This window comes from Jaculus jaculus, chromosome 1 (assembly GCF_020740685.1).
Source record: "Jaculus jaculus isolate mJacJac1 chromosome 1, mJacJac1.mat.Y.cur, whole genome shotgun sequence".
Taxonomy (NCBI): domain Eukaryota; kingdom Metazoa; phylum Chordata; class Mammalia; order Rodentia; family Dipodidae; genus Jaculus; species Jaculus jaculus.
The window spans coordinates 223023602-223088140 of record NC_059102.1 but is presented as its reverse complement, the minus strand read 5'-3'; the positions used below and the strand labels follow the sequence as shown (position 1 = coordinate 223088140).

General features: G+C 48.5%; 4 protein-coding genes across 6 annotated transcripts; 1 reads left to right on the top strand and 3 right to left on the bottom strand.

The window, feature by feature from the left end:
- Window positions 1-6319: 6319 nt before the first annotated feature.
- On the bottom strand, window positions 6320-27618 carry Mef2b (myocyte enhancer factor 2B). The gene is made up of 8 exons (XM_045141140.1): window positions 27501-27618; window positions 9051-9133; window positions 8564-8767; window positions 7805-7942; window positions 7384-7525; window positions 7157-7254; window positions 6988-7058; window positions 6320-6827 (listed from the first exon to the last, which is right to left on the bottom strand). Exons 1-8 carry the CDS (start codon window positions 27523-27525, stop codon window positions 6665-6667), a joined length of 924 nt encoding a protein of 307 aa, XP_044997075.1. The 5' UTR covers window positions 27526-27618; the 3' UTR covers window positions 6320-6664.
- A 7682-nt stretch (window positions 27619-35300) lies between these two features.
- On the bottom strand, window positions 35301-41451 carry Borcs8 (BLOC-1 related complex subunit 8). Its single transcript, XM_004665999.2, has 4 exons — window positions 40922-41451; window positions 38000-38112; window positions 37634-37698; window positions 35301-35910 (listed from the first exon to the last, which is right to left on the bottom strand). The coding sequence occupies exons 1-4, from the start codon at window positions 40956-40958 to the stop codon at window positions 35796-35798; spliced, it is 330 nt and encodes a 109-aa protein (XP_004666056.1). The 5' UTR covers window positions 40959-41451; the 3' UTR covers window positions 35301-35795.
- Rfxank (regulatory factor X associated ankyrin containing protein) lies at window positions 41060-50112 on the top strand. 2 transcript variants are annotated; one of them, XM_045152226.1, is made up of 9 exons: window positions 41060-41164; window positions 42418-42610; window positions 46606-46686; window positions 47719-47784; window positions 48015-48115; window positions 48254-48379; window positions 48778-48844; window positions 49109-49189; window positions 49886-50112. In XM_045152226.1, exons 2-9 carry the CDS (start codon window positions 42424-42426, stop codon window positions 49960-49962), a joined length of 786 nt encoding a protein of 261 aa, XP_045008161.1. In that variant the 5' UTR covers window positions 41060-41164; window positions 42418-42423; the 3' UTR covers window positions 49963-50112. The 2 variants fall into 2 exon arrangements, with proteins under 2 accessions (XP_045008161.1, XP_045008157.1); XM_045152222.1 differs by lacking the exon at window positions 41060-41164 and adding an exon at window positions 41601-41790.
- LOC101613187 (nuclear receptor 2C2 associated protein) lies at window positions 42851-53524 on the bottom strand. Of its 2 annotated transcripts, none has more exons than XM_045152234.1 (5): window positions 53259-53524; window positions 53031-53121; window positions 52675-52780; window positions 52536-52603; window positions 42851-43150 (listed from the first exon to the last, which is right to left on the bottom strand). In XM_045152234.1, the coding sequence occupies exons 1-5, from the start codon at window positions 53294-53296 to the stop codon at window positions 43088-43090; spliced, it is 366 nt and encodes a 121-aa protein (XP_045008169.1). In that variant the 5' UTR covers window positions 53297-53524; the 3' UTR covers window positions 42851-43087. The 2 variants fall into 2 exon arrangements, with proteins under 2 accessions (XP_045008169.1, XP_004666055.1); XM_004665998.2 differs by lacking the exon at window positions 42851-43150 and adding an exon at window positions 49586-50289 and having other exon boundaries at window positions 53259-53520.
- Between the last annotated feature and the right edge of the window lie 11015 nt (window positions 53525-64539).

Genomic DNA, 64539 nt, shown 5'->3' with positions numbered 1-64539 from the left:
AATCTCTAATTTTTTCCTGGGCTTATCAGTAAGCCAAACACAATCTCAGATGACCCACGGTCATTGTCTTCTTTAGTTCTACAATACACTTCCAAGAGGTTTTCATTCTGCACCTCCCACAGTGGCAGTGATTTTTCAGCCTGGCTTTCCCCCTTCCCAGGGTTTACTCCAGTCATCTCCTGCTCCCGGCCAGAGAGGCACGTTCACCGGACCTGCAAGGCCTGGGAAGTGGAGGCTGTGGTCTAGAGACCCAGATGGGGGGAGAGTGGGGAAGGCTCACATTGCTGGGATGCCCGCCTTCTCGGCCCCACCCAGCACAGCTGCAGCCATGCACCAGCCCCCTCTATCACTCCCCCCCCCCAACTGGCATCTATATCCCAAAGTCCAGATTTTTTTTTTAATTTTACCCCTCCAGCTGGACTGAGTAGCCAGGGAAAACTTCCATCTCTAGCTAATAGCCTCTATGGTAGCCTCTGTATAGCCCTGGTATGTCCAAAACATCTTTGGGTCTCCATGTAAACGACAATCCATGTTTTTTTTTTGTTTGTTTGTTTGTTTTTGGTTTTTCGAGGTAGGGTCTCACTCTGGTCCAGGCTGACCTGGAATTAACTCTGTAGTCTCAGGGTGGCCTTGAACTCATGGCGATCCTCCTACCTCTGCCTCCCGAGTGCTGGGATTAAAGGCGTGCGCCACCACGCCCGGCAACAATCCATGTTTTTAAGGTTCTTCCAGCCTATCAGGGTCATCATGTCCTGCCCCATTTCACATCTCAGCTCTTGGAACCGTGTGCATTTTATGACCACTCCACACATTTTTCATGCTTCCGAAATCAATACCAGATGTGCAGGACATAGCCATATTTTTACTTAATTCAGGGACAAAATAAATTGTAACCCTGAAAAGCAGATTCCTTCTCCACTCAACTCTTTCCCAAAAGAGTTTGCATTTCTATCATAGTCTTTTCTCAGGCATCCTCTCCATTGTTTTAATGTAAAGCAGTTTCTTTCTTAAGATTGTTAATGTGTTGACAACAGCAGTTTTAGTAATCTAAAACCAGTCTCAGTGCCTGTAATTTTAAATTGTTTGAGGTTTTTTAACTTAAAATCTTTTTTTTTTTTTTTTTTGAGGTTGGGTCTCACTCTAGCGAAGGCTGACTGGGATTCACTATGGAGTCTCAGCGTGGCCTTGAACTCATGGCAATCCTCCTATCTCTACCTCCTGAGTGCTAGGATTAAAGGCATGCACCACCACGCCTATCTTTTTAATTTAAAGTCTTAAATCTGGGCTGGAGAGATGGCTTAGTGGTTAAGCGCTTGCCTGTGAAACCTAAGGACCCCGGTTTGATGCTCGATTCCCCAGGACCCACGTTAGCCAGATGCACAAGGGGGCGCACACGTCTGGAGTTCGTTTGCAGTGGCTGGAAGCCCTGGCGCGCCCATTCTCTCTCTATCCGTCTCTCTCTCTCCCTCTCTCTCTCTGTCACTCTCAAATAAATAAATAAAAATGAACAAAAGATATTAAAAAAATAAAATAAAATCTTAAATCTCTCAGTCCAATATCTTTTTATCCAAGTACATCAGTCCATAACAAATTTAATCTTGATCAAATTCTCTGGGCCTGGGCAGCAGAACACAGCCAGCCCTTATGTCAGTTGTCCAGTTCCAATAGTCTTCTGCAGTCTTTCCTTCCCCTTAGAAAACTCATAAGCCAAGTCTCAAAGTTTAATATTGTCTATACTTAGCATTCTCAAACTCTCATCAGAATAGTCCATAATACTTGGCTTACCACTCCAGAGGCATCTTTAGTTGCAGGCACTAAGTCCATGCCTGTTGCTCCAAAACAAAAGTTAAAAAAAAAAAAAAATCTATGTGGTCAACTTCATCTCACCTCACTTCTGGTACCAATTTTTGTAGTAGACAGCTTCAGGTTCACTGAGATAAACTTCTAGACCAGGCACAGTTATGGCGGGAGAGATTTATTGAAGCTTACAAATCCAGGGAAATTTTATAATGGCAAAGAAGTTGGCCTGTTTTCACAGGTCCAAGCAGAGAGAGAAAGAAACCACCACACAGCACATTTCAGGAACTCCAAGTGGAACTAAGCACTTTGCACATTATTAGATTTAGAATTTCAAACCCACCACCACACCTCCTCCAACCAGGTGGCTACAGATCTAAACTACAAACTCATAAAATACTAACTATATTGGGGGCCATCTATTCAACTCCCATACCAAGGTCAGCCTGAAATGCTACAGCAGCTGCTACAATGGTGGTTGGAGCGGGCCAAACTCCTGAGCTGGCACCTGGTAGCCTTGTCCATGGGGCACTAGTTTTACAGGCATGTACAGTACAGGGTTGAGGGCTTGTGGAGTATTGTTTTAGGGCTTCAGTGAGCAGCTGAGGTTGGGCAATGTGAGGTAAGGTCAGAATCTCTGAAAAGAGGCTCTGAGAGGCCATTGTGTGGCATGGCAAAGATGAAGTCCAAGTTGTTATAAAGACCCCAGGACACTGGAGATGCCAGGACCATGGCATATGTGCCAAGAGAAGCTATTCATTTAGGAGAGCTGGGACTAAAGGTGTGTGCCACCATTCCTTGCTATAAGCTGTACAAAGTAGAGCAGGTTCAGGAGAGAGGCTATGTACCCCACAGCTAGCAGAGCTAGACGGCAGATCTGCCCAAGCCTTTTGGAGCCCAGATAATTCATCATGAGTCCAGAAACTAATATAGAGCTTCAGGGTTTGATGTTTGTCCTGCTAGTTTTTAGTCTTGGTTTGGTCCAATCTTTCCTTGCTATGCCCCATTCCTCCCTTTTGGGAAGGCTGTTTGCACTGTCCAACTGTGCCCAGGAGGATGCATAATGAACAGGCAACACACAAAGTATGATTTAAAGGAGGTCCAGGGTTGTTTGCTGAAGTGTAGCCCTACACTGACTACTCACGGCTTTTACATGACATAAAGGAAGTAAAAGCTATGGGGAGTGTAGATGCAAGACAAACAGGCAAGGAGTTATCACAGCTTAGATCACAAGTTGTTGACTTTTGTGTATCAGGAAATCTTTGGAGAAGCTGATGAATTCTTTGTGTCCTAGAAGCTCCACCCAAGGTGCCCAGTTTTCATGTCCTCAGGATTAGCCTATGCAAAGATTAACCTGTTGCAAATTAGCCTGATATCCACAGAAGGGGAAAGTTTACTCTGGGCCATTATGTATTGGAAGTATGTGACTCATGTTTTGATTTTACAGGGCTCACAGTAAGAGACTGCCTTCAATGTCAGATGGTACTGTGGACTTTTAAACAGTTAAACAGTATGGGCACTAGTAAAGAATATGAGGACTTTTTTTTTTTGTTTTTCGAGGTAGGGTCTCACTCTAGCTCATGCTGACATAGAATTTACTATGTACTCTCAGGGTGGCCTTTGAACTCACAGTGGTCCTCCTGCCTCTGCCTCTGCTTCCTGAATGCTGGGATTAAAGGCGTGCACCACCATACCAGGCTTATGAGGACTTGTTGAGTTCAGACTGAATGCATTTTTCATCATGAGATGACCATGAATGAGTCTATGGGACTAGAGATGGAATGTTATGGTTTGAATGTAAAATGCCCCTTAGAGGCTCATATGATTAAACACTGGGTCCCCAGCCTGTGGCACTGGGAAGGTTGTGGAACCTTTAAGAGATGGAGTTGCTGGAGAAAGTGGTAACTGGGGGTGGGCCCTCATAGTTTTGTTGCTGTTCTCTGTTTTTTTTTTTTTTCCAAATATTTAATTTTAATTTATTTATTTGAGAGAGAGTGGGCGCATCAGGGCCTCCAGCCACTGCAAACTCCAGATGCATGCACCACTTTCTGCATCTGGCTTATGTGTGTCCTGGAGCATTGAATCTGGGTCCTTTGGCTTTGCTAAACCATTTCTCCAGCCCCATTGTTCTATTTTTTTTTTTAAGCAAGGTCTCATTCTAGCCCAGGCTGACCTGGAATTCACTCTGTAGCCCAGGCTCGCCTTGAACTCATGACAATTGGCCTATCTCAGCCTCCTGAGTGCTGGGATTAAAGGCGCACCTAGCAAAAAATTATACATTTGCATGTGCATGCATGTGTATGGGTGGGCCAGGACCTCCTGCCATGCAAATGAATGCCAGACACTTGCTTGCACCATTTTTTGCATTCATCTTATTTTTGGAAACTTGGGAATTGAACTTGGGCTGCCAGGCTTTGCAAGCAAGTGCCTTTAACTATTTAGCAATCTTCCCAGCCCCAATGAGGTTTTATAACCTGGCCCCAATTCTTCTTGGTACTCTGTTTCCTGCCTGAAATGTGATGAGCAGGCCTGGGAATGTGAAGCAAGGTCAGAATCTCTGAAAAGAGGCCCTGTGCATGGCAAATTTCTCTGCATTGAAAGCAGTAAACAACTATTGCCAGCTTTAACAAAAGTAATTGCAGCCTTTAACCCCAGCCAACTTGGGAAGCAGAGGTAGGAGGATCACTGTGAGTTTGAGAGCACCCTGAGACTATATAGTGAATTCCAGGTCAGCCTGGGTTTGAGTGAGACCCTATCTTGAAAAACTAAAAATAAAAAGCAACTAGGAGACTTTTGAGATTGGGCTTGTTGACATTCCCCTATAGAAGGAAAGGCATGAGAAGGGTCATCAGAGCCCCACCTGAGATTTCAGGCATCACCTGTGCCAGCTGTATGCAGTGATACACCAGGTCTCAGAGGGAGATGGAGTATATAGAGGGTTAAAGATCAAGGGATAGGGATCCTCACTGAAGTGCTGCTGTGGGATCTCTGCGCTCTGTTAACCCTGACACTGAGGGAACAGCATTCCAAAGGTAATCATGGCATAGCTGCAAGCAGCCATGGGCAGGTCATCATCTGTGCTGGGATGAGACTTCTTGGTGATGCAGCTACTTTGGGGGCTCCATGTTCCTGTAAGCAACCCCTCACCCTGCTCTATATGTAATCCCAATAAACTCATTGCTTAATCAAACTGGTATTGGTATAATCATACTTTGGTCTGCCATCTGAGCCCTATTTGGAATGCAGATGTGTTCTTGTATCCCCAGGGGAAAAGTTTCCCATGACATCTCCCTGTACCCCTGGAAATGTAAGTCTTCCTTAATTTGTCTCTGGCAGGGTAGTTTGTCCAGCAATGCATAATGTGATGAATAACTACTACAGGAAAGAGAGAATAGACAAGGGAAAGGTGACATAAAGGGAAGGAAAGAAAGGGTAGGCCAGGGGAGGGAAGAATGGATGGAGAGCCATGGTGGTGTATGCCTTTAATCCCAGCACTTGGGAGGCTGAGGTGGGAGGAACACTGTGAGTTCAAGGCCACCCTGAGACTACATAGTGAACTCCCGGTCAGCCTGGGCTAGCGAAAGACCCTACCTCAAAAAAAGGAGGGGGGGGGCTGGAGAGATGGCTTAGCGATTAAGCGCTTGCCTGTGAAGCCTAACGACCCCAGTTCGAGGCTCGGTTCCCCAGGTCCCACGTTAGCCAGATGCACAAGGGGGCGCACACGTCTGGAGTTCGTTTGCAGAGGCTGGAAGCCCTGGCGCGCCCATTCTCTCTCTCTCCCTCTATCTGTCTTTCTCTCTGTGTCTGTCGCTCTCAAATAAATAAATTAAAAAAAATTTAAAAAAAAGGAGGGGGGATGGATGGAGAATGGATGAAACATGGTAATGGGAAGGAAGAGGAGGGGAAGGAAACAATGACAGGAAAAAGGAGAAGAGAGGAAAGAAAGGATCAGGTAGTAAACAGAAGGGAAGGGAGTAAAGAGGAAGGGAAGGGCCAGGCGTGGTGGTGCACACCTTTAATCTCAGCACTCAGGAGGCAGAAGTAAGAGAATCAGAGTGAGTTTGAAGTCACCCTGAGACTACAGAGTTCTAGGTCAGCCTCAGCTAGAGTAAGACCTTACCTGGGGGAGGGGGATGAAAAGTGGAAGGGAAGGATAGAAAGAAATGAGGCAACTGGGCTGAAGAGATGGCTCAGCAGTTAAGGCACTTGCCTGTAAAGCCCAACGGCCTGGGTTTAATTCACCAGTACCCACATAAAGCCAGATGCACACATTAGCACATGCATTAGGAATTCATTTGCAGCCCCTGGAGGTCCTGGTGCACCCATATTCTCTCTCTTTGCTTGAAAATATTAAAGAAAGAAAGAAAGAGAGGGAGGGAGGAAGGAACCATGGGTATACACCCAAAGGACTATATCCTCCCACAGAGATACTTGTACATCCATGTTCATTGCTACTCTGTTCACAATAGCTAGGAGGCTGAATTAGCTGAGACATTCATCAAATAATGAAGGATGAAGAAAATATGGTACAGCTACACAATGGAATTTTATTCATCCATAAAGAAAAATGAAATTTGCAGGGCAATATATGAAACTGGAAAATATATCAAGTGAGGTATCCAAGATTCAGACAAACAGGCAAGTTCTCACTCATACCTGGCTTCTAGTTTTCACGTAGGGCACTTATGTGAGGGTGAGTGTGGGGGATAGTGGGCACCCCTTGTTATCTGAATTCCCTGCACTGAGTGACAGTAGTTCTCTCCCACAGCCGAGGGTTTCACCAGTGTCATGGGGACGACCACAAGGTTACCAAGACCAATTGGTCTGGTGCTCAAGGTTGAGAAGGGCCAGTCCTGGGTCTGAACCCCTAAGGCCGGGGCCAGCGGGGGGTGGGCAGCAGCAGTGGGCGTGGGAAGCCCTCGGGGAGGTCGCTGGGTATGCCAGGACAAGGAGACAGGCGCTCAGACTTGATGCTGACGGTGGTAGTCTGAGGGGAAGCTACATGGGTGAGGGCACCATCCTGGACCAGTCTGTTGGGGGAGGGTAGTGGAGTGTGAGAGACAGACTGAGAGACAGAGAACCCTGAGCAGGCAAAGAAGTCAGGGTGGCAGAGGTAGGGGACAACAGCGTAGGGAGGAGACAGGGAGTCATGTCCCTCCCCAACCCAGGGCTCATGGGGACCGCACTCACCCAGGCCAGGATAGCGGTGGGGCGAGGCTACCCAGCGTAGGTCCTGGGGTGGCAGCACGGTGGATGCTTTTCTGAGGTGAATGGAGCGGTGGGGACACTGAAGCTCCTTCTCTGCCTTCCTCCTCCTCCTCCCTCCCACCCTCCTCGTGCTATCCTCTGTGGTCCTCACCAGGGTGCTTGGTCTCTCTCCGGGGAGGTCCGGGTCCGTGGATGGCGGGGTTCTGCCTGCAGCGAGGTGGCTTGGGGAGAAGATGTGGTGTCCAAGGCCTGAGAGGGAAAGACCCCGGTAGAGGGCAGGCGGATGTATCACCCCTGAAGCTCCGAAGTACTGCAGAGACAAAGCTCGGATCTCTAGGACCCCTCCTTGCCTCAGGGGGCCCTGCGAGCCACACTCACCCGGGATCCCAGATCCAGGGAACGCCGGTCGGAAGGGAGACAGGCGGCTGTGAGAGATTGGGGCCTCCCGGAGCACGCTGGGGTCACAGCGTGGGGGACCATGCGGGGTCCAGTACACTGGGTCCATTGTGGGGACTGCGGGCTGCGGGTGGAGGGGCTGATCGGAAGGAGGATTAGGCGCAGAGGTGTCCCCGCAGCCAAAGACCCTCTCTCGGCGTAGAGTGGATGCTGATGGGGAGGCCTAGGTGAGGGGCCCAGACATCAAGACAGGGCAGCTATCTATCTGCCTGTGGGACATCTTTTCTTCATCCCCATCCAACCAGCCCCAGCCTTCTCCGCCCACTCTAGGGTCCCTCTCTGAGCCTGAGCCTCAAATTCTGGACCCTGGGGCACTCCCCAGGAGAAGCAGGGCGTCTCTTACATAGACCCGGGGCAGGGGCGAGGCCAGGTCGCCTCTGTCACCTGCCAGTCTCCGCAGCAGCTTCTCCCCCGACCCTTCAATCCCCTGTCCCGGATCGAGCTCGGGCCCCTCAAGCCCCACGCCCCTCCGCTTCAGTGCCTGTGGGGAAGAGAGAGGACAGTCTGAGCCTTCGGTCCCTGACCTGGCCAAGAAACCCTCTTCTAGGGTACTCGGAGGTTCTGTTCCTGACACACCCTCCCCGGGGACTCCAATCCCCTTTGAATTCCCGCCTAACGAAGCTACACCGTATTCAAAGGGACCAGACACCAGGACCCAACCTCAGCCCTTCCCGCTGCACCCCGGTGTGCGGTGGCGCCCCAGCCCACGGGGACACAGATCAGGAGCACAGGTGCTGCCCCGGCGTGTGCGCTCCGCCTCCCCGCCCCTTGCGAGCTTCAGGTCCTCTCCAGCCTGGGCTGGGTCCAGTCCTGGGCGGCTGGGTGGAGTTCCTCGAATTCTTTTTCACCCGGAGTCAGCGGCAGGGACGCAGCCGGCTTCCAGGGACCCTCTGTCCGTGCTTCAAGTGCAGTTCCAGGGTGTATTACCTGCCGCACCGTGGGAACCTGAGGCCACACCCGCCCGCAGACACGCCCTCTCCCACTGGCTGAGGCGGTGCCTCCGGCGGGGCGTAACTCTGGACAGCCGCCCCGCAGACACGCCCCTCATGCCATTGGCTGCGGGTGGTGGCGTGGGGGCGTGGTCTCCCGCCCCGGCAGGTACCTGCAGCAGGTCCGCGTTGGTTCGGCTCTCGTGCGGCTCCCCGCACTCGGTGTAGCGCAGCAGCACGCGGTCCATGTCGCTGCTGGCGTACTGGAAGAGACGGTCGGCGCTGTTGAAGATGATGAGCGCGACCTCGCAGTCGCACAGCACGCTCAGCTCGTACGCCTTCTTCATCAGCCCGAACTTGCGCTTGGTGAACGTCACCTGCAGGGCGTGCCACGGGACCCCACGGCTGGTGTCAGCCTAGGGTGGCCACGGGGGAGACACGCTGGGGGTTCGCGCCCCGGACTGCTCCGACCTTCCTCCCATCTCCACCGGAAACTTTACTCCGGGATCATCCCCTAGGGGGATCATACTTGCGCCCACACCAGGGGGCGGAGAGGCGGACATAGGGATCCCCCAGCGACCGGTGCTGTCCCCCGCCAGGGGCCCAGCCTTCTCCACAGTCCCTAGCCCAGGCCTCCCCAGTTGCGTCTCTCCAACTCGCCTGTCTATTCCTTTGGTCCAGAATGCGCGAGATCTGGATTTTTTTCCTCCCCATTTTCTCGGGCTGGGCAAAGCGATTCTGTTCTGGGGGAGAAAGGGCAGGGGGACACCGTGGGTGGATGGACGGTGGCAAGGGGCACTGTGGCCTCTCTGCTGTGTGCTGCCGGCCCTGTGGAGGGCGAAATCCTGGTGAGACCGAGAGCACCGCAACATTCCCTCGCCCTTGCTCTTTACCAATCCCTGGCTGCCATCCGTGCTCACTAAATGCAATAAGTCAGCCTTTATTATTATTACTTTTTCTTGTTCCCCACCCCAGGCAGAGTCTCATCTCATCTAGCCCAGGCTGTGGCAGCCTCAGCCTCCAGAGTGCTGGGACTAAAGGCGTGTACCAACTACCTCTGGGCTTAAAAAAAAAAAAATTTTTTTTTTTTGAGACAGTCTCATGTAGCCCAGACTGACCTCAAACTCACGATGCAGCTGAAGATAACCTTGAACTCCTTATTCTCCTACCTCCGCTGGTTTATGAACTGCACTTCATGAATGTCAGGCAGGCATTCTACTGAGAGTTATCTCCAACCTCAGCATTTTAAAATATTCAGCTATGATCTTTATGTGTTGCCTTGACTGGCCTCAAACTTGAGGGCTTGAGCAAACCTCCTCCTGTCTCAGCTTCCTTATAGTATTCAGGGCTACTGGTATGTGACAGGAAGGCACCCTGCTAGAAAATGTGTTTAATAATTGCATAGAGAGGTCTGGGGAGACAACTCAGTAAAATATTTGCTTTTGCAAGCATGAGAAACTGAATTTAATTCCCCAAACCCCAAGTAAAATGCCCCTGACACTCACTGCCCAGCCAGTCTAGGCTAATGTTGAGCTCCAGGCCAATAAGAAGGGGGCAAGAGTGGAAGACGGGCACCCAAGGGTGTGGACACACACACAGAAGTCTTCATGTTGGTAGACAGCACTTAGTACAGTGTTATGAGAGTGGTTTCTTTCCCCTCATCTTCCCCCCTCCCATGTATAGGTAGGAGAGAATTTTACATAAAATAAAATTTGCCAACATCTTTTTTTCTTCTCTTTCTTTAAAAAAATTAATACTAGCCGGGCATGGTGGCACATGCCTTTAATTCCAGCATTTGGGAGGCAGAGGTAGGAGGATCACTGTGAGTTCGAGGCTACCCTGAGTCTACATAGTGAATTCCAAGTCAGCTTGAGCTAGAGTGAGACCCTACCTCAGAACCCCCCGCAAATACTCTATTTATTTATAAGATGGGGGGGGGGGGAAGAGGGAGGGAGGGAGGCAGAAAGGTGTGCACCACCACCCTACTCCATTCTGCTTTTCTGTTTTGTTTTTTTTGAGGTAGGGTCTCACCCTAGCCCAGGCTGACCTGGAATTCACTCTGTATTCTCAGGGTGGCCTTGAATTTATGGCAATCCTCCTACCTCTGCCTCCCAAGTTCTGGGATTAAAGGTGTGCGCCACCACGCCTGGCCCATTCTGCTTTTATATGGCTAACTAGACAATTGGATCCAGGCCAGCAGGCTTTACAAGCAAGCACCTTTAACTGCTGAGTCAACTCCCCAGCTCATCATCTTATTTTTGTCTTGTATGTGAATGTGACCCACTGAGTTTAATTGGAGTTGCCTACATAGACACGGGTAGGTGATTGTCAGAGCACAAGGGTCCTACCAGTACGCCCACTGGAGAATGTCTCCCACTCCTCCAGCCACCAGCAACTGCTTATAATTCTTCAGGAAGGGATGGAGGCAAGACAGGATCTTGCTACATTAGTCTAGCCTGGCCTGAAACAGGCAATCCTCCTGCCTCGGTTTCCCAAGTGCTTTCCTTTGGCATCAGTTTGCTATTCTATAAATGAGGCTGGTGACAGACACATGGGCAGAATGAGCATGCCTAGTGAAACTCTAGGCTGGAAATTTGCTCCTAAGAAATACAGAGCTGCAGCAGTTAAAGGTGCTTTCTTGCAAAACCTAACAGCCTGGGTTTGATTATCCGGGATCCACATAAACCAGATGTACAAAGTGGACGCATATGCCTGGACTTCCTTTTCAGTGGCAAGAGGCCCTGGTGCACCCATGCTCACTCTTCCTCTCTGATTATGTATATATGTAAAATTCTGAGCTGGAAGCTGAAAGCCACCGCCTGTTATCCCAGCACTCCAGAGGCTGAGGCTGGAGGATGGTTATGAGTTCCAGGCTAGCCTGGACTATACAGCAAGAACCCTATCTCAAACAAACAAAACCAAACAAGATAATGTTTCTGAGCTGGGTGGGAGTCATGCACCTGCAATCCTAGCCTTGGGAAGCTAACATAAGATTGATTGAGTCTGAGAGCTTTAGGTCAGTTTAGCATACACCCAGCCTTGGGGGAGGGGAGGTGGACAAAAAAAAAGCCTGGCACAGTGGGGTACTCACTTATCCTAGCACCAGACAGGTGGAGACAGGAGAATCCGGAGTTCAAGACCAGCTGGGCTACATAAGACCCTGTCACCTGGATACCCACCCCACCTCCATTTTAAAAAATTATTAGCCAGGCATGGTGGTGCATGCCTTTAATCCCAGCTCTCAGGAAGCAGAGGTAGGAGGATTGCCTTGAGTTCAAGATCACCCTGAGACTACATAGTGAATTCCAGGTCAGCCTGGGCTAGAGAGAGACCCTACTTCAAAAAAAAAAAAAAAACAAACAAAAAAATTATTCATTTGCAAGGGGACATGACAGGGGAGAATGGATGCACCAGGGCCTCTTACTGCTGCACACAAACCCCAGACATATCCCTGTGCATCTGGCTTTATGTGGGTACCGGGGAATTGAGCCCAGGCCACCAGGCTTTACAAGCAAGCACCTTTAACTGATAAGCCATTGCCCCAGTTCCCTATCCCCACTTAAAATAATATTTTATTTATTTAAGAGAGAGAAGGAGAGAAAGAGAGAGGGAGAGGGAGAAAGAGAAAGAGAGGGAGAGAGAGACAATGGGCATGCCAGGGCCTCCAGTCACTGCAAACAAACTCCAAATACATGCACCAACTTGTGCCTCTGGCTTACATGGGTCCTGGGGAATTGAACCTGGGTCCTTTGGATTTGCAGGCAAGCACTTAACCACTAAGCCATCTCTCCATCCCCCCAATTTTTTTGAGGTAGGGCCTCATTCTAATCAAGGCTGACCTGAAAATCACTATGTAGTTTCAGGTTGGCCTCAAACTCATAGTGATCCTTCTACTTTTGCCTTCCAATTTCTAGGATTAAAGGTGTGTACCAGGCTGGAGAGATGGCTTAGCAGTTAAGCGCTTGCCTGTGATGACTAAGGACCCCGGTTCAAGGCTCGGTTCCCCAGGTCCCACGTTAGCCAGATGTACAAGGGGACGTACACGTCTGGAGTTCGTTTGCAGAGGCTGGAAGCCCTGGCGCACCCATTCTGTGTCTCTCCCTCTATCTGTCTTTCTCTCTGTGTCTGTTGCTCTCAAATAAATAAATAAAAATTAAAAAAAAAAAGGTGTGTACCATCATGCCAGGTCTACCCCCAATTTTTTTATGAAAGAGAAAGAGAGAGAATTGGTGCACCAGGGCCTCCAGCCACTGCAATTGAACTCCAGATGTGTGTGCCATCTTGTATACATTTGTGACCTTGCACGCTTGTGTCACCTTGTATGTCTGGCTTATGTGGGATCTGGAGAGTTGAACATGGGTCCTTAGGCTTTGCAGGCAAGCACCTTAACCACTAAGCAATCTCTCCAGCCACACCTCCAATTTTTTAAAAAATAAATTGCTATCCTTTGAGAATGGCCATAGCTGCTTCTTAGTACCCAATCTAAAGTGATCTGGCTGCGCCACCATCCTTCCAGGATGGTGGTACTCAGCACTGTGAGACACCTGAGCTGCCATGGCTGAACAGGCCCAGCACCCTCACTCCTAGAGCTGTGTCTATGAACCAAGGCTCATATGTACAGTCCAGGCAGGCTGGTGGCTGTCCCCAGCTCCAGCTTCACTTTCTAAATTTAACTTTCAAACTAATTTTAATCCCCAGACAGAATCAGACGCGTTCCCACGGTTGGGATGTGTTGCCCAAATCCTAGAAGGTCCCTGGAGGATGAAGAGGGGCACTGGATGATAGGTTCTTGTGCCAAGATGACTACGGAAATGCCCCCCACACCAAGGTCCCATGAGAGCAAGGCCCACGCTGGAGTTTGGGCCTGAGTCATTGGGCCTGGAAGTTCTGACTGTGGGTACCTCTGCACAGTCAGTTTAGATAGGGAGACTGGCTAGGTTGGGGCTCACAGGACGGGGTGAGGGGAAGACAGCTGGGAAGCCAGGGGAGACCTAAGGGCAGAGACAGGAAGTAAGTTCCATGTAGAAGGAAGAGCAGGTGCAGGGTGGGATGGAGCCTGGGAGTGGGGGAGGAGAGAGCACCTTCTGGGCTGTGAGGAGGCCTGGGATTGAGGGTGAGAGGGTTTTGTTCAGAATTAGGTTTACTCATCACTTTACTTATTAATATCTTGGAGGATTTGTTCGTTTTGAAATGAGGTCTCACATAGCCCAGGCTAGCCTCCAACTCATTATGTAGTTGAAGATGACCATGAACTCCTGATCTTCCTACCTCCAATTCTCAGTGCTAAGATGATAACCCTGTGCCACCTTGCTGGTTTATGCAGTGCTGGGATGGAATTTAGGGCTTTGGGCATTCTAGGCAAGCAGTCTTCCAACTGAGCCACATCCTCACATTCTCAGCCCCAATATGTTTTTTGTTTGTTTTTTGACTTAATTTTGAGGTAGGGTCTCACTCAACCCAGGCTGACCTGGAATTCACTATGTAGTTTCAGGGTGGCCTCGAACTCATGGTGATCCTCCTACCTCCGCCTGCAGAGTGCTGGGATTAAGTGTGCCACCATGCTCAGCTAATATTTTGGTTTTGAGACAGAGCCTCACACTGTATCCCACAGTAGCCTGAAGCTCATGATCCTCCTGCCTCAGCATCCCCAGTGCTGCAATGACAGGTGTATATTACCACGCCCAGCTTGAATTTATCATTTTACTTGTTTTTGCTTTTTTTTTTTTTTAAAGATTTTACTTATTTATTGGAGATAGAGGGAGGGAGAGACAGAGAACAAGTGAGTGAATGGGTGTCAGGAACTCTAGCCACTGTAAACCTTATGTGGGACCTGGAGAATTGAACCTGGGTCCTTAGGCTTCACAGGTAAGTGCCTTAATCACTAAGCCATCTCTCCAGCCCTGCTTTTGATTCATTATTTTTTTATTATTATTGTTGGGTCTCATGTAGATCAAGCTGTCTTTGTTCCTCTTGCCTCCACCTCCTGAGTGCTGGGATGACAGGTGTCTAACACCACAAATGCCTCATTGAATTTTCATCTTCAAACTGTCATAGGGGTGGAAGGGTTGGGGTCAGGGTGGAGATGGCAAGAGGCTGGGCTGTGACCATTTGGGACTATCTTCAGTGTAAGCCTTCATTTTATAATTTAAGTTATACTCCTAACCCCCAAGGACTCTAACTCCCAATCCCACCACCCATGGGCCAAAGCACCCCCCCACACCATGGTCTCTTTCATCGTGGCCTGCTGTGCTCATACCATCTCCACAGCTCCTCACTGTCCTGAAAAAGTCCCTGCCTTTGCTTGACATTCAAACCCACCATCTAAGTCAGCTCCTGCCCACTTCACTCTCCTTGCCATACATATCCCTATGGAGAAGGTCCCTTTGCCCCCTCTTGACCTAGCTAGTTCACATTTCAAAACCCAGTTCAAGAAATCTATCTCTCAGGTTGCAGGGATGGCTTAGCGGTTAAGGCGTTTGCTTACAAAGGCAAAGGACCCAGGTTTGATTCCCCAGGACCCATGTTCCCCAGATGCACAAGGGGGCACACGTGTCTGGAGTTCATTTGTAATGGCTAGAGCCCCTGGTGCACCCATTCTCTCTTTCTCTGTCAAATAAATAAATAAAAATAAAATATTTTTTTTCAAAAAGAAATCTATTTCTCCAGGAAGTCTTCCCCACCATTCCTCTGGGCAGTCCCTATCCTGCTCTTCCAGTTCTGACCCCTTGAGGTGGGGCCATGCATACCCAGTTTTGTCTCCCTGAGATTTGAAGCCCCTCTGGGTTAAGTCCTACAGGGATAAATGTGGCTGACATCCCCATCTGCCTCCCTCAACAACTTCCTCTTAGACTTCCCCAATGGGTACCCTGCCCAGAAATATATTTGAATGCAAATCCTGCAGTCACTCAGCACGGGCCTGTGGACATGTCTCTCCCAGGTGTGTCAGGCCCCAGAAGGAGTGTGGAGGCGGCTTTGAGGCTGGGTAGATCTATTTGTACCCACATGCAAATCACACCCCAGCCACAGACAGACCCTAGTCACCCCTTCTCCAGATGTCAGAGTGATGGGAACTGTTGGAGGATGGGGTGACCCACTCTTCATGTGCCCCTTCATGTGCCTGGCAGGAGGTAGGAAGCCTAGGTCCCAGGAGGCCTAGCCAGAATGCAGTGCACTTAGCACAGTGTGGAGACACACACACACACACACACACACACACACACACACACACACAGTGTCATCTCAGCCATCAGGAGGTAGAGACAGGAAGATCACAAGTTCAAGGCCAGCCTGGGCTACATGAGACATCTCAAAAATAAAATAATAAAAATGCTTCCACTTGTGCATGGCTGTCATGGGGACATTGTCAGTCACATGTGTCCCTGTAGGGCACCTACAGGGGCTTCTAATCTCAGAGAGACAGGCCACAGTGGGGTGACAGGGAGAGGGTAAGTAAGATCTGGGGTTAGGACAGGGGTAGGAAAGTCTGCAGCTGGGGAGGTCATCTTTGGTGACCCAAGGACAGTGTGTGCTGAAGGCACACACTTGGGATGGAGCCAGGTCCTAGGCCTAAGCATGGAGGAGTGTGGAGCTAGGAATATGGAATATCCAAATGAATTAATGGCAAGTTGGCATGGTGGTACATACGTGTCATCCTAGAGCCCTGGATATGGAGGCAAGAGGATTCAACTTCCAGGGCAGCCTGGTTACAGAGTAAGAACCTGTCTAAAAAAATAAAGCTCTGGCTGGACGTACTGGAGTACACTTTTAATTCCAGCACTCTGGAGGCAGAGGTAGGAAGATCACTGTGACTTTGAAGACAGCCTGTGACTACAGAGTGAGTTCCAGGTCAGCCTGCACTACAGTGAGACCCTAATTCAAAAAAAGGCAGGGGGGTTTGGAGAGGTGGCTCAGCAGTTAAGGTGCTTGCCTGCAACGCCTAAGGACTCAGGTTCAATTTTCCAGTACCCATGTAAAGCCAGATGCACAAAGTGGCCCATGCATATGGAGTTTGTTTGCAGTAGCTAGAGGCCCTGGTGTGCCCATTCTCTCTCTCTCTCTGTCCCTGTTCTGTCTTGAGGATGACCATGAACTCCTGATCCTCCTGCCTCCAACTCCCCAGTGCTGGGATAACAGGCCTGTGTTGCCATGCCTGGTTTTATGCAGTGCTGAGATGGACTCCAGGGCTTTGTGTTCTAGGCACACACTCTGCCAACTGAGCTACATCCTCAGCCCCAAATAAATCAAATAAATAAATAAAAGTTGTGGGTTTTTTTTGCAAATAAGTTAATAATTTAAAAAACAGCTCTGGGAGCTGAGGAGATGTCTCAGTGGTTAAAGGTGCTTGCTTGCAAAGCCTGTCAGCCAGTGTTTGATTCCCCAGTACCCATGTAAAGCCAGGTACACAGTGGCGCATGCATATGAAATTTGTTTGCAGCACCCATTCCTTTCTCTCCCTCTCTCTCTTTCTCCTTGCAAATAAATAAGTCTCTGTCTCAAGAAGCCAAGAAAACAAAACAACATTGTATAGCGTTGTCTGTGGTCACTAAGTGGATCAACAAATGCCCCTAAGCTTCCCCAAGCCCCAAAGACCCAAGGTGATGGAGATGGGGGTGACCAGAAGAAATCCCACCCTAGCAATGACACTTCACCTAGACCCCTCCGCCTCGTGGAGGCTTCAGTTTCCTCAGATAAATGCAGGTGGAAGTCCGCCAGGAGGCTTCCAATCTTTCCTTCCTTCTCAGAAGCCAACTTTGGGCCAGGCAGGCTGAGTCAGCGCGCCACCACGCAGACCACAAGCAGTACCCACTCCTCCTGCTCGGTGGTCCGGGGCTGCACAGGGCCAGAGCGCCAAGGCGGACGCGAACGGGAAAAGCAGAAGTGAGAGGCAGGTGGGGCGTCTGGGCCCGTGGGACACCCGGACTCCGCCTCATGCAACCCGGGCCGCGGTTTCATCACCTGCTCCCCAAGCACCTCATTACGGGCGACAGGAAGAGCCCCCTGGAAAGCAGGAGCCCCCTCCCCGCCTTTCTCCAGGGGATGCGGTCAACTCCGAACGAGCCATGATGCCCACCTCCCCAAGCCTGGGGACCCCCAAGCCTGGCCACACCCATTCCAGGTATGATGGGACCTGGACGAGCCGGGGGCCTGGCCTGGTCCAGTCTGCCTCGGGGATCCCTGACACCCCCCCCCCCCCCGCCCGCCGTTCCTTTCATTAGGCTTTAGAGTCACCACTCCTAGGCCTTGGGGTGAAAGCGAAGACCAATATAAGGGCCTCAAGAGGTCCTGGGTGGCAGGGGCGGTCAAGGGCAAAGTTATTCCTGGGGTGGACAGAATGGGGGGTGAGAGATTCCCCCAACACTCAGAGACCCCTAAACATTTGCAGAACCCTTCAGATGTCTAAAACACAATGTATCCCTCAGGGACATGGGGTATCTGCCTACAAAGTCTAAAAAATACAGTTTAGCTGGATGTAGCAAACCACATTTGTAATTGTAGCACTCAGAAATCTGAGGCAGAGATTGCCACAAATTGGAAGCCAGTCAGTGTGTGATTGCATAGTGAGTTCCAGGAAAGTCTGGGCTGTGAGACCCTTTTACAAAAAACAAAACAAAATAAAACAAAACAAAACAGGAGCTGGAGACATGGCTCAGCAGTTAAGGCGCTTGTCTGCAAAGACTAAAGACCTGGTTTGATTTTCCAGTACCCACATAAAAACAGATGCACAGTGGTGCATGCATCTGGAGTTCATTTGCTGGAGGTCCTGGTGTACCCATTCTCCCTCTCTTTCTTTCCTATCTCTCTCTGCTTGTAATAAATTAAAAAAATATATTTTTTTTAGGGCTGGATATGGCTTAGCAATTAAGGCACTTGCCTGCAAAGCCATTCCCCAGGATCCACGTAAGCCAGATGCACAAGGTGGTGCATGCATCTGGAGTTTGTGGTGGCTGGAGGCCCTGGAGCACCCATTCTCTCTCTCTCTCTTTTTCTCTCAAATAAATAATAATTACATGTAAAAATATTTTTTCAAAAATTTTTTGTATTTTTATTTATTTGTGTGTGTGTGTGTGAGAGAGAGAGACAGATAGAGAGAATGTCATGCCAGGGCCTCCAGCCACCACAAACTCCAGATGTATACACCACCTTGTGCATATGGTTTACATGGGTATTAGAGGATTGAACCTGGGTCCTTTGGCTTTGCAGGCAAGTGCTTTAATGGCCAAGCCATCTCTCTAGCCCTAAAAATGCTTTTAAAAATCCATTGTGAGTTGTATTTTTTTAAAGAAAAAATGGTCTAGAGAGATGGCTCAGCGGTTAGAGGTGCTTTTGTATTTTCCAAGTAGGGTCTCACTCTACCTTAGGCCAACTTGGAATTCACCATGTAGTCTAACGGTGGCCTTGAGCTCATGGTGATCCTTTTACCTCTGCCTGCTAAGTGCTGGGATTGAAGGCGTGCACCACCACGCCCAGCAGAGGTGCTTTAAAAAATATTTTTGGGCTGAAAGAATGGCTTAGCGGTTAAGGAGCTTGCCTGCAAAGCCAAAAGGACCCAGGTTCAATTCCCCAGGACCCATGTAAGCCAGATCACAGGGTGAAGCATGTGTCTGGAGTTCATTTGCAGTGACTGGAGGCCCCGGTGCGCCCATTCTTTCTCTCTCTGCCTCTTTTCCTCTCTCAAATAATAATAAAATAAGTAAAATTTAAAAATATTTTAAACTATTTATTTGCAAGGAGAGAGAGAGACATATGGAGAGAGAGAGAGAGAATGGGTGCAGCAGGGTCTCCAGCCACTGCAAATGAACTTCAGATACATACACCACTTTGTGCATTTGGCTTCATGTGGGTACTAGGGAATTGAACTCGAGTCATTAGGTTTTGCAGGCAAGCTCCTTACCTGCTGAGCCACCTTTCCAGCCCCAGTTAAAGGAGCTTTCTTGCAAAGCCTGGCAGCCAGAGTTTGATTCCCCAGTATCCACCTAAAGCCAGATGCATAAAGTAGTGCATGTGGCTGGAGTGTGTTTGCAGTGGCAGGAGGTCCTGGCATGCCCATTCATTTTCTCTCTCTCTCTCTCAAATAAATAAACTAATTGAAAAAAAAAAAAGCTGGGGATACTGGCACATGCCTTTAATCCCATCACTTGGGAACTGAGGTTGGAGTATCACTGTGAGTTCAAGGACAGCCTGAGACTACAGAGGGAATTTTTGGTTAGCCTAGGCTAGAGTAAAATTCTACCTCAAAAAAAAAAAAAAAGAAAAAGAAAAGAAAAGAAAAGAAAAGAAAAGAAAAGAAAAAGAGGGGGTTGTGGAGATTGTCTAGTGGCTAAAGCACTCGTTTGCAAAGCCTGCTGGCCTGGGTTTGATTTCCCAGTATCCACATAAAGCCAGATGTACAAAGTGCCTGTGTCTGGGACTCGTTTGCAGCAACAGGAGGCCCTGGCACATGTACCATCTCTTTCTCTATCTTTCTCTCTTTCTTTCCCAAATAAATTAAAAATATTAAAACAAACAAACAAAAAACCCAACCACAGCTCAAAGCATGTAAGAGCCAGATATGGTGGCACACGCCTTTAATCCCAGCACTATGGAAGCAGAGGTAGGAGAATTGTCATGAGTTCAAGGCCACCCTGAGACTTCATAGTGAATTCCAGGTCAGACTGGGCCAAAGTGAAACCCTACCTCAAAAAACCAAAACAGAAAAAGAAAAAAGAACACAAGACTCTTCCCAAACCCACACACAGCTCTCAACACTAATCGCTAAACAGCTCTCTCTGCATGGAGACCCCCCCACACACGTATACACAGAACTTCCAACACATGAGGGTCTCCCAATGCATGTACACATCCAACACCCAGACCCCCACAAACAGCAGATTCCCCAGATATATAGGGAGCCTCCCAAATACACACAGATCTCCTCAATGCATTCAGACCTTTCTGAAAACATGCAGACGACTCGCAGACAAGTGCAAAACTCCAACATTATGCTGGTCTGCATGACACCCTTAGACATGACACCCTACAAGACACCACACAGGTGCCCCCCCATTCCCTACAGCCCTGACCCCTTCTAGCTTCCTTTCACAGGGTTGCTGAAGTTCTCAGTGGGTGGAATATGTCTCAACCCCAGGAGGCTCCTCAGGGTACCTGGTTCCTTAGGGGCTCCTAGGAGAAACTGAGGCCAAGTTGGGAGCCCTCAAACCTTTCCCTGGCCTGTTGCTGCAGGAGGGACAGAGACTTGTGTTAAATGAGACTCACACTATGTCCCAGGAGCCAAAGCAGGGATTCTGGCCGGCCAGTCTAGGGTTTGAATCCGTATTTTCCCTTCTAAGCTGGAAAGTTGTTTGTTTATTATCTATTTTCTATGGTCTGGGGGAATCCACGGGCTCATGCATGCTAGGCACAGGGGAGAGGGGATGTTGGTTCTGTCATTGAGCTCCATTCCCATCCATCAATTTCCTTTTAAGTACCTTATGGCCTGTGAAACCAACTTTAGGTTACATAAGGTCTTTGGGCCACCCATTTGAGATCCTTACTCAGCAAAACCAACAGCCTGAGCCTGTGCCACCTGCCCAGTCTGCTGACCCCTCACTTCCCCAGGAGCAGTGAAAGACCCACTCTGAGCCTGGTCCTGCTGTTCCACACTAGGACCCTGTGCCATGTCCCCTAAGGTTCCTGCTGGCTGTGGGGATGGCCCAAGATTTCCCTCTCTTTGTTCCACAGAAAGAGATTCCCTTGGGGAATTACTCCCCAGAGGCCCAGCCTGCCTGCTTGGGAAATTAGCACATCTGTCAGTGCTGGGCGGAAGGAACTCTGCCCACAGCCTGGCAGCCCCAAGATGCAGCCAGCTGGGACTCTGGGATGTGGCTTTGGGTATTCCCAAGTTCTCAGCTCTCTGTGTACAGAAAGGTCAGGGATGCAGTAGTAGAGGTGGACAGAACCTGTTTTCTCCTGCTGGCCAGTCAATGGCAGATACAGAACTGTGTCTGAGAGAGGCCTGTGGGGAAAGAATAGAAAAGGAAGCCCAGCACAAATGTGCACATCTGTCATCCCAGCATTCAGGATGCTGAGGGACGATGGCAAAGTATTTGAGGCTACATGACTACATGAAGACTGAGACCTGTGATCGTTGTGAATTTGAGGCCAACCTGGGACTAAAGAATGACTGCCAGGTCAGCCTGGGCTAGAGTGAGACCTTACCTTGAAAAAACAAACAAAGAAAAAACTGAACAAGCAAAAAAATTTAAAAGATGGGACTAGGGCCAGGTGTGATGGCACACACCTTTAATCTCAGCACCTAAGAGGCAGAGGTAGGAGGATTGCTGTGAGTTCGAGTTGAGACTACATAGTTAATTCCAGGTCAGCCTAAGCTACAGTGAGACCCTACCTCAAAAAACAAACAAAAAAGGGGGGGGGGGGACTAGGGGCCAGGCATGGTGATGCACATCTTTAATCTCAGCACTTGGGAGGCCGAGGTAGGAGAATTGTGGTGAGTTCGAGGCCACCCTGAGACTACATAGTGAATTCCAGATCAGCCTGGGCTAAAGCAAGACCCTATCTCAAAAAAACAAAAGTAAATAAATAAAAATGGGACTAGGGCTAGACATGGTGGCCCATACCTTCAATCCCAGCACTTGAGAGGCAGAAGTAGGAGGATTACCATGAGTTTGAGGGCACCCTGAGACAATATAGTGAATTCCAGATCAGGCTGAGCTACAGTAAAAACCAAAAACAAACTAAAACAAAAACGGGTCTGTAGCTCAATTGGTAGAGTGCCTGCATAGTATGCATGAAACCCTGGGTTTGCTCCCCAGCACCACATAAACCAGGTATGGTGGTACAAGCCTGTCATCCCAGTACTTTGGAGGTGGAGGCAGGAGGGGCAGGAGCTCAAGGCCCTGAAATGACAGCAGTGTGGTAAGGACAGGGTGAACAAGGGGAAGCTACAAAGAAGGGCACTGAGCCAGCATTAGGGACCTCTAGGATCAGGTGAGGGGTGTTCTGCAGAACACTAGGGAGCCACAGAAGGCGTGTGAACAGGAGAGAACCATGATCTGATTCAGGTATCATTCACTCCATGACTGTTGGAGCAAAAGGTTCTGGGTGCAGAAGGCTTGGGACAGCATCTACTAGGACGAGCTTGGGGCATGGACTAGCAGGGCTGCAGGCTGGGAAAGAAGAGGGAGCAAGCCTCACTTCACAGTAGTGGGGACTTGATAGCCCAATCCACCATTATTGCTCCCTTCTCAGCCCTCACTTTGAGTTTGGATGATCCAAACCCTCAGTATGGATGGAAATCGACTATCTGGGACTCACTGGCCTCTCTGCTTGGGCATGTTCATGTGGTGCTTGTTGTGACTGAGCACCTACTGTTTGCTCAAGCTCCTCTCTGATTATACACACAACCAACTGAACCACCTAGAGATATCCCAGGGACTCTGAGACAAGAGGCCCTTCTTCACATGGAGGAAGGTAGGCTTTTTTCTAGGGTCCAATGACAAGATCCTTGATGCCCCTGGTCAAGCCTGGGCTTGTACTCCACTACCAGAATGCTGTACCTCAAACTCACTACCTGTGTCTGAGAAGTGGGCCTCAGTGTGTCCAGCACAGGCTCACCATTTAGGTCCCAGCCAGGGGAATCTCAGAACAGGCACAGAAGTCCCTGAGAAAATCTGACAAGGTGGTATACACCTGTCATTCTAGCACTCAGGAGAGTGAGGCAGGAGGGTCAAAGTCATTCTTCATTACATATTGAGTTTGAGACCAGCCTGGGTTACATAACACCCCATCTCAAAATAAAAACAAAATAATTTTTTTTTAAAGGAGAGAGTCAAGCCGGGCGTGGTGGCGCACGCCTTTAATCCCAGCACTCGGGAGGCAGAGGTAGGAGGATCGCCGAGAGTTCGAGGCCATCCTGAGACTACATAGTGAATTCCAAGTCAGCCTGAGCCAGAGTGAGACCCTACCTCGAAAAACCAAAAAATAAAAATAAAAAATAAAAAAATAATAAAAAGGAGAGAGTCCAAGTTTAGGCTCAACTTGCTGTGGTCATAAAGGCAGCCATGGAGCTCAGAGAGGGGCAGCATCTCACTGAAGGTCACCACAGCAAATGGATGGGGAGGGCTGGGTCCCCTGCCATAGCTTTTGTTCTCTCAAGGGCCTGCAGGTAGCCTTGAATTCCACTTTTTCTCAGAGCCTGGCTTTAGGTCCCCTCCTCCAAAAACCAGCTTTCTCAGCAAAGCTTGGTAATGCACACCATCATCCCAGCACTAGGGAAGTAAAGGCAGGAAGGTCTGGAGTCCAAGGTCATCCTTGCTTACATAGTGAATTTGAGGACAGCATTGGAGGACATGAGACCTTGCCAAAAGCCCAAAAGTCAAAACTATCTTGGAGTTCTAGAAGGAGCCCCCAACCTGGCCCTTAGTGCCTTCAAATTCTGTGTCTAGGACCCATGTTTTGAGCTTGATTTTACTTCACCTACAATGAGACCCTACTTGAAAAAGACCAAAAAAGAAAAGAAAAAAAAAAAAAAAAGAAAGAAAGAAAGAAAAGAAGAAACAGCCAGGAGTGGTGGTACATGCCTTTAATCCCAGCACTCCAAGGTAGGCCATGAATTTGAGGACACCCTGAGACTACATAGTGAATTCCAGGTCCATCTGGGTGAGACCTACCTCAAAAAAACAAAAAACAAAAAACAAAAAAAGAAGAAACAAGTGTATCTTTTCAGAAAGTCCCTTCAGTCTTTGCAACTGATTCTCAAACACTGGTGGTCCTCTGAAATGTAAATAAATTTCTGGGGGGTGGTGGTGAATGAACCCAAGGTCTCAAGCATGCTTGGTACATGTTCTCCCCAAGCCTAGCCTCATTTAGAGCTTCTATGAACCCAGGTTCATTCACTCCTCCCAGATCCCGAGGGGCCATGGGCCTGGACCTTCCCCAGTTAGAAGTCTGAGGCAGACTAGACACCAGGCCTCAGTTATTTCTGATTTCCATCTGTAGCTAGGGTCATGGGTGGCCTGGAACCTGGGTCACAACCTCTGCTGCCCAGGACCCTGAGAGAAGCTGGGAAGAGGGACAATGAAAGAATGCCATCTCCATACTTTCAGATAGAGCCAATGAGGCATGGGGAGGCATGGTTCCTTAGGTCACTGGGGTGCCCTCATCCTGGGCTCTGAGCCTGTGTTCTCACTGTCTCACACACACAGGCTAGCAGGAAGGCAGAGGGGTGTTCACCAGGGCCTGGCTAATACCAAATGGGTGGACACCCCAAAAGGAGGGCATGACAGCTCAGAAATACAGCATCATCACATGTCACATCAGTACCAACTCACAACCAACCTTTAACACAGCCATGCCTGAGGGGGGGCATGCCTATGATCCTAGCACTCAGGAGACTGAGGCAGGAGGATCATTATAACTTTGAGGCGAGCCTGGGCTATATAGAGAGACCGTGTCATGAACTCCCTCTCCCCAGAAAGAAAGAAAATCACAAAAACAGCCATAAATGGTTACATACATTTGTGATCCTAGCACTTAGGAGATTGAGACAGGAAGATATCCTTGAGCTACATAGCAAGTTCCAAGCCACAGATTCTGTCCCCTTAAAAAGACAGCAAGCCATAAATACAGCTGTGAGTGGATACACACATATGTGATGCCAACACTCAGGAAGCTGAGGCAGGAAAAATGCTATGAATTTAAGGTTAGCTTGGCTACACAGAGACCCAGTCTTAAAACTCCATCACTTGAAAAAGAAAGGAACACCACAAACATAACTGTAAGTACATACACACACTTGTAATTGATTGAGATCCAAGCACCAAAAAGTTTGAGGCAGGAGAATTGCCAGGAGTTGGAGGTCAGCCTAAACTACAAAGAGACCCCTATCTCAAACTTCTGCCCTCTCAAAGAAAACAAAAAACCTCAAATTCAGGCAGGAGTGGGTGCACACGCTTGTATGTAAGCATCCCACTTCCCCAACGCTAAGAGGATTACCTTAAATTCAAGGCCAGCATGAGCTATATCATGGGTTCGAGAACCGGCTTAAGGTACAGAGAGAAACTGTACTTTAACAAACAACTCTCAAACACCCCTTGTATGCACAATCCCACACTTCTCATAACACACTTCAGCCACATTTTTGGGGGAACATCACCTCTCAGACTCCCATCTTTCAGAGTCACATACCTCAGACTCCCACCCCTGAGACACTCATACCACCCTTCGAGGCCCAGCCGCAGCGCTAGACCTCCAGCCACAACCTGGCACAGGAGACGCTCGGGCATCGCGGAGTCCCGCCCGCCCCGCCCCGCCGCACCTGCTGGGCACTGAAGTCTCTGACCCACCGCAGCGGCCGCTCTGAGGCCCCCGCGTGCGCTGCCGCAAGTTCCATCCCGGGTGACCCCGCCCCTGCGAGCTGATTGGCCAGGGAGGATCTTATTTGCATGGGGCTGCGCTGGGCGTGGCCTTGTCTCTGAGTTATGGACTAGGAGTGGGCACCTGGCGTTTTCAGAAGGGAGAAGCCAGGTGTGGTGGCACAAGTATGTCATGCCAACACTAGGGAGGTTGAGGAACGATAGCGGCGAGTTCGAGGCCAGCTTGAACTACATAATGAGCTCCAGGCCAGCTTGGGCACCGTCTCAAGAAATCCCCCTCGCCCCAAAACAGAATGGGGGACGGACTGCACGCGATTGGCCAGGATTCTCCACAGCTCATTGGGCTCCTGATCTTCCTCCAGATCTTGTCGTTATTGTAACTCTGACTTCAACTTGGACTCCGTTCATATCTCACATCGCCTTTTTTTGTTTGTTTGTTTTTCGATGTAGGGTCTCACTCTAGTCCACGCTGACCTGGAATTCACTATGCAATCTCAGCTGACTCCCACTCAGGTCTATCTTCTGCGTGCCCACTCTCTGTCTCTCAAATAAATAAATAAATAATAAAATAAAAATTAAAAATTAAAAACAAACAAAAGAATGTAGAGGTGTGTTTGTAATCCCAGCACTGAGGTGGTAGAGAAAGGCAGATCCCGGAGCTCACTGGCCAGCCAGTCAGGTCTACTTGGTACTTGGTGAGCTTCAAAACAGTGAGAGACCCTCCTGTCTCAAAGAAAAAAAAAAAAAAAAAAAAAAATCGAAGCAGGGTGTGGTGGCGCATGCTTTTAATCCCAGCACTGGGGAGGCAGAGGTAGGAGGATTGCTGTGAGTTCGAGGCCACCCTGAGATTCTGTAGTGAATTCCAGGCCAGCCTGGGCTAGAGTAAAACCCTACCTTGAAAAACAAACAACAAAAAAATATCAGGCTGATGAGATTGCTTAGTGGTTAAGGCTCTTGCCTGAAAAGCCAAAGGACCCGGGTTCGATTCCCCAAGACCCATGTAAGCCAGATGCACAAGGTGGCGCATGCTTTTGGAGTTCATTTGCAGTGGCTAAAGGCCCTGGTGCATGCAATCTCTCTCTCTTCCTCTCAAGTAAATAGATTAAAATTTTTTAAAAGACTTTATATTTATTTTTTAAAATTTATTTATTTATTATTTTTAGTTTTTCGAGGTAGGGTCTTACTCTAGCCCAGGCTGACCTGAAATTCACTATGTAGTTTCAGGGTGGCCTTGAACTCACAGCAATCCTCCTACCTCTGCCTCCTGAGTGCTGGGATTAAAGGTGTGCACCACCACGCCTGGCTTTTAAAAATATTTTAAAATTTTATTTGAGAGAGAGGGAGAGGTAAAGGGAGGGAGGGAGGGAGTGAATGGGCACACTAGGGCCTTCAGCCTCTGCAAACTAACTCCAGAAGCATGCGCCACCTTGTGTATCTGGCTTACATGGGTCCTGGGAAATCGAACCTGGGTCCTTTGGTTTTGCAGGCAAGTGCCCTAACCACTAAGCAATCTCTCCAGCCCTAATTTTTTTTTAAATTTTACTTATTCATTTGCAAACAGAGAGACAGATAGTAGACACGCCAGGGGCACCAGCTGCTGCAAACAAACTCCAAATGCATCCATCACTTTGTGCATCTGGCTTTAAATTGGTACTGGGGATTTGAACCAGGGTAGTTAGGCTTTGCAGGCAAGTGCCTTCACTGCTGAGCCATCTCTCCAGCCCTACATGTCCCCTCTTACCTCTGGCTTCAGGAGGAAATGTCATCTGTGGAGGTCCTTCTAGGACTGGATCCCAGAGACCAGCCTTTCAATCTGTCCCTTCTTCAGGTCCCAGCAGGAGAGGAGCACTGGAGAAGGACTGGATGGAGAATCAAAGTGAAAAGGGTAACAGGATTAGAACGTAAGGATGAAGCTAGCTGTGGAATGGGCAATTTTGAAGAAGTCCCTCAGTGTATGGGAGAGAGCCTGTGGGACAGTGCTAGGCAAGAGGAAGGCATGGAAGGCCCAACAAGGGCCATACTAGAAGGAGGGAAGGGCTTCCCAGAAGTTAGGCCATGAGCACTAGACTTTCCAGTTCTAGTAGGGATTTGTGAGAGCTCAGAAGAGTGTCTTGTGGGAGGCAGTAGCTGGGGCTGGGGACCCAGGCAAACACACAGAGGGTGTGAATTTGGGGAAGACTCTCAAGGAAGAGAGTGGCAGGTGCTCATGCCTGTCAGGCATCCGTCTCCTCTTGGAGCAAGGAGAGGAGGCTGGAGCAGGTGGGAGATGCCAGTGGGGTGGGGCACTGAGATAAGAGTGGGGCAGACTGGAAGGCTTCTGCCTCTCTCCATGCTTCGGTTTATCTGTCTGGGACGTGGGAACTCTGAGGTAGCTGTAGCCCAGGCTGACCTGGAATTCACTATGTAGTTTCATGGTGGCTGTGAACTCATGGTGATCCTCCTACCTCTGCCTCCCAAATCCTGGGATTAAAGGCATGCACTACCATGCCTGGCAACTTTCTCATTTTTATTTTATTATTTATTTTATTTTTATTTATGACAGTGTCTCTGTAACCCAGACTAACTTCAAACTTGTGGCAATCCTGCTGCCTCACCCTCTTGAGTGATAAATGATGGGTGTGAGCCACCATGCCTAGCTACAATTTTCTCTTTAGACATAGAACTGAAGTTCATGATGTGTGTCATATGTGGGTGACCAGTCTTGACCCAGAGCTCAAAATCATACCCTCAGGTGTCCCCAACACACATTATGGTACTGGCCAGGCTGGGGCTTCTGTCTGGGCTGCAATGTGCAGAGCAAAGCTCAGGTAGCTGGAGGTGGCTGGGGAGCCCTGGCCCAGGGGACCGCTCTGTTTACCCAGCCGCCTGTCTGCCTCTGATGCAACTTGCAGGCTCTGGTTACGTAAGGCAGGGTAATGGCAGCTGCAGCAGCCCAGGACGGGTGCAAGGGGACCCAGCTTGGCCCTGCCCACTGCAATAATTCCACCCTCAAGACCCCTCCCACAGAGGCCATGCCTCCCTCCTTGCCAGGCTTCAAACCTGTACTCACCCCATCACTACCTGTCCACCAACGGGTCACTCAAGAATATCCACACACAGGCTGGAGGGGTGGCTTAGCAGTTAAGGCGTTTGCTTTCAAAACCAAAGGACCCTGGTTCGATTCCCCAAGATCCACATTAGCCAGATGCACAAGGTGGTGCATGTGCCTGGAGTTCATTTGCAGTGCTGGAGGCCCAGGCGTGCCCATTCTCTCTCTCTCTCAAAGAAAGAAAACTTAAAAAAAAATAAAAGAATATCCAGGCAAACAAATAAATAGGAAAGGCCAGGCATGGTGGTGCATGCCTTTAATGCCAGCACTCAGGAGGAAGAGGTAGGAGAATCTCTGTGAGTTCAAGGCCAGCCTGGGACTACATAGTGAATTCCAGGCGAGTCTGAACTAAAGTGAGACCCTACCTTGAACAAAACAAAATAAAACAGAACAAAAGGGTTGGAGAGATGGCTCAGCAATTAAGGCGCCTGCCTACAAAGCTTAATGACTCAGGTTTGATTCCCTAGTATCTATATAAAGCCAGATGCACAAAGTGGTGCATGTATCTGGAGTTTATCTCCAGTAGCTACAGCTCCTAACATGTCCATTCTTTCCCTCCCTTCTTCCCTTCTCTCTCTCTCTCTGCTTGTAAATGTATAATAAAAATATTTAAGCTGGATGTTGCAGAGCATGCCTTCAGTCACAGCACTAGGGAGGCAGAGGTGGGAAGATCACTGTGAGTTGGAGGCCAGCACGAGAGTACAGAGTCAATTCCAGATTAGCCTGGGCTAGAGTGAGACACTACTTTGAAAAAAATAACAAAAAAAATTCTTTTTAAGTCCCAGACTTGGGCTGGAGAGGTGGCTTAGCAGTTAAGGCACATGCCTGTGAAGCCTAAGTACCCAAGTTCAATTCCCCAGTACCCATGTAAGCCAGATGCACAGGGTGGCCCATGCATCTAGAGTTCATTTGCAGTGGCTACAGACCCTTGCATACCCATTCTCTCTCACCTCTCTCTCTCTCTCAAATAAATAAATAATTTTTTAAAAAAATATTTATTTATTTGAGAGAGAAAGAGAGAGAGAATGGGCACACCAGGGCCTTCAGCCACTGCAAACGAACTCCAGATGCATGCACCCTCTTGTGCATCACGCGCCCCCTGTGCATCTGGCTAACGTGAGTCCTAGGGAATCGAACCGAGGTCATTAGGCTTCACAGGCAAACACCTTAAAAGCTAAGTCATTTCCCCAGCTCATAAATTTTGTTTTTAAAGTCACAGACTTGCCGAGCATAGTGGTGCACACCTTTGATCCCAGCACTCTGGACGCAGAGGTAGGAGAATTACTGTGAGTTCAAAGCTGAGACTACATAGTGAATTCTAGATCAGCCTGGGCTACAGTAAAACCCTACCTCAAAAAAACAAAATTAATTAATTAAGTAAAAATCCCCAGCACCTGGGAGGCCTAGAGGTAGGAGGATCACTGTGAGTGTGAAGTCAACCTGACACTACATAGTAAATTTTAGATCAACCGGGTTTACAGTGAGAACCTACCTTAAAAAACAAAAAAAAAAAGGCTGGAGAAATGGCTTAGCGGTTAAGCGCTTGCCTATGAAGCCTAAGGACCCCAGTTTGAGGCTTGATTCCCCAGGACCCACGTTAGCGGGATGCACAAGGGGGCGCACGCGTCTGGAGTTCGTTTTCAGCGGCTGGAGGCCCTGGCACGACCATTCTATCTCTATCTATCTGCCTCTTTCTCTCTCTGTCTGTCACTCTCAAATAAATAAAATAAAAACAACAAAAATTTTTTTTAAAAAAGAGGGCTGGAAGGATGGCTTAGCCTTTAAGGCACTCTCCTGCAAAGCTAAAGAACCCAGGTTCAGCCAGATGTGGTGGCGCACGCCTTTAATCCCAGCACTCGGGAAGCTGAGGTAGGAGGATCACTATGAGTTTGAGGCCACCCTGAGAATACAGAGTGAATTCCAGGTCAACCTGGGCTAGAGTGAGACCCTACCTTGAAAAACAAAACAAACAAACAAAAAAGAACCCAGGTTCAATTCCTCATGACCCACATAAGCCAGATGCACAAGGTAGCACATGCATCTGGAGTTCATTTGCAGTGGCTAGAGGCCCTGGTGTGTCCATTCTCTCTCTTTTTTAAATAAATAATAATAACAATACTAAAAAGAGGGAGGAAAACCACTGTGAGTTCAAGGCTACCCTGAGACTATATAGTGAATTCAAGGTTAGCCTGGGCTACAGTGAGACCCTACCTCAAAAAACAAAAAACATTTATAATTTTTATTTTTCATTTATTTTAGATAGAAAGACAGAGAAAGAGAGGAGGGGGGAGGAAGAGAATGGGCATACCAGAGCTTCTAGCCACTACAAATGAACTCCAGAAACATGCACCACCTTATGCATCTGGCTTACATGAGTCCTGGGGAATCGAAGCTGGGTCCTTTGGCTATGCAGGCAAACACCTTAACCACTAAGCAATCTCACCAGCCCATTTTTTCTTTCTTTGAGACAGGAGAGTCTCTCACTGGTTTAAAGCTCACCAAGTCCCCAAGTAGACCTGACTGGCTGGCCAGTGAGCTCCAAGGATCTGCCTTTCTCTACCATCTCAGTGCTGGGAGTACAAACACGCCCCTACATTCTTTGTTCTATATTTTTAATCTTAATTTATTATTTACTTATTTATTTGAGAGACTGAGGGAGAGACAAATAAGAGACTGGGCATGCCAGGGCCTTTAGCTACTGCAAACGAACTCCAGAGGCATGAGCCACCTTGTGCATCTGGCTTATGTGGGTCCTGGGGAATCAAACCTGGGTCTTTTTGCTTTGCAGTCAAGTGCCTTAACCACTAAGGCATCTCTTTAGACCTTGTTTTGTGTGTGTGTGTGTGTGTATGTATATATGTGTGTGTGTTTATATATATATATATATACACACACATACATATACATATATATATACATATATATATATATACATATATATATTTTTTCTTTTTAATGAGAGAGAGAGAGAATTAGTGTGTCAGGGTCTCTGGCCACTGCAATCAAACTCCAGGTATTTGGGACACCTTATACGCATGCTTCACCTTGTTCAGCTGGTTGGTTTACCTAGGTTCAACTTTGGGTCGTAGGCTTTGCAGACAACCGCCTTAACTGCTAAGTCATTTCTCTAGCCCTTGTTTTGCATTTTTGTGTTTTTCTTTTCTTTTCTTTTTTTTTTTGGTTTCTCGAATTCACTATGTAGTCTCAGGGTGGCCTTGAACTCATGGTGATCCTCCTACCTCTGCCTCCCAAGTGCTGGGATTAAAGGCCTGCGCCACCACGCCTGGCTCTGTTCCCCATTCCCCAGGTGAGCCACCACACCAGGCTAAAAAAAAAACCCAAAAAACTTTTAAGGGTTGGAGAGATGGATTAGCAGTTAAGGAACTTACCTGTGAAGCCTAAGGAACCAGGTTTGATTCTCCAATACCCACATAAGCCAGATGCACAAGGTGGCACATGCATCTGGAGTTTGTTTACAGTGTCTTAAGGCCTTCACATGTCCATTCTCTCTTGCACAAATAAAGAAAGTGTTTTATTTTATTAGTTATTTGAGAGCAAGAAAGAGGCAGAGAGAAAGAGAGAGAGAAAGAATGGGTGCACCAGTGCCTTCAGCTGCTGCAAATTAACTCCAGATGCATGCACCACCTTGTGCACATGTGTGACATTGTGAGCTTAAAACATTGTGCACCTGGCCTACATGGGGCCTGGAGATTCAAACATGAGTTCTTAGGCTTCACAGGCAAGCACCATAACTGCTAAGTCATCTCTCAGGCCCTTTTTGTGTTTTTGAGATAGGGTCACACTTTAGCCTGGCTGACCTGGAATTCACTATGTAGTCTTAGGGTGGCCTCAAACTCAAGGCAATCCTCCTGCTTCAGCCTCCTGAATGCTGTGATTCAAGGCGTGTGCCACTATGCCCAGCATTATTTTTAAAAAATTATTAAAAAGGTGGGGAACCAGGTATGGTGGCACACACCTTTAATCCCAGCACTTGAGAGGCTGAGGTAGGAGGATTGCTGTAAGTTCAAGGCCAGCCTGAGAGTACATAGTGAATTCCAGGTCAGCCTGAGCTAGAGTGAAACCCTACCCTGAAAAACCAGGGGAAAAAAAGAATAGATCTTGTTTTTGCTGGGTGTGGTGATGCATGCCTATAATCTCAGCACTCCAGAGGCAAAAGTAGGAGGATTGCTATGAGTTTGAGGCCAGCCTGAAACTACATAGTGAATTCCAGATCAGTCTGGGCTAGAACAAGACCTTACCTTGGCAAACCAAAAATAAATAAATAAATAAAAATAAAATGTGGACTGGGGGGCTGGAGAGTTGGCATAGTGGTTAAGATGCTTACCTGCAAAGCCTAAGGACCAGGTTTGATTTCCCAGTACCCACATAAACCAGATGCACATGGTGGCGCATACATCTGCAGTTCATTTGCAGTGGCTAGAGGCCCTGGCAAGAACAGGGCATGAGGGGGCTGGAGATATTGCTTAGTGAGTAAGGTGCTTGCCTGCAAGGCCAAAGGGTTCAATTTCCCAATACCCACGTAAAGCCAGATGCACAAGATGGTGCATGTGTTTGGAGTTTCTTTGCGGTGGCAAAAGGCCCTACTGTTCCCATTCTATCTCTCTCTCAAATAAATAAATAAATCATGTATGTAAGTATTAAAAGATCAGGAGGCAGGCATGGTGGTGCATGCCTTTAATCCCAGCACTTGGGAGGCAGAGGTAGGAGGATCGCTGTGGGTTTAGGGTCACCCTGAGACTACATAGTGAATTCCAGGTCAGCCTGAGGTACAGTGAGACCCTACCTCAAAAATCAGGTTCCAGGCCAATCGGAACTACATGAGACCTTGTCTCAAAAACAAAGACAGACATGCTGGCCCTGCCTCCCATACTCAGCTGCTAAGAATTGTATATCTTCAGAGCTTGAGTGCTGTGAGCTAATAGGGCTGGTCTGGGGTGTCCTAGGCTTTCCCAAGGTTCCTCATCACCTACAGCCCCTCGGTGTCACTTCAGCTGATAAACCACCTTCCAATGGTGTCAGAGCAGGGCCCTGTTTAATTTGCATCTCATTTGCATGTCCTAGTCATCCACCACAAGAGGGCAAAAGGGCAATGCTTTGCCATGGAGTACTTTACAGTCATGGTGGATCTGCTTGGGCATATGTCCACCTTCCCTGTTTTTGTTTTAATATTATTATTTATTTGTGAGCAAAGAAAGCACAGGTACACTAGGGCCTCTTGCCAGTGTAAATGAACTCCAGATGCATGAGCCACTTTGTGCAACTGGTTTTATGTGGGTATTGAACCCTGGACATCAGGATTTACAAGCAAGCACGTTTAACTGGTGAACCATCTCCCTTGCCCCTACTCCCTGTTTTTTTTTCTTCTTCTGATTTTTCGAGGTAGGGTCTCACTCTAGACTCTGCTGCCTCATGGCACTGAGGCTGTGCCATCTCTATTCTTCCTTAGGCTTCTGCCAGGCCTCCATGTGCATATGGGCTAGTCAAAGCTGTTTTGTCCTCTGAACCCTAGTTCACAAGTGAGCAATGTTGGTATTAGGAAAAGTGGTGAGCGGAGAAGGCAGGCACAGCAGCAGGTGTGTGGTGGGGGAGGGGGAAGCTGCAGGGCTCTGCCCGAAAGGATTGTGGGTAAGGCAATGAGCTGGCATGGGGCTAGAATGTAAGTATGGCCGCCCCTTGGGGTGGGGTCTTTGGGGTCAGGATAGGGTCTGGGTAAGAGGCAAGAAACTGATAGAATGAGGGACAGAGATGAAGAGACAATATGCTTGGCTGGTGGAGGGCTAGAGATGGATATGGTAGATTACCACCTTGCCCAGGACTCCCTAGGAAAAGTCCTAGGATCCCAGTGAAAAAACCAGCAGGAGGGTGTGCTAGACAGCAGGTTGCTGCATCAAGAGGGCAAGTTCATAGCAGAGAAGTACCCAAGCCTGGGAACTGACCTGGCTGGGGAGGCTGGACAGCTTTCAGTGTCATTCAGGGTCAAGGCAAGGAGGATGAGAGTGGCTGAAAGGAAATACATGTATTGTTTGTTGGACTGATATCAGGTACAGAGGATGGCTCAGCTGAGCTGTGTCCAGGCCTGAATGCTACTCTGCTCTCCCACACTTGCTATGAGAACAGGACTCCACAGCCCAGAGGATGGTACACATCACAGGCCCAGTGCTAGCAAGGAGTGTGTTTCCACAACAGGCAGAAGCAGTGGGTCAGACAACGCCTTGGAAGTCAGGAGTTGACAGGAACCTACAGGTGTTGGTTTTTGGAACCAAGGTTTGGCTGTCACCTAGAGGAAGCTGGAACTTGTATTCCCCAGGCCCAGCCTCCTGAAGGCTGGGGTGGTAGGTATGAGCCACCAAGCTCAGCAAGCTTGCTTTGTGCCTTTTAGTGGGAAGGTTTGCCAGTCTGGGGAGCCTAGAGTGCATCAGACTGAAGACAGGATGTGTCAGAGGCATGTTTATTAAGTTATGACAAAAACAGAGGAAATACAAGTTAGCTCTCCATACCCCTCCTGTGCCAAAACAGCAAGCATTTTTTTCATCTTTGACTCTCCCTCAGTTTGAGAGGAGTATGGCCCGGGTGGAGAGGCCCTGCTTTCACCTGCCTCGCTCACTTGCTACGACACAGACAGGCTCCTCTAACATGTTCAGAGTACAGGCTCCTGGGTCTTGGCATTGCCTTGGTCCCCACGGCATTGTGGAGAATCCATTGCTTCCCTTGCAATGAAGTTTACATGCTCCTGCCTGCTGTGGATTGACTCGGCTGCCATCTCCCTAGAAGCCAGCTGCTTTGCCCCAGCTGTGTTCCTGGTGCCCAGCTCAGGTATACCACTGGGCTCAGAGTCTGGTGACAAGTGACAAGCAGAAATCTCCAGACACTGAGCAACTGGGCTGGCAATGTTGATGACAGAGTAGGGCACAGGTGGGTGCACAGAGGCTACCTGTGGCCCTGTGAGCTGGCATTCATGTGGTCCCGGATGCTGATGGCCTGTTTGAGTAGGCCTTCCACGCTGCGGAAGTACACACTACTGTCAACCAGGTTCTTCACAGCACTGAAACAGGAGAGTGGAGGGGAGGGAATGGGTCAGCTGCTTGGAGGATGACATGTTCCCTCATCTCAGCCCTTGAGAAGCCAGGCCAGAGGTCTCAGGGCCCCATGCAGCTAAGCACTCAAAAGGGACCTGGAGGATCCCTGAATCTCCCTGAGGGATGGCCATGGGTTCACACTGTGCATTTCTGGATTACAAACACATAATAGTAACAAGTGGCAGGGTCTCACTAACTCAGGCTGACCTGGAACTCATGCCGACTCTCGTACATGGGTCTCTTCAGTACTGGATGACAGGCATGATGACCATGCCCAGCTCCACCAACAGTTTTGAAGGTACAAGCAAAGAAAGCTTCAAAGGTAGCTTACTGGGCTGGAGAGATGCCTCAGTGGTTAAGCATACTTCTGGCCCAAGCTTAAGTGTCTGAGGGGGCCTGACACTGTTAAAGTTTGAATCTCCAGAACCCACATAAACAGTTGGGCATGCCCATGCGTATCTGTAACCCTAGTCCTGTGGGGGTGTGGAGATCTGAAAATCATTGGGGCTTGGGAATGGCAAGCTCTGGATCAGTAAGACTCTATTGTAGCAAGGAAAATAAGTGGGTGAGCAATGGCTGCCACAGGCGAGTGCATGGGATGCTGTATCAATATGTATATGTGTGTGTGTGCACGTGCACACACCACCACAACCACACACATACTACACAAAGTGAAAAAAGCCCCCTGACCAGATGTTGTGCATGGCTGTTATCCCAGCCTGTGGGGAGCAGAAGCAGGAGGATCAGGAATGTAAGACCAGCTTAGGCTACACTCGAAGATCCTGTGTTCAAAAAACAAACAGGGACTGAGAAAATGGCTCAATGGATCAATCACTGGTCAAGCACAAGAATCTAAATTCAGATCCCAGCACCCATGTAAAAGTGGGGCATGGTGGCCTGTGCCTGGAATCCCAGTACTGGAGAGGTAGAGACAGGAGAATCTCTAGAACTCAGTGGCTAGTCATTCCAGTCTAGCTGGTGAGTTCCAGGCAAGGAAAAGACCCTGCTCAAAGGTGGTGGGGCTGGAAAGATGGCTCAGCAGTTAAAGGCTAGGGAGATGGTCACTGGGTCAGAACACTTGGGGCTCAAGCATAAGGATCTGAGTTCCATCTCCACTAACCCCATGGCTGCACATGTCAGTAGCCCCAGTGCTGAGAAGGGCGGAAACAGGAGGATTGCTGGGATTTGCTAGTCAGCCATTCTAAGTGAAAAACAAGTTCCTAGTGTAGTGAGAAACTATCTCAAGGAAGTGAGGTGAAGAGTAATGGAGAACAGCCAGCATCCTCCTCTGGCCTCGGTAGGCCAGCACATAGGCCCATGGAGAATAAGCAAAATAAACAAAATCCAGAGCAACAGTAAATAGGCAGAGGACCCTCCTTCCCTGGGCTGCAGGGCTGTTCTTGCTAACAGCTCTTCATGTTGGGAAGATGCTACCTGCTCAGTCACCCTCTCTCACCAGAAGAACAGAGACCATAACTAGAGTACCAGCACTCTGTCAGCTCTATCCATGGGTGGTCTAGTGTGAGCCACACACAAACAGAATGCCAGTGGTCATCAAAGTCCAGAGGCAGTAGGAACAAGGTCCTCATTGCTACAGCAAAGAACCCAACTGAGATGCCTGTGGCTGGGAACACTGAAGGATGGTGCTCAAATCCTTACCTCTCCCATGACTGATGGGGGGAGCCTCACCTGCAGGCATACTCCACGGTGTAGATGGCTCCCTGGCTCTGCTCCTCCCAGCGCTGCATGTCAGCCTGCAGGGTTAGGGTGCTGTTAGCAGGAAAGGCTTGTTCCTGAGGGACTTCCTTTCAACTGTCTTGTGCTCTTCTTTGGGGTGTGCATACTTGGCCCACACTTGCTCAAGGAGCTGCATCTCAGCCCTACAGTATATAGGTTGGGGGATCCCAAGTCCACCCCATGGATATAGAAACTTCTTCCACCAGCAATCTCCTCCCCATGGATATTGGGGCACTTGCCTTGCCTCCTGCTCCCCCACCCCAACAGGGAGGCCCCAGCTTAGGAGATGCAGACCCAGAAGTCCTTGGCAGGGCTCACCTTGTGCTGGGCCAGCTCAGGCAGTGAGCGGCGCACATGTTCCTGCAAGCGGTATAGGGCCACCGATGGCTCATTGGCCAGGACATAGACGCTCTCAGTGAACTTGTCCGTGACTGAGTCCAGGGTCAACAGTCCCCATGGAGTAGGTGGGGATAAGGGGACAAGTGTTAAGACTCCTAACTATGTAGCTTGTGACCCCAGCCAGACCAAATCAGCCCCCAATAGCTCTCAAGTGCAGCCCCAGGGGCAGGCTGGAGTAATAGCAGGGCCTCACTCAAGGGAATGTCAGAGCATACTGTGAGCTTATGGCTCTTTCCCTCTCAAAGGTACATCTAAGGGACACTGTTACTACCATTCAAGATCACCTCAATTTCCCTTTATCCAAATACCATACCCTGGGAATATGAAACCTCAGCTCCATACTATATAGACCAGGCTGACCTTGAACTTTCAACAATCTTCCTGCTTCTGCCTCCTGAGTACTGGGATTATAGGCATAATATGCCCAGGTCTAACGACATAGATGACATTTGTCTCACCTTGCTTAATAGCCATGGCTTCAACCAGGCAGAGAATAAAAAACTACTAAGATGGTCTTTTACTTATTCACTTTGCAGTATAGGGGTCAAACCCAGGGCCTGGTCTGTACTGAAGCAAGTGCTTTATCACTGAGCTAGCTATATAGTTCTAGCCTTTGGTTTCTTGTGACAGGGTCTCCCTAGGTAGCCCAGACTGGCATTGAACTTGCAAACCTGCTGACTAAGCCTCTCAAGTAGCTGATTGGAGGCCTGTGCCTACAGGTCTGGCCATCAATTTACTTGTTTACAGGAAAACAATGAAAGGAATGGGGGAGTAGCTCTGATGATATATGCACCAAGCCTTGGGCTACAATTCTAGCACTTGAGAGGTAGAGGCAGAGGGATCACAGTCCTGCTTCTTTAAAACTTTCATGATTACCAAGTTTAATTCAACTGTTATACCAAATTCTGCCTCATAAAAGTAACAAAATGAGCGAGGCATGGTGGTACATGTCTTTAATTCCAGCACTCAGAAGTAGGAGGATTACCATAAGTTCAAGGCCAGCCAGGCACTATATAGTGAATTCCAGGTCAGGGTCAGCCTGGGCAAGACCCTACCTCAAAAAAAAAAAAAAAAAAAAAAAAAGGAAAGAAAAAAAAAAAAAAAGGACTTGCTGGAGAGATGAGATTGAGATGGCTCAATGATTAAAGGCGCTTGTTTGCAAAGCCTGATGGCCCAGGTCCAATTCCCCAGTACCCACATAAAGCCAGATGTGCAAAGTGGCACATGTGTCTGGAGTTCCATTTGCAGTAGCTGGAGGCCATGGTGTGTCCACACTCTCTCTTAAATAAACAACAACAAAAAAACGAGCTCAGACCCTTAATTCCAGCACTCTGTAGGTATCGCTGTGAGTGAGTGAGTTCAAGGCCATCCTGAGACCACATAGTGAATTCCAGGTCAGCCTGACCTAGAGTGAGACCCTACCTCAAAAAAAATAAAAATAAATAAATAAATAAATAAATAAATAAATAAAGAGACCAAATGGAAAGAGGAAGTGATTTGATGTAGGGTGGATTTGAGAGGGGGGAATTAAGAGTGGAAGGTGGGAATCATCATGGTTTTATTGTCTATACTTATGGAAGCTATCAATAAAAAGTGGGGGGAAAAAAAGGACTGGAGAGATGGCTTAACAATTAAGGCACTTGCCTGCAAAGCCTAAGGCCCATATTTGACTCCCCAGATCCCACATAAACCAGATGCACATGGTGACACATGTGAAAGGTCACACATACACACAAGGTGTTGCACACATCTGGAGTTCAATTACAGTGGCTGGAGGCCCTGACCTGCCAATTGTCTCCCTCTCATAAAAAAAAAAAAAAAAGGCCAGTTTGTTGGGCTTGCCTCAAAAAAAAAAAGTTAAAAAATAACATAGTGAATTATTCCAAGGTCAACCTGGACTAGAGTGAAACCTTACCTCGAAAATAAACAAATACAGGGGCTGGAGAGATGGCTTAGTGATTGTGGTGCTTGCCTGCAAAGCCTAAGGACCCAGGTTCAATTCCCCAGTACCCATGTAAAACCAGATCCACAAAGTGGCACATGCAGTGACTACAGGCTCTGGTGTTCCCATTCTTTCTCTCTCTCTGCTTGCAAATAAATAAATAAAAATATTTAAAGGCTGGGTGTGGTGGTGCATGCCTTTAATCCCAGCAATCCGGAGGCTGAGGCAGGAGGATTGCTGTGAGTTTGAGGTCACCCTGAGACTACATATTGAATTCCAGGTGAGCCTGGGCTAGAACAAGACCCTACCTTGAAAACTCAAAAATAATAAAATAACATAAAGTAACATAAAACGTTTGAGGCCAAGTATGGCAGAACAGGCCTGATCCCAGCACTAAGTAGATTGATATAGGAGGATCAGGAGTTCCATGGGCATTCTGGACTACATCCACCCATACATACATAAAAAGTCTGTGGCCAGCCTGAGTTACAGAATGAGACCTTCTAAAAAAAATTGCGGTACATTGTAACTATAGGATTTATAAGTATTTGATAAGCCGGTCGTGGTGGTACAAGCCTGTTATCTCAGCACTTAAAAGGTGGAGGCAGGAGGATTAGGAGTTCAAGGTCAGCCTGGGTTACTTGAGACCCTGTTTCAAAAGACGATGAGTAAATATTTGATAAATCAAGGTAATGATACACAAATGTGTACATAAAGCACATCCAGGGATCACAGCGCCCTGGCCCTTCTCACACCCTTCAAACACCAGGTTTTCCCATCCGCCCCTCCCCAGGAAATCCCCGAGGTCCGTGTCACAGACGGAGCTTCCGCGCTGTTCTCCCCGAGGGGCGATTCTGCGCCCTCCCGTCCCCTCCACCCCGTCCAAGGTGCCACACCACCTTTCTTCCCCTTCAGCTGCATCTCTGGCTCCTCCATGGCGACCGTAGCCCGCGGAATGCAAGAACCGGAACCAGAAGTCCAAAGGCTGGGCTCTCTGCCTAAGTCTTCCCGGCGGAATCTGAACGCTGGATGTTCAGTTCCGGTACCAGCTGCGTGGCGGCCTCATTCCTCCTCCCTGACCGCAGAGGGCTGTGAAAGGGAATCCCCGGGCGCGTGCGGAGTGGACAAAGAACTCAACCTAGGTAGGGGAGAGCCAGGAATTCCCCTTTTTCTGGAAGAGATGATTCTATCTCAAATACATGCTCTCCTCTAGCCATCCTGCTGGTACTAAATCCGGGTCATGCTCAAAATCTGTTACGGAGGAGGCGCCAATAGTATCCAACCCTTTAAATTCCAGATGTCCCGCCTATTTGCATGTCCTACCCTCCCTTAAGAGGAGGTGATTGGTTCCCTGTTGAGGAAAAAAGTCTATGGGCGGAGCCGGGATGAAGTCGCCAGGCTCCATGGACCACCGTCCAGGGCTGAGGAAAGGGCGCGCGCAGGCGCAGCTGCACTAGTTGGGTCCTAGCGGAAGCCGCGCCCCTCTCGACTTGGCTTTAGAGGGCTGGAGGCAGTTCCCGCCCCTTCACACTTTGGGAAGGCGGGGTGCGCAGGCGCAGTACAGGAGTTCTGGGGGGGGGGTAGCGGTAGCATATCAAGTTGCTCTCTGTCCAAGCTGAGGAAGCTCGAGGGCTGAGGGTCCCGTCCCCAACCCGCTCCCCACTAAATTCACTGGAAGAGAAAAGTTTGTTAATTGGGTTCCCAACTTTTGGAAGACCCAGGCTTGCAGCATAGGGGGACAGAGAAGGCTCGTGGGTCGGTTTGGAAGGTAAGGGTGGAACTGGAACCAATTGCATCTTTGTTGACACCAAACTTATATCGGGAGACCCCGACCCAGATGACTACAGGAGATACTAAGTTCTGCTGGTATCAGGCTATGTGCGCTGTCATGGTTTCTTTCAGGCCTCAGTTCCTTCTTACCGAGGAAACTAGCTCAGCGAGGTTGTTACATATGCACTCTCTCTCATAGCCTCTAAGTGGGGGGATTCGGATGCAGACAGCTGATAGTAGAACCTGGGCTTTACAGCACTGAAAGTTACACTTGCCTTGGACTCTTTACAAATTTCCCAGCACTGGCAATTATTCAGAACCTCAGTTTACCCACCCTCACAGAGCGAGACTGGTTATGCAGATAGCACCTACTTAATTGACTTTTTGTTCTTTTGGAGATGGTCTTATGTAGCCTAAGCTGGCCTCCAGGAACTCGCTATGTAGCTGAGGATGATTTTGCACTCCCCATCTTCCTTCCTCCCTCTCCCTGGTGCTGGGATTACAGAATTATGCTACCATACCCATTGTTTCTGGTCCTGGGGATGAACCCAGGGTTTTATGCATGCTAGGCAAGCATTACCAACTTAACAAGAGCTTCCAGTCACTACTGTCATCTCTCCTTCAGCCCTTCATGGAGTGCAACCAGTCTGCCAAAGACAGTATCCTGAACCAGCAGTCACCCACCCCTGAGCCTGGGGACCCCGAGGACTCCAGAGATGAATCAGTGGATGGCTCAGACACAGTGGTCCTTAGCTTGTTCCCTTGCACCCCTGAGGCTGGGAATCCCGATGCTGATGCTAGCACATGCTCAGTACAGGGTAAGCTGCCACCGTGCCCTTTGTCTCTCTGGGATTTGGTGACATAGGACTGTCAAGCCCCAAATGAAACACCTCTGTCCTCATAGCTCATGATAAGGACAGGTCTTCCTTTTCCACCATCTGGAGGTTGTTGGGGTTTTTGTTTTTAAACATACACACACACAGATATGCATATGTAATATACATATATTATGAATATTAATGTAACCAAACACACACAACATAAAATGTACCATTTGGAACAGAATTGCAGCACAATTTGATGGCAGTTGGCACATTTACTCTTCTAGAATATTTCCATCTTTTCAGTAGAAGACTCCTCTCCTGCATGCCCTCCTCCAGTCCTAGGCAGTCACCACCTTGCTTCTGGTTGCTGTAAATTTGCCTGTTCTGAATTGTTCAGATTGTCTCACAGTCACCCAGCATGTAGTCTTCTGTGTCTACTTTCTTCTACTTGGTATTATGGATCCAGTTGGTCTAGGTTGTACTGTGGATGGTCCAGGTTGTAGTGTGGATGGTCCAGGTTGTAGTGTGGATGGGTTAGTTCTTCATTAAAAAAAAAAATTTAGAGCCAGGCGTGGTGGTGCACGCATTTAATCCCAGCACTCGAGAGGCAGAGGTACGAGGATTGCCATGAGTTCGAGGCCACCCTGAGACTACATAGTGAATTCCAGGTCAGCCTGAGACTACATAGTGAATTCCAGGCCTGAGCTAGAGTGAAATCCTACCTGGGGGGGGGGGATTATATATATTTTATCAAGGAGAGGAGGGAGAATAAGAGTAGGTGCACCAGGGCCTCTTTCTCCTACAAATAAACTCCATATACATGCACCAACTTTGTGCATCTGGCTTTATTTGGGTACTGGGGAATCAAACGCAGGCTGTTAGGCCTTCAAATAAATGTCTTTAACTGCTAAGCCATTTCTCCAGCCCATAGTTCTACATTTTTTTTTTTCTTTTTCTCTCGCTTTCGTTTTCTATTTTTCTTTTTTCTTTGAACTAGGGTCTTGCTCTAGCTCAGGCTGACCTGGAATTCACTGTAGGATCAGGGTGGCCTCAAATCCCAAGTGCTGGGATTAAAGGCATATACCACCATGCCCAGCCACTTTTTAAAAATTTTATTTATTTATTTGAGAGAAAGAGACAGATAGGTAGGGAGAGAGAGACGGGGGGAGAGAGGGAGGGAGGGAGGATGTGCCTGGGCCTTTGGCCACTGCAGATGAACTCAAGATGGTATGCACCACCTTGTGCATCTAGCTTACATAGATACTGGGAAATCGAACCTCAATTCTTTGGTTTTACAGGCAAGCACCTTAACCGCTAAGCCATCTCTCCAGCCCAGTTCATTATTTATGGCTGAACAATACTCCAAGAGTGGAAAGACCATTCATCCTTCAATGGATGTTCAGGTGGTTTGCTTGTTGCTACCCAGGATAATAATGTTGCTATGAACATGTGTGTCCAAGTTTTTGCTTTAACATGAACACCTGGCTCTTTGGAGTTGATTGCTATGTGTGGTGTTTTCAGTTCAAATGATAATCCTGTTTAATGTCTGGACAGGTGAAGGATTTTTGTGTAAAAATAAAACATTGTCTTATTCTTTTTCTCTATATATTTCTTTGCTTTTTAAATGTTAATATTTGAGAGAGGGAGAGAATGGGAGTGCCAGGGTCTCTGGCCACTGCAAACAAACTCCAGACACATGCATCACCTTGTGCATCTGACTTACATAGGTTTTGGGGAATCGAACCTGGGTCTGTAAGCTTTACACAAGCAAGTGCCTTAACTGCTAAGCCATTTCTCCAGGCCTTTTTTTTTTTTTTTTGAAGTAGGTTCTCTCTCTAGCCGAGGCTGACCTGTAACTCACTATATAGTCTCAGCCTTGAACTCAGTAATTCTTCTATCTCTTCCTCCCAAGTGCTGGGATTAAAGGTGTGCACCACCATGCCTGGCTGTCTCTCTATATTTCTCGCCTCTCTCTCCTCTTTCCCCCTTCCCCCATCCCCACTGTGCTGGATAACATCCAGCCCAGGCTTTCCTTTTGACTGGAGTCCTTAAATTGAGTTAATAGTGTCACCCCAGGACCTTTGTGCTGTTCTCCCATACTTCTTCTTGGTGCTTGCTGACATCTGCACTGCTATCACCTCAGAGCCACTTTCTCTTACTATCTTATCTAAAAATGGACTCATGCCTCATCCTTTCTTCTTTCTACCCCCTACTACTTCCTTTTCTCTGAGATAGGGTTTATGTATCCCAGGCTGTCCTTGAACTTTTGACTGTCTTTCTGCCTCCATCTCCCAAGTACTGGAATTTGTATACCACTATGCCTAGTTTGTTCTAGCTCTTCTCTATATCCCCACTCCTCTTTTTACTTTTGAATTTACTTTTTATTTTATTTATTTGAGAGGGAGAAAGAAGCAGGTAAAGAGATGCAGATAGAGAATGTGCACTTTAGGGCCTCTTGTCACTGCAAACAAACTCCAGATGCATGTGCCACCTTGTGCATGTGGCTTATATGGTTACTAGGCAATCAAACTTGGGTCCTTAGGCTTTGTAGGCAAGTGTGTTTAAATGCTAAGCCATCTCTCCAGCCCCTACTTTTTTCTAATCTTTAAAAATATTGGGGCTAAAGAGATTGCTCAATGGTTAAGGCGCTTGTCTGCAAAGCCAAAGGACCCAGGTTCGATTTCCAAGTACCCATGTGTGCCAGATGCATAAGGTGGTGCACATGTCTGGAGGTCATTGCAACTGGAGGCCCTGGCACCGGGAGGGAGAGAGAGAAAGGGGGAGGAAATGAGAATATTGGCAAGCCAGGGCCTCCAGCCACTGTCATAGAACTGTAGACATGTGTGCCACCTTGTGCGTTTGGCTTATGTGGGACCTGGAGGGTCAAACATGGGTCCTTAGGCTTTGCAGTCAAGTGCTTTAACTGCTAAGTCATCTCTCCAGTCTTATTTTATTAATTTATTTTTGGTTTTTCAAGGTAGGGTCTCACTTTAGCCCAGGCTGACCGGGAATTCACTATGTAGTCTCAGGGTGGCCTCACACTCATGGCAATCCTCCTACTTCTGCCTCCCAAGTGCTGGGATTAAAGGCATGTGTCACCACGCCCAGCTTTTTGTTTGTTTGTTTGTTTGTTTTTTGTGGTAGGGTCTTACTCTAACTTAGGCTGATCTGGAATTTACTATGTAGTCTCAGGGTGACCTCAAACTCACAGAAACTCCTACCTCTGCCTCCTGAGTGCTGGGATTAAGGGCATGCAACACCACACCCAGCTTTTTTTTTTTTTTTTTTTTCAGGTAAATTTCACTCTAGTCCAGGGTGACCTAGAATTTACTATGTAGTCCCCAATGGCCTTGAACTGACAGGTATTTTTTTTTAAAGAAAGAACTGGTGTGCCAGGGCCTCCAGTCCTGCTATTGAACTCCAGATGTGTGCCACCGTGTGTCACACTGCGCATGTGTCACCTTGTGTCTCTGGCTTATGTGGGAACTGGGGAGTGGAATATGGGTCCTTAGGCTTTGCAGGCAAGTGCTTTGACCATTAAACCATCTCTCCAGCCCTCTTTTATTTTATTATTATTTTTTGTTTATTTTTTATTTTTCGAGATAGGGTCTCACTCTAGCCCAGGCTGACCTAGTATTTACCGTGTAGTTTCAGGGTGGCCTTAAATTCACAGCGATCCTCATACCTTTACTTCCCAAGTACTGGGATTAAAGGTGTGTGCTACCACACTTTTTTTTTAAACTTCTTTTGAGCACATATTTCCAAAGAAGGCTTGGTTCTCCTGTTTCTGAAATAGCCCTTGCTCTTGTAGGATGGGATTTTGTCTTCTAAGCTAAGGACATGGGTCGCAAAGCCTTGGTGTCTACAGAACTGAGTGAGGGACTTGTGTATGGGGGACTGTCTTTGGAGGCTCAGAGCCTCCAGTATCTGTCTGGAAACACCAGTGAGAGATATACTTAGGGGTAACTGAGGTCCTTCCTCTACCACAGGCACTTCCTTGAAGCACTCCACAACTCTAACTAACCGACAGCGAGGGAATGAAGTCTCAGCCCTACCAGCCACCCTGGACTGTGAGTATGACCCTGAGTGGGCTAAGAGGGTGGTGGAGTCACTTTCCTATTGCTGGGACAAAACAGCAGATCAAAAGGAGCTGATGGTAGGAAAGGGTTTATTTCAGCTTATAGTCCCCAGGGGAAATTTCTTCATGGCATGGCAGAGTAGGGGCTAGGCATCACATTTTGTCACAACAGCTTGGAGGTATCAGCAAGAATGAGCAATTTCTGAACAACCACTGGGCTAGACTAATAAACTTCAAGGTCTGCCCCCAGTGATATACCTCCTTGAGCAAGGCTTCACCTCCCAAAGGCTTTAACTGCTGGGGACTGACTGTGAGACTTAATCACAAACACATGAGGCTATGGGGGCATTTTACATTCAAACCACCACAGAGGGCCAAGTGAGGCCCTGATTAGCAAAGCATGGAAGTGGAAGCAGAAGGAGCAGTAGTTCAAGTCCAGCCTGAGCTACATCCTCAGCATCTATGTAAAAGTGGACATGGTGGTACACATCTGTAATTCCAGCTCTAGGGAGTTAGAGACAGGAGGATCCCTGGGGCTAGTTGGCCAGCCAGGCTAAATGAATAAGTGAGCCCCAGGGTTAAAGACCCTGTCTTAAGAACAAAAAACAAGGTATGGACTGGAGAGATGGCTTAGTGGTTAAGGTACTTGCCTGTTAAGCTTAAGGACCCAGGTTCAATTCCCCAGTACCCACGTAAGCCAGATGCACATTTTGGCACATGCATCCGGAGTTCACTTGCAATGGCTGGAGGCCCTGGCACACCCATTCTACCTACCTCTTCTTTTTCTGTCTCTCTGAAATAAAATAAGGTAAAATTTTAACTGAGACACCCTATTTTGACCTCTACTCTCTATATACACACACAAGTGCATGGGTACCCGTACACACGTTCATATGCCTATGAACATGCATACACATACCACACGCATGTAAAACAACAAAAAGAGGAACCATTTTGAACTGAGTAAACTGAGACACAGAGTGGCGATGAGGTGGGTGAGGACTGTCTGCTTTCTGGCCTGCAGCCCTGTCTATCCACCAGCTTGCAGCCCAGGGAGAATTGAGCCAGCTCAAGGATCATCTGCGGAAAGGTACATGTTCACATGTGTGCTAGCAAGTATATATATGCCCTGGCATGTTAAGACCTGTCTGGTGGGGTAGAACACTGCACTCATTAACAATACTGATATGACCTGTGTGTGTCCTGATTGTCTCCATATGTATGTTCCTCCCACTTGATCCTGAGCCCTGTTCTATCCCATCCAATCACACTGACCAGAATAGCAGGTTACAACCTCCTGCTGCCCCTCCTGCCTGCCAGGTGACAACCTCGTCAACAAACCTGATGAGCGTGGCTTCACCCCTCTCATCTGGGCCTCTGCCTTTGGAGAGATTGAAACCGTCCGCTTCTTGCTTGAGTGGGTGCGTCTTGGGAACAGGCTGGGGTCTCAGCTTCTGCTGCCACCACCTTGTCTGTGACATGGGCTGCCTTGCCAGGGGACCCTGGGATACCAGAGGGTGCCTTCACACCTCCCATCCCTGCCTGCTCTGCTCCCCCAGGGTGCGGACCCCCATATCCTGGCCAAGGAGAGGGAGAGCGCCCTGTCACTGGCTAGCATGGGTGGCTACACAGACATCGTGGGGCTCTTGCTCGAGTGTGATGTGGATATTAACATCTATGATTGGGTGAGGCACCACCCACCCCGGTCGACCCCAGCCTCCAACTTCCATTCCTGCCAAAAAAATGAAAAACATAGATGGACCCCCCCCCCAGAAAAAAGGTGCCTGCCCTGAGGTCTGGGAACATAAGACAGAATTGTCCTCACATGGGATACAGCTTAGAGGCATCTGAGAGATAATGACTAGCCCTGGGATGGCAGGCCCACAGGCAACTGCAAGAAGCCAAAGGCAGACAGGGAGGATTTTCTGGAAAAGGTATCTACAGCAGAGACACAGAGGAGGAGAAAGATGGGCCAGGTCATGGGCAGGAAAAGGAAGCAGACTGAACTGGAAGCCAGAAGGTGGAGCTCTGTGAGAAGTGGAATGGTTAAGAGGGTTGGTTTTCACTCACCCTCATCCCACAGAATGGAGGGACACCATTGCTGTATGCTGTGCGTGGGAACCACGTTAAGTGTGTGGAGGTCTTGCTGGGTGAGTGGGAGCCCTAAATGGCCTCCTGGGCTTGGAGGGTGGCTTGGGGACAAGAGGTAGTGGAATAGGATTTGGCCAACTGACTTAAGCCCCCATTCCCTGTTTGGAGAAAACTAAGGCCTGGAAAAGTCAGGCCTCTGTCCAAGGTCACATAGGCAGTGGGAAAACCCATGGCTGTGCTATGACCCTCAAGTCCCCAGACTCTATTTTAGGCTCCTGGTCAGTAAGCACAATCCCACCCCCAGTTTTCCCTCTGCCTTGTAGCTCGGGGTGCTGACCTTACCACAGAGGCTGACTCTGGCTACACCCCCATGGACCTTGCTGTGGCCCTAGGATACCGCAAAGGTATACATACCAAAGATGCTGGGGCAGGCTGGGGGGCAACCACAGAGGGGCACATAGGAACCTCCCCTTGTGTGACAGGCACTGGGAGCAAGGTCATTCATATTTACACGTGAAATACTTTCTGTGTCCCTCATGGAGGCGTGGACCCATCCTGATTCTTGGGCCCTTGGCATACAAAAGGGACACCAATACTGGTAGTGACTAGAGCCACCATGGGGGACACATGGATGTACATGTGCTAAAGAGAGCAAAGAGGCCCCAGTCCAGCCCTAGCGTGGGCATGAATCACCCTCTTTGCTTGTAATGCTTGGGATGGAGCCAGAGCTTCCTGTGCTTTCAGGCGCAGACCTCACAGCCCCTCTCTGTTAGTATAATAGAATACCCAAAGCTGAATGCTTTTATAAAGAAAAGAAATTTATTTTGGCTTCTGATTCTGAAGGCTGGGAGATACAGGACTGGTGGCCACATTTGATGAGGGCCTTGTGTTGCTTCCAGTCAGAGAAAAGAAGGGCGGGGGTAGTGGGGGAGGAGGCATGGAAGACTCAAACCCAGAAGGGAACCTTACTTTCAAACAACCTAATTTTGTGGTAGTTCTCCCAGTCCAGCAAGTCAAAGTGCTGGTCTCCTGGATGAGGCCAAACAGCCTCCCTGCCTCCACTCCCACTAACTGCCGCCTGCTTTCTGCCCCACCTTCAGTGCAACAGGTGATGGAAAACCACATCCTCAGACTCTTCCAGAGTAACCTGGGGCCTACTGACCCAGACCCTGAGTGAAGGCCACCTATCGGGGACTCAAGACACTCAGGGAACAGAACAGTCAAGCCAGAGCTGGAGAAGACCCAAAATTGGCTTCAAAGGCAGCTCCTGGACAGGTGATGGGAAGGAACCCTCCCCAACAGTAACCAATAAACCTTCTGTGCAGAACATGAAGGGCTGTTGATGCCTCCCTGCGGGCTTCCTGAAGGACACAGCATTCCAGAGTTCTCATGCCTTCTCACCTAACACCCGCAGGTGGTAGATGACCACGCGGCCAAAAAGGTCTGTGAGCTCCTCAAATGCCACTTTCAGCTGGTCTACCTCCACAACTGGCACAGGGAAAGTGTGAGCATGGTCAGTCAAGGAACAGGTGGTTTTCTGTGGCTTGCCCTCCAGTCTCCATTCTCCCCGAGCCTGGCTGCAGCCCTGGCTTGGATACCAGCCATGTGCAGGGTGATCCCAAGAAGCTGAAGGCTTTCCTGCACCTCATATAGAATCAGAATTAATGCACCCCACTTTGTGTGTGTGTACGTGTGCATGCATGTGTGTGGATGTCAGAGGGCAACCTCAGAGATGCTGTTAATCTTCTGAAACAAGGTCTCTCACCAGCCAGGAACATGCTAAAGTACATTAGGTTAGCTAGCCATTGACCCCCCCAGGAATCTTCCTGTCTCCACATTCAAAATGCTGGGATCACAGGGCTGTACTACCACACCTGGCATGCTACATGGATTCTCAGGTCTGAGCACTTGCAGGCAAGCACTACAGATTAAACCACCTCCTCAACCCCTTTTGGTTTTGGCTTTTCTGAGACAGGTCTCCCAAGGTGGCCTCCAACTATGTAGCCAAGGATTACTCTGACCGCTTGATCCTCCTGCATCAATCCCAGTGCTGCTAGGATATCAGGATTGCACCACCATGCCCAACTCCACAACCCCATTTTCCAAGCTTTTTTTTTTTCGAGGTAGGGTCCCACTCTAGCCCAGGCTGACCTGGAATTCACTATGGAGTCTCAGGGTGGCCTTGAACTCATGGCAATCCTCCTACCTCTGCCTTCTAAGTGCTGGGATTAAAGGCATGCACCACCACGCCCGGCTAATAAAGTATTTTTTAAAGCAAAAAAAAAAAGCTTGAAAGTGGGCATGGTAGCACGCGCCTTTAATCCCAGCACTTAGAAGGCAGAGGTAGGAGGATTGCCATGAGTTCAAGGCCACCCTGAGACTCCATAGTGAATTCCAGGTCAGCCTGGGCTAGAGTGGGACCCTACCTCGAAAAACCAAAAAAAAATATTTTATTTATTATTTATTTGTTATTAATTTGAGAGAGAAAGAGGCAGATAAAGAGAATGGGCACACCAGGGCCTCTAGCCATTGCAAACAAACTCCAGACATGTGCCATCTGGCTTACTTGGGTCCTGGAGAATTGAACTAAGGTCACTGGGCTTCACAGGCAAATGCCTTAACTGCTAAGCCATTTTCCCAGCCCTTTGGCTTTTTAAAAAATTTTTTGGTTTATCTTTATTTATTTATTTGAGAGTGACAGACAGAGAAAGGGAGAGAGAGAGAGAGGGAGAGAGAAAGGGCACGCCAGGGCTTCCAGCCACTGCCGACGAATTCCAGATGCGTGCGCCCCCTTGTGCATCTGGCTAACGTGGGTCCGGGGGAATCGAGCCTCGAACCGGGGTCCTTAGGCTTCACAGGCAAGTGCTTAACCACTAAGCCATCCCTCCAGCCACTTTTTTTAAAAAAATTTTTGCCAGCCCTTTGGCTTTTTAAGGTAAGGTCTCACTTTAGCCTAGGCTGACCTGGAATTCATTGTGTAGTAGTCTCTGGTTGGCCTCGAACTCACAGTGATTCTCCTACCTCTGACTCCTAAGTGCTGGGATTAGAGGTGTGCACCACCATACGGGGCATCACCACTCCATTTTCCTATTTTATTTTTTATTTTATTTTTTTTTAATTCTTTATTATTTTTATTTACTTATTAATTTGACAGAGAAAGAGGGAGAGAGAAAGAAAGAGAGACAAAGCGCGAGAGAGAATGGGCGCGCCAGGGCCTCCAGCCACTGCCAACAAAATCCAGATGCGTGCGCCCCCTTGTGCATCTGGCTAACGTGGGTCCTGGGGGAATCGAACCTGGGTCCTTTGGCTTTGCAGGCAAACGCCTTAACCGCTGAGCCATCATCCCTCCAGCCCCATTTTCCTATTTTAGAGATGAAGCATTGGAGGTCTCCTGTAGGTGCCCTGCACAAGCTTACATGCAAGGATTCCCACTCTGGTTTAAGAGGACACGGTGCTTGTCTTTGCTTAGTTCTCCCTTCCCCCGCTCATAAAGGGTCTCACTCTAGCCCAGGCTGACCTGGAATTCACTATATAGTTTCAGGGTGGCCTTGAAATTATGGCGATCCTCCTACCTCTGTGCCACCACTCCTGGCTTTTTTGTTTTTAAATGTCTAGGACTGTCTGGCTCTGTAGCCCAGGCTGGCCTGTAACTATGGACCCTCCTGCTTCCTCCGCCTCCCCATTGCTATGCCCATCAGACCCCTAGTTGTCAGAAGTAATGATCCCTCCCACCCAAGCCAAGGAGGATATCTGAAGAGCATTGTTGTCCTCTGGGTAGAAGTCCACAATCTTGCAGAGGGCATCACCCTCCTTAGAACCTGCAGCATGTAAGGCAGCCTGTGAATCCAGGGAAGCACCTCCCGCCCCATCTCCCAGGGCCTTCCAGTACCTTCCAGGTGGCCCCTTCGACTGGAGAACCCCCCCTGGAACTGTATCTGCAACAGGGAGAGGCGGACTCGCTGGGGAAACTTCAGCATCACCCACTGGGAGGGACCCTGGAAGCAGATGAATAAACTGAGACCTGCTGGATTCAGGGCCCTGCTAGGCAGTCTCCAACACTGCAAGTCAATATTGTCCTCAAACGTCACCTTCAGCTGGTCCACGGCCACAGCCAGCACGGAGGTGAGTGCTCAGTCCTTTCTAGCTCACCTCAACTGCGCCCCGCTAGAACGCCCCAAAATTCTAAAGGCACCGGGACCTTGATCTGATTTACACAAGGGATGGAAGGTCCCTGCAGCACCTTACCTGATCCGAGTTCCAGCAAGTCTCCTCATCCTGGTCGAAAAGGTGTTTCTTCCCAAACTGCCGGGTGTTACGATTCAGCACCGAGCTCACCCTGGCGGCACAGGCACAGGGGGAGTGGAAGGCTGAGCCTGCGCTCCAAGCCCGGGCCGCGTAGGGCGTGGCCGCAGCAGGCCTGCAGCACCGCGGGCCCCGCCCCTCCTTGCCCGGCCCGCCCCATCAGAGTCTCACCTGCTCACGGTTTCGGGGCAAACTAAAGACTGGGTCATCTCGGTTCCGCCAGGTCTCAAAGAACACCGGGATATCAGTCCCGCCGCCACGCCACGCCCCGGCCGCACGTCCTCGGGAAAGCCGAGCGGAGACACTCGCCCGTGCGGATCACCTCCTTGCCCGAAGCCGACTGTCCGCAGTGGGGCGCACCGATCCCTGCCCGAGCCTCAGCCTCCCTAGCGACGCCGCAGGGGACTGGCCCCGCGACCCCGGAACCGCGAAGTGCGACGCTTGCGCCCTGGAGTCGGTGGGCGGGCCGCGGGGGGCAGGGCTTGCGCGCTCGGGTTAAAGCGCCCGCCTCCTGCGAGCGAGGTTTCCTGGGAGCTGGGGGAAGAATGCAGACTCCCGGGTGTAGAGCGTCGGCCTTGCGGTCCCTCAGACTTCCCCAATCACGTTTTTCCTGACAGAGGACGGTCTGACGAATCCATTCCTTTATTGTTAGCGCAGCCTGGGAACCCCCGCCACCCCACTGTCTCCCGGAGGCCAGAGGAAGAGGCCCTGTCGTGAGAGCATCAGTCACCGCCGACGCTAGGGGCCCGCTGGCATTCAAATTTGTCTTCCCTGAGCAGGGCGTTGTGGAAGACCCTGGTAAATCTCTCAGGTAGCCGAGGTTGGGAGGATCGTAAAGTTTTAAGTTAACTTGGACAATTTAGCAAGACCTATTTAAAACAAAACTCTTATTCATTTATTTAAGAGAGACAAAGAGGCAGAGAGAAAGAGAGAGAAGGGGCACACCAGGGCCTCCAACCACTGAAAACGAACCCCAGACACGTGCGCCCCCTTGTGCATCTGGCTTAGGTGGGTCCTGGAGAGTCGAACCTGTATCCTTTGGTTTTGCAGGCAAACACCTTAACCGCTAAGCCATCTCTGCGTCCCTAAAACAAAATTCTTTTAAGCAGGCTGGGGAGGTGGCTCAGTGGTTAAAGACGCTTATTTGCAAAGTCTCTGCCCAGGTTCAGTTCCCCAGTACCCACGGAGAGCTGGATGTATTCTAGCTCTCTCTCTCTCTCTCTCTCTCTCTGCTTAGAAGTTAACTAAAATATTTTAAAATAATTTTGACGCCGCGTGGTGGCTGCATGCCTTTAATCCCAACACTCAGGAGGCACAGGTAGGAGGATCGCTGTGAGCTCAAGGTCACCCTGACACTACATGGTGAATTCCAGGTCAGCCTGGGCTAGAGTGAGACCCTATCTGGAAAAAACAAAATAATAATTTAGGGTCTTTTTTTTTTTTTGAGGTAGGGTGTTGCTTCTAATACAGGCTGGCCTGAAATTTACTATGTAGTCTCAGGCTGTCATGGAACTCACAGCGATCCTCCTACCTCTGCTGGGATTAAAGGTTTGCACCAGCACACCCGGCTAAAAATAATTTTTTTTTTATTATTCAATTGACACCTTTATAATTATACACAATAACCTATGGCAATTCCCCCCACACACACACACAAACATTACCCTTGCGACTCCATTCTCCATCATATCCCTTCCCCCACTCAATCAGTCTTTTCTTTTTTATGTCATCATCTTTTCCTCCTATTATGATGTTCTCGTATAGGTAGTGTCAGGCACTGTGAGGTCATGGATATTCAGGCCATTTTGTGTCTGACAGAGTGCATTGTAAGAAGTCCTACCCTTCTTTTGGCTCTTACATTCTTTCCGCCACCTCTTCTACAATGGACCCTGAGCCTTGGAAAGTGTTATAGAGATGTTTTGGTGCTGAACACTGCTTTGTCACTTCTTCTCAGCACTGGTGCCTTCTGAGTCATGCCAAGGTCCCCACCATCTGAAAAGAGAAGCTTCTGTAGCCAAAAGTGAGAGTAGCATTAATATATATATGAACATTACAAGAAGTGCTTACTGGGCAGTTTGGTGAGCATAATATATACATTTAGGCAAATACCAGCAGGTGGTACACCCCTAGGGCTCATGATTTGCCCATCATACGATTTCAGTATCAGGCATGTATTCCCTCCTATGGAGCAGGCCTCCAGTCCAATTAGAGAGCGGTTGCTTTACTTCATAACAGACATGCCACTACTGCACCCATTGGCTCATCTGAGTGGCCACTGTTGTTTATCTCCACTGATGACTTCTCTGTCTTCCATAGGGCAGCAGGGAATGTAGTTTTTGCAGCTTTCTGTCAGCTGACCTACACAGAGGAGGTTTTCAGCTCAGCTCCAGCAGGGTTTCTCAGTGACCTTGCAGCCCAAGCATGTGGAGTCTTCAGCAATAGGGTCTTACCATCTATTGCTGGTGTGAAACCAATAGCCTTGGCAATGGCCTGTAATATTTTGGGGGTTATCAGGAACCTCCCTGGCCAACAACTCACTGGAAAGTATTCCATCTCTGACACTGAAAATTTTCTAGTAACAATCTATGGCTTTTGGGTGCACCATTGTCCAAAAAAGTAGGTTTACATGACTTACACATACCTTCTTAGGTTTTGATTAACCCTTCTTCCACCTTTCTTTAGTCAATCTCTTCCCCTGACTTCACTTAGGCCTTTCCACCCCCAGTAATCTCTTCTGCTTACCACCAGCAAAAATAATTTTTAAGGGCTCAGTAATGGAGGCTTGCCTAGAAGGTGAAAGGCCCTTGGGCCCATTACCAGCACTGAAAAAAAATGAAATAAATGATATTTTTTAAAAATCAGCCTTAGCTGGGCATGGTGGCACACACCTTTAATCCCAGCACTTGGGAGGCAGAGATAGGTGGAGTGCCGTGAGTTTGAGGCCACCCTAAGATTACATAGTAAATTCCAAGTCAGCCTGGGCTAGTGTGAGACCCTACCTCGAAAAACCAGAAAAAAAAAATCAGTCTTTAGGCTGGAGAGATGACTTGGTGGTTAAAGCACTTGCCTGAAAAGCCAAAGGACCAAAGTTCGATTCTCTAGGACCCATGTTAGCCAGATGCACAAGGTGGCACATGTATCTGGAGTTCATTTGCAGTAGCTGGAGACCCTGGTGCGTCTGTTCTTTGTCTTTTTCTCTTTCTCTCTCTCTTTCTCTTGTTCTCAAATAAATAATTTTTTTTTAAGTCCTCTTGGGCTGGAGTGTTTGCTCAGTGGTTAAGGCGCTTGCCTGCAAAGCCAAACAACCTGATTTAATTCCCCAAGTACCCATGTAATGCCAGGCGTACAAAGTGGCACATGCATCCATCCCCCCCTTTGCTTGCAAATAAAAGTAAGTAAAATATTTTATTATTTTATTTATTTATTTATTTTTTTGAGGTAGGGTTTCACTGTATCTCAGGCTGACCTGGAATTCACTATGGAGTCTCAGGGTGGCCTCGAACTCATGGTGATCCTCCTACCTCTGCCTTTGGAGTACCGGGATTAAAGGCATGTACCACCATGCCCGGCAAGTAAAATATTTTAAAAGATGGGGGTGGTGGCACATGCTTTTAATCCCAGGCAGAGGTAGGAGGATTGTCATGAGTTCAAGGCCACCCTGAGATTACATAGTGAATTCTATGTCAGCCTGGGCTAGAGTGAGACCCTACCTTGGAAAAAAAAATATGACAACAAATCAGTCCTCCTATCAAATGAACATTAGGGACATTAGGAAAGGCTTTTGGAAGAGTGGGCATGTGAGGTGGGTTTTATAGAATGAATAAGAGTTTGCTAAACCAGGTTACATAAAACTTTATATACCAGGGATGGAAGGATGGCTTAGCAGTTAAGGTGTTTGCCTGCAAAGCCAAAGGACCCTGGTTCAATTCCCCAGGACCCACATAAGCCAGATGCACAAGGTGGCTCATGCATCTGGAGTTTGTTTGCAGTGTCTGGAGGCCCTGGCATGCCCATGTTCTCTCTCTCTCTCTCTCTCTCTCTGGCTCTCTCAAATAAATAAATCTTTAAAAAATAAAAATTAGCCGGGCGTGGTGGCACACGCCTTTAATCCCAGCACTCGGGAGGCAGAGGTAGGAGGATCGCCATGAGTTCGAGGCCACCCTGAGACTCCATAGTGAATTCCAGGTTAACCTGGGCTAGAGTGAGACCCTACCTCAAAAAACCAAAAAAATAAAAAAATTAAAATTAAAATTAAAAAAACTTTATATACCAGGCTAAAGATATGGTTGCTGATTCACTGGACAACTTCTGCCACCCCCTCTTGCCACCTGCAGTTCCCTGCCCTGCACTGGGTAATGCTGGGGAAGGTGCAAAACCTTTCAGAAGGAAGAGCTTTTTGCAAGGGAACATGTGGGGCAGAGAGGGTGCTTCAGGCTGTGGGACAGGAAAGGTAATGATGCAGAGTTGGGTGGCAGAACATGGAATGAATAAAATTTGTGGAGCCATATCCCGCTGGGCCTGGAGCAGCTTTGGGGACAGGGTGGGACACCAGACATCCTGAATGGTGGTTCCCATCATGGAGCTGCTACTGGCTAGAGACTCTTACTCCTGGCTTTAGTTGAATAGTCCCTGATCCAGCCCCTTTCTTCCAGAGCTCAGTAAAGGGTCCCCTGGCATTCTCCTAGTGCCTCCCCAAGGAGGAGGAGGGGCTGGAAAGGAAACTGGGTCACCATGGGACTGGCTGCCCTGTCAGACCTTGCCTGCCAGGACTTCAATTTAGTTATGGGTAGCTCTGCTATCCAGACCCAGTTTTGCTGGTGTCCTCAATCTCCCTGGAAGTGAGGAAGATCCACATCCTGGAGGACTCAAGTCTAGTTAAAAACTTGGCTGTCAGAGTCCCTGGCTGTGTGGCTCTAAACCAGCATCTTGACCTCTCTGAGCTCAGTTCCCAGTCTGTGAAAAGTGGATTGGTATTGAGACACAGTGTGGGTAACTTGCAGCTACTTTCTGTCTCTGGCCATGAAGACATGGCCTCCACTAAACTGCCCAAGGCTGATCTGTTTCATCAGTATAGTTAACACACAGTGACCTGGCCAAGGTGCCTCAGTAGGATATACATGCTCCTGGCACCCTCCCTGCCACTGCTGGTTTTGGCAAGGGGCCACCTGGCCCACTGGGATGAAGCCAGCTCCCTTCCCTCTTCTCGCCTCTTCAGCCCACTGGCGCCTAGGCATGAAAGAGCCTCCTGTTCCACTAGGGAATTAGCAGCTCTGAGTTTCCAACAAGGCAGCCAACATGCTCCATTCATCTGCTTGTGTGAGGGAGCCTCAGCACTTCCTCCTTCCCACCCTCTCTAGGCCAGGAGTGGGAGGGCTCCTGAGGGGCAGCCCGCCCCCCCCCCCACCCCCACCCCCTCCACCCCTGGCCAAGATAGCTTGCAGCCATGCTGACTTGAACTTTCTATATAGCTGGGGATGACCCTGAATTCCTTATCCTTCTGCTTCTTCCTGTGATGACAGGGTTTATGCAGGACTGAGGATGGAACCCAGGGTTTCCTGCATGCTACCCACTGAGCTATAGCACCAGGCCATGGTCTCACAATGTAGCTCATGATGGCTTCAAACTCACTATGTAGCGGAGCCTGGAGTCTCCTGTCTCAGCTTCTGGAGTGCTGAGATGACAGGTGTGTACAGCCACTCTAGGCATTGCTGTGACTCGTGTAACTAGGTGGTGTTCTGTGTGCTGTTAGTGTGACTGACTGTGAATCAGAGGGCGGTTATTGGCATTGTGTATGACTTCTCCATGTGTCACCTTAGCTATATCCCTAGGTACTTTCGAAGGTAGTTTGGATGACCCTCAGACCTAACTCTCCAGGACTGTCCATCCTCCTAAATAGTTTCTGGGCCACCAACCCTTCCCCCAACTTATCCCAGGATGCAGGGAACAGAGAAGGCCCTCCAGGCTGGGGGTGGGAAGTTTCTGGATCCCAGAGTGGGCCTATAAATAGCTCTTTGAGCCCCATAGATTCCCAGGCAAGGTTGCCTCATTCAAGCCCCCCGGGCAACAACCACCCGGGCCCTGGGCCAGCCCCTCTCAGTTCAGCTGTGGCGCAAGCCAGGGGATTCTGGGGCTGTAGGGGGAATAGCTCTGTTTTGTGACCACAGGCCTTGGTTTTGTAAGTTCAGATAGGCGATCACATCTCCCTGAGTCTCAATTTCACCAGCAAACTCCAAAATGAACCATTACAAGGTGGCAACCAAAGCTGGACATAATGGTGCAGGCCTGTAATTCCTCAGCACTGAGGAGTCAGGAGGCAAGAGGATCAGGAAGTCAAGGCTGCTTAGGGAGTTCCAGGGCAACCTGAGCTACATGAGACCCTGTCTCAGAAAACCAGACCAAAAAAGGAAAGAAGCTAGACAAGGTGGCATGTCCCTTTAATCCCAGAACTTGTGGCTGAGGTTAGAGTGAGACCCTTCCCCCCCACAAAAAAAAAGTAAAAGAAAAGAAACAAAAAATTCATTTCCATCTTCGTTCTCCTAGCAAACCATGTAGACTGTTATTTACAATTAACTTATTATCTATTTGCTAGTGAGCAAGAGAGAAAGCGAGAGGGAGAGGGAGAGAAAGAGAGGATGAGCATATCAGGACCTCTTGCCACAAAGGGATTCCAGATGCATGTGCCACTTTGTGCATAGGTTTTACATGGACACTGGGGAATCAAACCCAGGATGGCAGGCTTTGCAAACAGGTTCCTTTAAAAAATGGAGCCATCTCCCCAGCCCAGTTTACTACTGAGATGGTAAACTGGGGTACAGGAAGATGAGGAAGATGAGAATGGCTGACCTAGAGCCGCATCATTACTAATGGTAAGCACAGTGTTTCACGCACTCACACATTTGAAAGGAAGGTACTCTTCCACCTAGCCACTCCAGCCCCCCTCCCTCTCTTCTCTCCTCACCTCTACAGCCCCTACTCACTGGGATTCTAGGGTGGCTCTAGGGCAGAGCAGTTTTTATGTCTTTTTTTAAAAATATTTTAGCTGGGCGTGGTGGCGCACACCCAGAGATAAGAGGATAGCCAAAAGTTCGAGGCCACCCTGAGACTACATAGTGAATTCCAGATCAGCCTGGGCTACAGCAAGACCCTACCTCAAAAAAATTAAAATATATAAAACTAAAAAGAAAATTAAAAAATAAAAAAAAAACAGAGCCAAGCGTGGTAGTGCACACCTTTAATCCCAGCACTCGGGAGGCAGAGGTAGGAGGATCGCCATGAGTTCAAGGCCACCCTGAGACTCCATAGTGAATTTCAGGTCAGCCTGGGCTAGAATGAGACCCTACATCAAAAAGCCCAAAAAGGGCTGGAGAGATGGCTTAGCGGTTAAGTGCTTGCCTGTGAAGCCTAAGGACCCCGGTTCGAGGCTCCAGGTCCCACATTAGCCAGATGCACAAGGGGGCGCACGCGTCTGGAGTTCGTTTGCAGAGACTGGAAGCCCTGGCGCACCCATTCTCTCTCTCTCCCTCTATCTGTCTTTCTCTCTGCATCTGTCGCTCTCAAATAAATAAAAATTTAAAAAAAGCCCCAAAAAATTAAAAATTAAAAAAATATATATATATAATTTACTTATGAGCAAAGGTGAGGTAAAAAGGTGGCGGGGAGCCAGGTGTGGTGGCATACCTCTTTAATCCCAACACTCAGGAGACAGAGGTAGGAGGATTGCTGAGAGTTCAAGATCACTGAGACGACATAGTGAATTCCAGGCCAGTTTGGGCTAGAGTGAGACCCTACCTCAGAAAACCAAAATAATAATAATAATAATAATTTTAAAAATATTATTTTTTAAAAAAAGGAAATAAAAGAGAGAGAGATGAAAAAGGGAGAGGGAGGGAGGGGGAGAGACAGAATGGGAGTAACTGGACCTTCTATTGCTGCAAGCAAACTCCAGACTCATGTGCCACTTAATGAATCTGATTTTATGTGAATACTTGAGAATCAAATTCAGGCCACTAAGCTTCGAAAGCAGGTGACTTTAACTTCTAAACTATCTCTTTCCAGTCCCTTTTTTTTGGGGGGGGGTCCTTCTTTGTTTTTTGAGGTAGGGTCTCTAGCGCAGGCTGACCTGGAATTCACTATGCAGTCTCAGGATAGCCTTGAACTCATGGCGATCCTCCTACCTCTGCTTCCTGAGTGCTGGGATTAAAGGTGTGCACCACCATGCCTGGCTTTCATCTTTTCTTTATTTTTTTTTAAAGTATTTTATTTATTTATTTCTTTGAGAGAGAGAGGAAGAGGCAGAGAGAAAGAGATAATGGGTACACCAGGGCCTCCAGCCATTGCAAAGGAACTCCAGATGCATGTGCCCCCTTGTGCATCTGGTTTACATGGGTCCTGAGGAATCGAACTGGGGTTCTTAGGCTTTGCAGGCAAATGCCTTAACTGTTAAGCCATTTCCTCAGCCCCTGGCTCATCTTTAATTGTTTTTTGTTGTTGTTTCGAGGTAGGGCTCACTCTAGCCCAGGCTGACCTGGAATTCACTCTGTATTCTCAGGGTGGCCTGGAACTCACAGCAATTCTCCTACCTCTGCCTCCCTAGTGCTGGGATTAAAGGAGTGAGCTACCACGCCTGGCTTAATTTTTTCTTTTAATTGGGGTTGAGGAGATGGCTTAGTGGTTAAAGGGGACTTGCTTGCAAAACCTACCAGTCTGGGGCTCAATTCCCCAGTAAAGCCAGATACACTAAGTGGCAAATACATCTGGAGTTTGTTTTGCAGTGGGAAGAGGCCCTGATGTGCCCATATTCTTCCTATTGTCTCGCTCTCTCTGTCTTCTTTTTCTCTCTGCTCATAAGTAAGTGAGTAACTTTTTTTTTTTCCTCTGCATGCGAATTCCATACACATGCTCCATGTTGTGCCCCTGGCTTTGCATCAGTACTGGGGAATCCCAGATCTGTAGGCATGCACCTTCAACTGCTTGAGCCATCTGCTCAGCCCCTTTTAGCTTTTCTATTATTATGCAATCATCACCTCTGTCTAGTTCCAGAACATTCTATATCCCCAAAGGAGTCTCTGTCTTTTATGAGCTGTCACTCCTATTCCCTTCCCCCAGCCAACCACTTTGTGTCCTGTGTCTGTGACATTCCTGTTTTAAATGTTTCATGTCAGTAGGTTCTCATACCATGTGGCTTTTAGTGGCTGACTTCTGTCACTGGGCCTCATGTTTTCTAGGTTGTAGAGTATGTAATGTTTCATTCCTTTCATGGTTAAATATTCTTTTTTTCCCCTCCCTCCCTCCCTCCCTCCCTCCCTCCCTCCCTCCCTCTCTCTCTCTCTTTCTTTCTTTCTTTCTTTCTTTCTTTCTTTCTTTCTTTCTTTCTTTCTTTCTTTCTTTCTTTCTTTCCATGTAGGGTCTCACTCTAGCCCAGGCTGACCTGGAATTCCCTATGTAGTCTTAGTGTTGCAGTCAGGTTTGCATTGCTGGCAGAAATCACCCAAACAAGAGGTGCTTTTGGGAAAAAACGGGTTTATTTTGGCTTACAGACTTTAGGGGAAGCTCCACGATGGCAGGGGAAAATTATGGCATGGGTAGAGGGTGAACATTACCCCCTGACCCATATAAGGTGGACAATAGCAATAGGAGAGTGTGCCAAACACTGGCAAGGGGAAACTGGCTATAATACCCATAGCCCACCCCCAACAATATACCACCTCCAGGAGGCTTTAATTTCCAGTTGCCATCAGCTGGGGAGATTAGCATTCAGAATACCTAAGTTTATGGGGGACACCTGACTCCAACCACCACATTCAACCCTTGGTCCCCATAAACTGATAATGATACATGATGTAAAATGTAATTCATTCAACTTTAAAAGTCCCCATAGTTTTTTTTTTTAAATCAATTCTAATGATGTTCATACATCCCCATAGTCCAAGATCTTTTAACAGTCATAATACCCAAAAATCTCCCAAAAAACCATAATGGCACAGAATAAACATTCACACTGCAAAGTATGGCATTGGGCATAGCAAAGAAATGTTAAAAAAAAAATACAAGATTTAAACTGGGCAAACATCAAACTCTATAGCTCCAAGTCCAACAACTCAAGTCAATAAGTTTCCAAATTCAATAATTCTAACCAGCAACAAGTCTCTGGAATTCCCATCCCGCCCCTCTAGCTAGGCTACTCACAGTCCTGGAAAACTTCACTGGGGGCAGCAGCTTTCCTTAGCAGCCATCTTGTGGTCCTGGCATCTCCACTGGGTCTCCATTGCAACTCAGGGATCATCCTCACAGCCCTATTGGGTCTCCATGCAGGCATCCAGCAAACCTTCTTCACATTGCCCATGGCTGTCTCCAAAACACAAAACTGTGTTGCAAACTCAATGACCCTCTCTTTCTTGCCTTTCTTATACTCCACAATACCAGGTAGGGTGCTAATTTGTTAAGGGGGGTGGGGAAACAAAGCTGACTTTGAAGAATAGGACACTTCTTTGAGCATTCAGACCCCTTCAAAATATTGCATTCTTTCTGTTGTCACAATGCAGATCAACTGGCCCAATCTCAATGGTTGTAATCTCTCATATAATTGCAGCTGAACAAGCAGCAGTTTCAGCCTAAAGATTTCATTTCTGTGCCATATCCCTCTGCACACGCCAATTCATTTCTATGCACTGCAATCCTGCACAAATTCTCAGGACATGGGCATAACAACAAGCCTCTCACACAAACTTCTTCTAGCCTAGTACAAGCAAAGTTCTTTCTCACTCTCATAAGCCAAACCTCATGGTCCATAGTTCTTACTACATTCAGGTCTTTCAACTCTGACCAGAATAGTCCATCAAGCTGTACAAGCACTGCAAGGCGTCTCTTAGGCTGAGGTTTCAAATCCTTCCACATTCCTCATGAAAATCAGTTCCAAAAGACTAAAGCCACACAGTCAGGTGTCTGACAGCAAATGACACCACTCCTCAGTACCAACATTACTATTGCAGTCAGGTTTGCATTGCTGACAGAAATCACCCAATGAAGAGCAGCTTTTGGGGGTAAAAGGGTTTATTTTGGCTTACAGACTTGAGGAGAAGTCCCATGATGGCAGGGAAAAACGATGGCCTGAGCAGAGGGTAGACATCACCCCCTGGCCAACATAAAGTGGACAATAATAGCAACAGGAGAGTGTACCAAACACTGGCAAGGGGACACTGGCTATAATACCCATAGCCCGCCCCCAACAATACACTGCCCCTAGGAGGCTTTGATTTCCAATTGCCATCAGCTGAGGAGACTAGCATTCAGAATACTTAAGTTTATGGGGGACACCTGAATCAAACCACCACAGTCAGGGTGGCATTGAACTCTAAAGCTCTCAATGATCCTCCTACCTCTGCCTTCCAAGTGCTGGGATTAAAGGCATGCATCACCATGTCCAGCTTCTAAATAGTATTTCAATGTGTTAACT

Bases quoted from the DNA above. Each gene is read 5' to 3' on its own strand.
- LOC101613187 (XM_004665998.2), bottom strand. From the start codon at position 53,296: ATGACCCAGTCTTTAGTTTGCCCCGAAACCGTGAGCAG. The intron at 53,122-53,258 runs GTGAGACTCTGA...CTGTGCCGCCAG, and splicing joins TGCCCCGAAACCGTGAGCAG to GGTGAGCTCGGTGCTGAATC. The intron at 50,290-52,535 runs ATATCCTCCTTG...GACCATGCTCAC, and splicing joins AGGACAACAATGCTCTTCAG to ACTTTCCCTGTGCCAGTTGT.
- Borcs8 (XM_004665999.2), bottom strand. From the start codon at position 40,958: ATGGAGGAGCCAGAGATGCAGCTGAAGGGGAAGAAAG. The intron at 38,113-40,921 runs GTGGTGTGGCAC...CCCTGGACTCAG, and splicing joins GCAGCTGAAGGGGAAGAAAG to TCACGGACAAGTTCACTGAG. The intron at 37,699-37,999 runs GTGAGCCCTGCC...CTAACCCTGCAG, and splicing joins CTGAGCTGGCCCAGCACAAG to GCTGACATGCAGCGCTGGGA.
- Rfxank (XM_045152226.1), top strand. From the start codon at position 42,424: ATGGAGTGCAACCAGTCTGCCAAAGACAGTATCCTGAACCAGCAGTCA. The intron at 47,785-48,014 runs GTACATGTTCAC...CCTGCCTGCCAG, and splicing joins CAAGGATCATCTGCGGAAAG to GTGACAACCTCGTCAACAAA. The intron at 49,190-49,885 runs GTATACATACCA...CCCCACCTTCAG, and splicing joins GGCCCTAGGATACCGCAAAG to TGCAACAGGTGATGGAAAAC.
- Mef2b (XM_045141140.1), bottom strand. From the start codon at position 27,525: ATGACATTTCCTCCTGAAGCCAGAG. The intron at 7,943-8,563 runs GTACCTGCCGGG...TCTTCCCCACAG, and splicing joins CCAACGCGGACCTGCTGCAG to GCACTGAAGCGGAGGGGCGT. The intron at 7,255-7,383 runs GTGAGTGTGGCT...TTTCCCTCTCAG, and splicing joins CCCTGGATCTGGGATCCCGG to GCCTTGGACACCACATCTTC.